The 57,833-nt window shown below is 43.0% G+C and overlaps 1 protein-coding gene across 3 annotated transcripts; it reads right to left on the bottom strand.

Moving 5' to 3' along the window:
• Window positions 1-10,872: 10,872 nt before the first annotated feature.
• Window positions 10,873-47,695, bottom strand: Il2ra (interleukin 2 receptor subunit alpha). 3 transcript variants are annotated; one of them, XM_069990531.1, is made up of 8 exons: window positions 47,421-47,695; window positions 23,889-24,071; window positions 22,120-22,230; window positions 19,163-19,378; window positions 17,579-17,650; window positions 17,148-17,219; window positions 16,535-16,601; window positions 10,873-12,685 (listed from the first exon to the last, which is right to left on the bottom strand). In XM_069990531.1, exons 1-8 carry the CDS (start codon window positions 47,482-47,484, stop codon window positions 12,661-12,663), a joined length of 810 nt encoding a protein of 269 aa, XP_069846632.1. In that variant the 5' UTR covers window positions 47,485-47,695; the 3' UTR covers window positions 10,873-12,660. The 3 variants fall into 3 exon arrangements, with proteins under 3 accessions (XP_069846632.1, XP_069846634.1, XP_069846633.1); XM_069990533.1 differs by having other exon boundaries at window positions 47,611-47,695; XM_069990532.1 differs by lacking the exon at window positions 10,873-12,685 and adding an exon at window positions 12,923-13,003.
• Window positions 47,696-57,833: the final 10,138 nt, after the last annotated feature.

Raw genomic sequence — 57,833 nt, 5'->3', positions numbered from 1 at the left:
ACTGCTTTCTACCTCATGTTCAGTTTTATTGATGTATGCAGACAGTATTTTATATAAAATATGACACCTTTCTATATTCTATGAACCTTCACAGAGTAGGGATTTCTCTATTATTACAAACCCTTGATAATCATTTTAATGCTAGCAAATCACCACAACTCAACTTTTCCCCATTATTTCAACAATTACAGCTGTCCTCAATATTGCTTAGAGTAGATTTCCTGCTGTGGAACTCATTAGTCTATTGGTAGAGAATTTTTAAAAAATATTTTATACTTTTCTTCCTTTTTCTCTCTTTCTTTCTCCTTTTTTTGGAGGGTCAAAGTTCTAACAAGAATTTATTTCAGATAACAGGATTAAAGTGGAAAGAAATAGAAAAAGAGAGGAAAAGAGAGAAAACAATTCTTGCTCCTTGCAGAAAGTGGTAAGGCCCTGGCCCTGGTTATCTTTGAGGTAGGGTGGTACTTTCTGCCTGGGCTGGGCTGAGCTGGGCTGTGATCTCTCTCCTGGTGTGAGGCACTGAGGACCCAGTGCTCTTCCCCTGGGTCTAGGACATCAGAAGCACACCACCACATTTAGACATAGTCCCACAAATGTCTTTTTTGCCCACTTGGCCTCCAGTTGCAGATTGCTTCCATCTGCATCTCCCAAGTAGCTGGAATGACAGGCTGGAGCCATGGTGCTGGCCACAGGCTCTACCTCTTAAGCATCTTACCAGCTCTCAATAGTGTTACCGACCTGGGGCCGAGCTTTTGAGGCATGAACCTTGAGGAAACAACTTAAGATCCAAACCCTTACAACTTTCTTAATCTTAAATGTTAAAGCCAAACTATACTTTATTTGACAGTTCACCATTTGGAACTAAACAGTTAGTTGGTTTTTGCTTTTGTGTGTGTGTGTGTGTGTGTGTGTGTGTGTGTGTGTGTGTGTGTGTGTGTGTGTGTGTGTGTGTGTGTGTGTGTGTGTGTGTGTGTGTGCTGGTCCTGGGGCTTGAACTCAGGGCCTAGGTGTGTGTGTGTGTGTGTGTGTGTGTGTGTGTGTGTGTGTGTGTGTGTGTGTGTGTGTGTGTGTGTATGTGTGTGTGTGTGCTGGTCCTGGGGCTTGAACTCAGGGCCTAGGTGCTGTCCCTGAGCTTCTTTTGCTCAAGGCTAGCTCTCTTCCACCTGAGCCCCAGGCTCCATGTCTGGCTTTTTGGTAGGTTATTGGAGATAACAGTCTCAAAAGCTTTCCTGCCTGGGCTGGCTACAAAACCACAATCCTTAGATCTCAGCCTCCTGAGTAGCTAGGACGACAGATGTGAGTCATCAGCGCCTAGCTGGTATTTTCATGTTACTCAACATCACTAATGTTAGCCAATGTCACTAATTCCAAAATATTTCCATCACTCCAAAAAGAATCCCAATACTTCCTCCTCCTGTGCACTGAACATCTCTAATCTACTTTGAATGTCTATGAATTTGCCTACTTTGAGAATATTAATACAATATGGGTTTTTTTTTAAATGCCTGGCTTCTTCTACTTATAGTATGTGTTCAGGATTCTTCCATGTTGCATCAAATGTTTCATTATTCATTTATTCACTAGTTCATGGCTATTTGGGTAGTTTGAGCTACTATGAATTCAGCCATTATGAATTTAACTACGACGAACATTTGTGTACCAACTCTGGTGTAAATACATATTTTCAGTGCTCGTGGGACTTGAATTGATTTCCTAAGATTCTTTTTTTTTGTGTGTGAAAATACTGTACAGAGGGGTTACAATTACATGGGTAAGATAATGAGTACATTTCTTATCAAGCATTGTAGCTTCCTCCTTTGTTTCCCCTTCCCATCCCTTCCCATCCTCCCCCCCCAATCCCCTCCCCCAATGATTTCCTAAGATTCTTGAAGGTCATCAGGCTAACTCAGTAAGCCACAGAGGAACCAAAGATAGCACAGCAGATGAGTGTGGGAGGGAGGGATACATTTCTAATGATATCATCCTTGGCCTTGAAGGATATTTATTTAGGACCTACAACACGATAGAGTCTATGGGGGTCAGCATAAAAGGATTTGGCTGATACAGCAGCCAGCAGACTCATTGCAGTAAAAGTGCAGTGAGAAGAATGATGGAAAACAAGTCTACTCCTAGAGGTGTTTTGCTTAAGTCTAGAGTCCATCAAGAAGAAAAATAACATTGCATTTTCTTCTTTCATACCAGCTCTGACTCTCAGCTTCCACTTGCCAAGATCAACAAATATCTGAAATCATTCTTTTGCCTCCCATGAGGCAAATGATTCTCTTTCCTTCCCTGTATCAGGACTCAAGAGTCTGGGAAAACAGAGAGAATCTGTGTTTGCATGTTCATCAAGATGGTTATTGCTTGACTCCATTTTCTGATGTTAGCAAATCCACCTAATCCCCTGCTAGGCAATCCACAGCCATTCCAACTTTTTAGGTCCTCTATCTTCACATACCATCTAGGAAGATTATCCATCTTACTCTAGGACTCCATGTGGGTGGGGGGGGAGGGGGGGATGAGTGGGGGTGGGGGTGGGTGCGTGTGTGCATGTGTGCCAGTCCTGGGGCTTGAACTCACAGCTTGGGCACTGTCCCTGAGCTTTTGTGCTCAAGGCTAGCATACTACCACTTGAGCCATAACTCCACTTCTAGCTTTTTTTGGTATTTAGGTTGACATAGGAGTCTCATGGACTTTCCTTCCCCAGCTGACTTCAAACCTCAATCCTCAGATCCCAGCCTCCTGAGTAGCTAGGATTACAGGTATGAGCCACCAGCACCTAGCCGCCCCCACCCTGGGACTTCCTCTGAAAGATGGATTTGGGCTGGCCAACAGTGGTTCATGAGTGTAATCCCAGCTACTCAGGAGACCCACATCCAGGTGATCATGGTTTAAGGCTAGCCCAGAAAAAGAGAAGTCTATTATATTCCAGAATTGCTGGGGGGAGGGGGGGGGAAACTAGGCTGGAGATGAGCTTAAATGATAGAGCACCAATTGAAGAGACAAACTAAGCAAGCTTGAGGCTCTGTTTTCAAAGTGGATTTGGGACTCCGTTTCTGGCACTATCCGATAGCCAAACAAACGCTGAGCAATTAAACACCCCATAAAGTTCATTCCTGGAGAAGGAGAGCCTTCCCTTTCTCACTCACGAGAGAAAAATTGTCCCCTACAGTTTTCCCAAGATGAGTCTTTGGTAGCAAAACTTATCAAGATAATTTATGTGATAACTCACTCAGGAACATATATAGACATAATTGAGTCATTTTTGTAGCTGGAAAATTAAGCTAGGAAATGGATTGGGAATTTTAAATATTTCAATGTGTTGGGAAAGTGAGTTTAGAAACTAAAGTTTCTTTATTTTTGAACTCAAACTTGTTTCTGGAATTTTCCCTTCCAATTGACTTGAAAACATTTTATTTTAGTTTTGTGTTTTATGGGCTGGAAGTTCCTGTTCCAACACTTATGACACGGAGAGAATCTAAAAAAAAATAGCAACATTGCGCAATTCTCAAACCTCTTCTGAGTCTCTAACAATGGAATTATATCCACTTCTCATTTGTCAGAAGCTCCTGTTTTGTTGCCTCTTTTTATTTATTTAACAGTTTGTTCCTGTTATTCAGGAGCCCTGTGTATATCTGCTTTTGAGAATGAAAAATTGTGAGAATTATAAGGTAAAAACTTTTCATATTTATATATACTATGCACACACAGGCAAGTCCATAGGCTTCCCTTCTTGAATCCACCCCACCTTGAGTCTAAAGTATTCAGAGAAAAAAATATATGTCTATAGTAAGCAAGTGTGTTTGGTCTTGCCATTATTTTCCAGACGGTATAGCATGAGTACACAAATGTTGCATTGGTTAGGCATTACTAATTATCTAGACATGATTTTACATGTACAAAAGAACATGTGTAGGTTATGTGCAAATGCTGTGCTATTTTAGGTGAACCTTACTTAGCATCCATATTTATTTTATTTTTTTTCTGCTGGTCCTGGGGCTTGAACTTAGCACCTGGGTGCTGTCCCTGAGCCCCTGTTTTGCTCAAAGCAAGTACTCTACCACTTGAGCTGCAGGGCCACTTCCAATACTCCTGTGATTAATAGGAGATAAGATTCTCACAGAGACTTTGCTGGTTGGGCTGCCTTTAAACTGTGATCTTCAGATCTCAGCTCCTGGGTAGCTAGGATTACAGGTGTGAGCTACCAGTGCCCGGCTAGCATCCACATTTTTATATCTTCAGGGATTCTGACAGACACCAAGAGACAACTGTATGTCTTTATAAGCACACATTCCCAAGTGTGCTCATTTGGGAGAAGTTGTTAACTGTTCTATGCCTGATTTTCTCATAAATGAAATAGTAGGATCTACACCATGCCATTGGGAGTATGTGAGGATGAAGTGTATTAAGGAGTATTTTGAACGTGCCTAACATACACTAAACATGTTGTAAGAGTTAGCTATGGCAGGGCACCTGTAATCCTAGCTATCCAGAAGGCTGAGATCTGAAGTTCAGGGTTCAAAGACAGCATGTGCAGAAAAGTCCCTGGGAGACTCTTACCTCCAATTAACCACTCAAAAACTGGAAGTGAAGCTGTGGCTCAAAGTGGCAGAGAGTAGGGATAGCGCCCAAGCCCTGAGTTCAAGCCCCACAACTGCAAAAAAAAAAAAAAAAAGTTAGCTACGTAACATGCAATAGTTAATAAATACTATGTGGTAGAGTAAGTTGTCAATTAAAAATATTAGGGGTTGCCAGGCTCATGCCTGTAATACTAGCTACTCAGGAGGCTGAGATCTGAGGATTACGTTCAAAGCCAGGCCAGGCAGGAAAGTCCATGAGACTCTTATCTCCAATAAACCACTAGAAAATCTGAATTGGCACTGTGGCTCAAGTGGTAGAGCATCCACCTTGAGCTGAAGAGCTGAGGGACAGTGTCCAAGCCCAGAGTTCAAGCCCTACAACCAACAAGCAAACAAAAAAATAGGGGTGAAGAAGGTATCTGACATGAGGCCAGAGCCATCTGTGGAGGCAGGAAAGCCAGAGGATGGAGAGGATGGGTCCAGGAGCAGATGTAGCTTCCAAGAAAGCTACAACATCTGGGACCAATGTCCAGATCTTCTGCGGTCCCTTCCTGTGCTTACTCACACAGTAACTTCACCAAGTTAACAGTCCCACGGTGGAGTGGCTTCATGCACCCTCCTCCTCACCCACTCACCCATGAGCATTCCTGATGGCCCAGTCCGCCAAACAGCACAAGCTGGCCGGCCTGCTATCCTCTCTCGCCCATTTCCAGCCTTTCTTCCACTTGCTGTGTCCTGTTCCCTAGTAAAGAGAACTTGAGAGAGGAGGCAACTCTTTAAACAGCTGTTGGTTCTACCTAAGTGATTTCCTGATAACACTAGGGAAAAGTGAAGAGTCTATCTCTATATATAATTAATAATATATAAATAATATATATATATATATATGCGTAAGGTTTTTTTTTTTGGGGGGGGGTCCAGTCATGGGGCCTGAACTCTGGGCCTGGGTGCTGTCCCTCAGCTCTTCAGCTTAAGGCTAGTGCTCTACCACTTGAGCCACAGCGCCACTTCCGGCTTTTTTCTTTTTTATGTGGTGCTGAGGAATCGAACCAGGGACTCAGGCATGCAAGGCAAGCACTCTACCACTGAGCCACCTTCCCAGCCCTATGCATAAGGTTTATCTGGAAATCTCAACCCCACGGCCTAAAAGAATCAGACAACAGAATTAGTAGACAATGAGGCAAGAGGTAATAGCTCCATGCTCTTATAGCCTCAGCTTTTTCAAAGGTCACCTCAGCCTAAAAAGTGTTAGAAATAAAATATCTATAAGATGTAACACTTGACAGATATCATGCTTTTATTTTGCCTTGGACTTTTTTTTGAGACAAGGTCTCTCCATGTATATACCCCAGGCTGGCCTTAAACTAATGATCATCCTGATTGAGCACAACCCCAGCACTGGGATTACACCTGAGTCACACAGCCAGCTCACAGAAATTCTAATTGGTAAATAGTAATTGTGCCAAGGAGAGGTTTCATTATGACATTTCTATACACACGTGAGATGTACTTCGATAATATTCACCTCCTTTCTTTTCTCCCTCTCCACCTTTCCCTTCCTCATTCGTTCCAGCCCACTTTTACTTTCACATTTTCCTCATTCCCCCCAAGTCAGAGAAAACATGCGATACTCACCTGTGAAAGAATGGTTTCTCACTTAACTCACTGATCTCCGGTCCTATCCATTTTCTGGCAAGTGACATAGTTTAATTAAACCTTACACTTATTAGTGGTGAGTAAAATCTCATTGTGTGTATGGAATGTGTATATACCTTTTCTTTATCCATTGAAGGAAACCTTAACGTGTTTATTGTGAATCATTGTTAAGTATGGGTATGCAGGTATCTTCATAGTAAGCTTATTTGATTCGTTTGGGTTTCTTCCCAGAAGTGATATAGCTGGATCATAGGGAAGTTCTCCTGGTAATTTTTTTGAGGAATCTCTATGCTGATTTCCATGGTAGCTGAACCAGTTTACATTCCTATCAAAAGTCTATAAAGGTTCCTTCTCTTTATCCCCATCTTTACCTCCTCTCTCCTCCACTTTCATTGTACCTTTGTTCTAGGGTTTCTGAGAATGATTTTTCAAAATAATTTCTGGATTTCATTGTTATCCATTGTAACATCATCCTTTTCACATCTAATTTTATTGGCTTAGGTCTTCTCTTTTGGTTAGTTTGGCCAAAGGATTGTCAATCTTGTTCATCTTTTCAAAGAACCAACTTTGTTACATTGATCCTTTGTCTCATTCTTCTGGGTTCCATTTTCTGAATTTCATCTCTGATCTTATTTCTTCCTTCCTGTTAAATTTTGTGTCTGGATGGCTCTTGCATTTCTTTTTTCTTTTTTCTTTTTTTTTTGGGTCCAGTCATAGGTCCTGAACTCTGGGCCTGGGCGCTGTCCCTCAGCTCTTCAGCTCCAGGCTAGCGCTCTACCGCTTGAGCCACAGCGCCACTTCCGGCTTTTTTCTTTTTGCTTATGTGGTACTGAGGAATCAAACCCAGGACCTCATGCATGCAAGGCAAGCGCTCTACCACTGAGCCACCTTCCCAGCCCCTCTTGCATTTCTAAGAGCTTGAGATACATAATTAGCATACTCATTTAAGATATCTCTGATTTTTTTAATGTAGGCATTTACAGTTATAAACTTCACTCTTAGAACTGTCTTTCTTTTTTTTTTTTTTTTTTTTTTTTTTTAAATTGTATTTTATTTTATTTGAGAACATACTGTACAGAGGGGCTACAATTACATGGGCAGAATAATGCATACATTTCTTACCAAGCATTGCAGCCTCCTCCTTAGAACTGTCTTTCTGTATCAGACAGATTCTGGTCTTCATTTACACTTAATTCTGTGATGTTTGAATTCCTCCAATCCCCTCATTTCTCCAATGACCTGATGATTATACAAAAGTATATTACTTAATTTGCATATGCTTGTGTATTTTCTGTACTTTCTCTTGCTATTATTTTCTAGTTTTAAATTAGTAGAAAAATGTTAGATGTGGAGCATGGAATTGCTTCTCCATAGTCAATAAGAAAAAAAAAGTACTCTGTTCCCTTATTTTTATAAATCATGTCTATTTCCATGGATTTTACTTGCTAAGATCAAACAGAATCTGAAATTATTATTTTGCCTTTGCTGTGGTGAGTAATACAATGATGTTCTCAAACTTTTCCTTCCTCCCACCTTCCCTCCGTCTGTCTGTCTGTCTGTCTGTCTGTCTCTGGTACTGAGGTTTGAATTCAGAGTCTCATACTTGCCAGGTACACACTGGAACCCATGCACCAGTCTTCTCAGCCTTTTTGGGATTGTATCAGGACCCACAATTGAGAGTTCTAGTTTATTCCTTGACTAGTCTTCAATCCGTGGTAATTTTCTCATCTATTGGTGATGCTTTTCACTGAGTTTGATTTATTTTTTTTATTTTATTTATTTATTTATTTTGATCCGGTCATGGGGCCTGAACTCTGGGCCTGGGCACTGTCCCTCAGCTCTTCAGCTCAAGGCTAGCGCTCTACCACTTGAGCCACAGCGCCACTTCCGGCTTTTTTTTTTCTGCTTATGTGGTGCTGAGGAATCGAACCCAGGGCCTCATGCATGCTAGGCAAGCACTCTACCACTGAGCCAACTTCCCAGCCCCCTGAGTTTGATTTATTGATTTTGCTATTTTCATGATTTCTGTTTGTTTTTTCCCCCCCAGAATCTCAATTTCTCAACCAGGTATTGAATTGGATTCCTTCATTTAACCTTCTTGAAGTGGGTCATTGATCTTGTTTTTTTTTGTATGCCAGTCCTGGGATTTGAACTTGGCCTGGGCACTGTCACTGAGCTTTTGCGCTCATAGCTGTACTTCCAGCTTTTTGGTGATTAATTGGAGATAAGAGTCTCATGAACTCTCTTGCCTATGCTGGCTTTGAACTTTGATCTTCAAAAAATCTCAGCCTCCTGAATAGCTATGATTACAGGCATGAGCCATTGGTGCCCAGCTTCATTGATCCATTTTTAAAACTAGACTTTTAAATTCTTTGGCATTTCAACCATTTTAATATCTTTAGGAAGAGTTGTAAATTTGGAAATATCACTTACACCCTCAATAAGGTTTCAGAGAAAGGAGCTATGGTACTTGCAGGATACACTAAGAACGTAAAAATATTAAAAAATTATGTTGTAAAAAGGATGATGGGGAAAGGAAAAGGAGAGGAGAAGCAAGCTAGGAATGACAAGTAACATCCGTGTGAAGATTTAAGAATGAATTGTGAGGAGTAACACAACAAAACAAATACAGAGCAAGAGAATACAAGACAAATGAGTATTTCTTCCTTCCTGGAGATTCTTTGTCTTTGCTGTAAGACTCTGATCTCCAATAAATCACCAGAAAACCAGAAGTGGCACTGTAGCTCAAGTGGTAGAGCACTAGCCTTGAGCTGAAGAGCTGAGGGACAACACTCAGGCCCAGAGTTCAACCGACAAAAAAAAAGAAAAAGAAAAAAGAAAAAAAATGCAAAAGAACCATAAATTTAGATGCCCTAGCCTTGTTCCAACACTTTACCATGGTGTATGTGGGAAGGAAGTTTATGTGGCAAACAGAAAATTTGTCATTGGAGTTCAAGTTTATTGAGGCACATCTGCTAAACCTATGGGGCAAAGTTTGGGATTTTGGATTTTGGGGGGAAAAAACGTGAGACTGGAGAAGAAGAAAAAAGAAAAATGGTACCTTGGTGTCTGTCTGAGAATGTTTCACTGGTTGGACTCCTTGGCTATAAGTTGAAATTTCTAAGAAGAAAAGCAAGGGGCAGAAGCTGGGAATGCAGAGCTCATGAGGTTAAGCTGATTTTCAGATAAACCTATGCCCAATGGAGACAAAGAAGAGAGAGAGGGAAAAAACATATAAATGAGACAGTCTCACTATGGAGCTCAGGTTGGCCTCTAACTCGCAGCCATTAAGGGCTGAGATAACAGGCTCTAAACAGGGCTCCTGAGCAGGTAGTTCAGCCATGAAGGAAGCCATCTGTGAAGGTCTGCAGTGAATGTGAAGCACTTTGCCCTTGGTTTCCTGTCACTTCTACCTAGAGTCTTACCTGTGCACATGCGGACAGAGCACTTGAAGATTCTACTACGGAGGCTGAGATCTGAGGATCATGGTCCAAAGCCAGGCTGGGAAGGAAAGTTTGTGAGACTCTTATCTCCAATAAACCACCAGAAAACCAGAAGTGGCACTGTGGCTCAAGTGGTAGAGCACTCACCTTGAGCTGAAGAGCTGAGGGACAGCGCCCAGGCCCAGAGTTCAAGTCCCATGGCCAACAACAACAACAACAGCAACAACAACGACAAAAGAATGCCTATATATGTCATACTTAGCTTACTGGTGGTTCTAACTCCTCCCACTAGGACCACCGAGAAGAGATAAAGAGGGAGAAACAAAGAGAACCCCTCCATTTCTTCAAGGGCATCTATACACATGGTGCACCAATGTGCACCCCAGGCATCGCACACAGCACTTCAGCTCTTATCTCCTTATTGAGAATCTAATCACATGAGCATACCTAGCTGCAAGGGAAGCTGATAAATGTTATCATTAACTGGGAGGAGGGGAGGGGATGTGTTTTACCAAAAGCTGAGTCTCTATTACCACTGGAAAAAGTGAAGAATGGATTTAGGAAGCCCTAGCAATATCTGTCATATGACTTATTTTCCATTGTTACGAATTTCTATCTAGTGACATTTTTTTTTTTTTTTTTGGGTCCGGTCGTGGGGCCTGAACTCTGGGCATGGGTGCTGTCCCTCAGCTCTTCAGCTCAAGGCTAGCACTCTACCACTTGAGCCACAGCGCCACTTCCGGCTTTTTTCTTATGTGGTGCTGAGGAATCGAACCCAGGGCCTCAAGCATGCAAGGCAAGTGCTCTACCACTGAGCCACCTTCCCAGCCCTATCTAGTGACATTTAATATACTTAGGAACTAAACCCAACATTTTTTTTTGGGGGGGGGGTCTGGTCATGGGGCCTGAACTCTGAGCCTGGGTGCTGTCCCTCAGCTCTTCAGCTCAAGGCTAGCACTGTACCACTTGAGCCACAGCGCCACTTCCGGCTTTTTTCTTTTTGCTTATGTGGTGCTGAGGAATCGAACCCAGGACCTCAGGCATGCAAGGCAAGCACTCTGCCACTGAGCCACACTCCCAGCCCCTAAACCCAACATTTTTATATTATCATTTATTCTTTGATTTATTATTCTTTTATTTATTCATATTAACAGTTGAAAACCAACATCATCACATATCATGTAACTTCAGGAAAATGTCACCATGTAGTTAGGAAAGAAATATAAGTAAACAACAGCTTAGTATTATCAAGAATAAAATTTGGTATCTTATTCCACTTTTTCCTCCAATAAGCAATGGCAGTTCAGTTCAATTTTGCTCAAGTATGAATCTTTTAGAAAACTGTATCTTATATATCTTTCCACTCTGGTTGCCCGGAAAATATATTTGGGGAAGGGGAAAGATAGACAGGAAAGATTGCCTTGTACTTGGTTAATTGTAGAAAGGACACAAAATGGTTCTTTCATCTGTATCTAGACCTTTCAAAAATACATCCATTATTTTTCTACCTTTTTCAGAGATGAAAAATTATAGCTTCAACGTTTTGTTATTCCCTAAATCTTCTGACTTTTTTTTTGAAGCTTGAACTTTTTTTTTAAGCTTGAATATCTGACTCAACATAACGAAGAGGAAATATCTTACACAAGAGATTGAAGAACTTTGGCTGGGACTTGAGTACCTGCAGCTGATTTGTTTTCTGTTTGGTAGAAGATTTAGTAGAAGAGGGCAGTGTGTACAGAAGAGCAAGCACAGCATCACCTGGGACCTTGCCAGGTATGTAAGCCCAGGTGTGCTGATGCAGAGGCTGAAATACACCCAGTCATCTCCACTTTCACAGGCCTCCAGGTGAGTCTGGCTGGCCGAACTTTGGAGAAACATCTGTGGATCACTGGAGTATCTTTTCCATGGTGGAACTTTGTCAGTATAATATCTCTCCCTTCCTTTCCTTCTTCTGCTATAAACGTGGAAACGATCAAGCCCTCTTCATTGGCTTATGATACATATTGGGAACTGTGTCTATCTGTTTTTCTAGTTCTGATCATAGAATTCATGCAGGGCAATTCAGAGAATAATTTATAGCGGTACTAAAGACACAGACTCTTCTTTGTTGTTGTTGTGTGTCTTTTCTTTGAGACAAGGTCTCCCTATGTAGCCTAATCTGGCCTTGAACTTGCTCTCTTCCTGCCTCAGCCTCCAGGGTGCCAGGTTACCATATTCAGCTGTAACAAACTTCTGGATAGGGGACACATTTTGATAGTATAATTCATTACCTGGGACCTCGTTTGTCTTTTAGTTCCTGACATTCACTCTACTTCAAATGTTTTCAAATGACAAAGCTATACACTTCCAAGGGCTTGGAAGTGACATCTACTCTGTTGTTGCTCAACAGTTCTTCTGCTACAACTTCTGGTTTTTAGAAATCTGAAACTAGGGCATGAAGGAAGGAGGTACCTTATGTAACTGTAACCCCTCTGTACATCATCTCTATAATAACACTAATTTTTTAAAAAATCTGAAAGCCTCAATGGAAATGAGAAATGAACTAAGGACATAAAAATTCCTATTTACCAACCCAACATCTTTTAATTATGTTCTGTAAGCAGTGAGGTGGCTAACCAACCTGGGAAAAGATCTACGTGGTCATGGGGGGTGGGGATGGAAGAGACTAGAGAAGGGACAGAAAAAGAGAGAAGAGAGTGGAGGAGTAGCTAGGGGAGGGGAGGAAAGCAGAATGACTATATACATTAGTGCTGAACTTTACTTGGAATTTTCAAACTATGAAGTTAGGATAAAATCAATATAAAGACATTTTTCATTGTATTATAGATTGCATGGGCAGAATTTCATACCATTTTAGTTTTCCTCTATTTATCTATCTATAGATATCAAACATCTGTTAGGTGAGTGTTTAATTTCTTCCATTTTGCTTTTATTTCATGACTTCTCTTAGCTGTCCTTGACTTTGTATCACTCTTGGTTTTCTAGATTGCTCTTCTATTCTTCTTCCTGAAAGTAACAGAATTCAGTCTTAATCATAGGCATAGCCACGGACCAAGAAGAATGTGCTTCCCACCCCAAACCAACTGAGCTGCTAACCTTAAATTTTATCCTGGGATACCAATTCCATTCTAACCTCTGACAGCCTGACCTCAGGGCCTCTCCATCCCTCCAGGGGCCCCACCCAACATGGCTGCCCAATCTTAGCTTCTGTTCTGTGGTTCTTGAACGGTGCTAATTGTGTTTCACCAAGTGGGTCTGAAAAAAAAATTCAGGAAGCTCTTCAATTCCTGGTTAGCTCCAGGCTGGCTCGTTCAGATGTGGAGGCTGTGTGGGTATGAGAAAATGGATGCTAGGATAGGCCAACTCCTATGGGACACGTGACTTGAGACCCTCACTTTACATTTCATTCTAAGACCTAGTGGTTACAGGGTCCTACCACCACACACTCTGGAACCTGGAGGTCCACTCTGACCCATCCCACATCTGAATCCTTTCTTCCACTGGACCAGCATCTCCTGTGACTGTGGTCCCCTTTTTGATGGATTCTTTTCCTCCTTTTCAACTTAAGCAATCTAAGAATTCCTTGTCTCCAATAATCAAACTATCCATCACGCAGTCCTGCCCACTCTTAGCCTTGTCTTTGCATGGTAGGTTATTCAGAAGGCCACTGTAACTGCTGGCCTCCTGGGTAAGGCATTCTGTGGTTCTCTGTTGATCCTTCAGGGTGACGTCTAAACTCAGCCCATCTTCCCTTGGTTCATGTCTGTCTGTAAGTCATAGCATCATTAATGCTTCTCTGTTGGCTTTACAGCCCAGTTACTCAGGACAACTTGATTTCTCCCAGACAAATTCTCATGCATTTCCTACCTTCCTGCCTTTCCTTGTGCTCCCTCTGCGTTGAAGACATCTGCTGCCCTTCTTTATCTGGCCATACGCATTTCAGGCAACATGAGCTCTAAAAGCCCTTTTGGAGACCCCTGTAGATTAAAAGTCTCCTTTCTTTTTTGCTCTGATTGTACCTCCACTTTTAAATTTTAAAGTATTTCAAGCCAATGTTCTTTTTTTTTGTCCTAGCCACACTAGTGCAGGCTTTTAAGAGCAGACCGTGTTTATCTTTAGTTTCTGGCATAGTGCCCAATACCTAGGAAATGTTCTAGAATTAGTTGTTTGTTTAAAAAAAAAACAGTATGGAGAATAATAGCTAATGAACAGGAATGACAGTAGTAATTAACTGTGCAAAGTGATTTGCCTGAGTTGAAACTGAGTTTCTAGCCAAATTGTGTCCACAAGAATCCTTGCGACGATGCAAATCTTTTGTATTTTGTTGGCTAGTGGCAACTCTACTAGTCAGTACAGTTTTAAAGTTTTCCCGGCTCTAACTTAGCTTACAGGCCTATTGGGTTACTTCGGGCCTTTCTCAGAGCTCCACAGGCTAAAGATCCAATCAGAAGTGTGCTGGGACTATTTTAACAGCTAGCTCTGTGAACATGGTTGCTTATTTCCATTGTGTGAATCTCCCTCGCATGCCTAGTGTCCAGCTACTAGTGGTGAGGTCACTGTGAGCACAGGAGCTCCCTAGCATGCACCATCTCTGTCTCCCAGGGGGCAGGAGAGGCAAGTAGCCAGGAGAACTAAGTTGATTGTAAAAGGGAGTACAATAATTAGGCAGCGACTTGGTTCTTGAGACTTCATCACCTTTGTTCTTCGTATAATCTATTAGGTACTAGTTTATACACTTGTCTAAGAATGGCTGTTTAAAAGCCAGTTCACAGAGGTGGGAGTGTAGCTGAGTGGTAGAGCTTTTGCTGCACTTGCTCAAAGCTCCTGAGTCCAACCACAAAAAAAAAAAAAAAAGGCAAAAAAATAAAAATAAAAAGGCAAAAAAAAAAAATCCACCCAAAACTTAGTTCACTAAATTCCAGGAAATTTAACCTGTGTGTGAGCTTGATATAGGACATTCCTAGCTCCTAGCAATTGCTCCAAAACTACAAATAAACCAAAAATACAAACAAACAAACAAAAAAGACCCTAAAACCTCTGGCTTAAATAGATGAGTAACTCAGATGTAGGATTTGGGTTTGGCCACCAGAGGGCACCAGCAGATGAAGTTCTACTCTAGGAAATAGCATACTGGGGACCAGCACCTGGGGGTAGGTGTGGGAGGAGGTCATATAGAAGTTTATGTTGGAGTTAACACTGGGAGGCCTTGTGAGAACCTAAACAGTTTTAAACGGTTCTCACTTCCCAGCACAAGCAGAACCATTACTCTCCCCAAATTGCCTTGTCTTCTGGGTCTGAAGGATTTGGCTTTTAAGCCACCAGGTCATCACCAGGCTCTCAGCTTGAGGAAGGAAAAGGTGTAGTAAGTGTTAATTAAGTACCTTCAATGTGTTGGACACTTTACAGACATTCCCTGGTTACCCCTGGTGGGGGGGAAGAGGGGGACTTAAGTTGGTAGACTGCCAGGTCTAATATAAATAATAAATTTGAATACAACGTAGGTCTAATATAAATAACAAATTAGAATTCAACAGCCTTGGAAGGCTTCTTGTTTTTGCAGAGAAACAATTACAACTTTTTAATCCTCATGAGAAAAAGTCCAGAGTATATTGTGGGCCAGATGACCAATATAAGTTTGAGAGAAATCTGCTTCATTTATCTCTGGCTGTGCTAGCTAAAGGATCTCACAGCTTTGGGGGTTCAGGGTGGACCTGTATCTTCTCAGGGTCTTTCTGAGGAGTTTGTATTAGAGCCTGCTCTGGCCAGGTGAGGGACGTTGTGGATAGTGAAAGGAAGGTCAGGGTACATCTCACAGTCTGTTCTCTAAAAGAGAAGAGAAAGTGGCTTTTCTCAAAATCCCTTTACCTTTATTTTTATCATTAGTATTACAGTACAGTAGGGTTCATTATGACATTTTCATACTTGCATGTTATGCATTCTAATCATGCTTATCCCATTCCCTTCTCTTGCCCTCCTCCTATTGCTCTACTCTCAATGGACTCCATTTTGCTTTCATCTCTCTCTCTCTCTTTTTTTTTTTTTGTCAGTTGTTGGGTCTGAATTCTGGGCCTGGGCGCTGTCCCTCAGCTCTTCAGCTCAAGGTAAGTGCTCTACCACTTGAGCCACAGCACCACTTCTGGCTTTTTCTGTTTATGTGGTGCTGAGGAATTGAACCCAGGGCCTTATGCATGCAAGGCAAGCACTCTACCACTGAGCCACCCTCTCAACCCCATGTCTTTTTTTAAAAATCTAGATTCCACATAAAAAAGAAAATGCTGTGATTGTATTTCTGACTAGCTTATTCCACTAACATGATCTCCAATTCATCCATTTCCCTGAAAATGACATCATCTCATTCTTTGTGACAGAACTGGACTCCATTTTGCATGTGTACCACATTTTCTTCACCCACTCCTCTGGTGATTGGCATCTAAGATAATTCCATGACTTGGCTATTATAAATTATATCCCACAATATATATGGCTCTGCAGGTATCTCTAGGGTATACTGACTTGATGTTCTTCAGCTAGATCACAAGAGCAAGATAGCAGAATCGCATGCTAGCTCTAGTTTAAGCTTTTGGAGGACCCTCCATATGGATTTCCAGAATGGCTACACTAATTTACCTCCCCACGCCAGTGAATAAAGCTTCCGTCCCCACATCCTCAGCAGCATCTGCTGCTGTTTGATTTCTTGATAACTTGCCATTCTCACTAGTCACTTAGTTAATTCTTACCACTGTTGGGCAAACTAGGCCGCGTGCTGCTGTGCCAGAGACCAGACAAGTGGGGGGGGGTGGGGAGGGGCTGCACCTACTTGGTTGTGTGTTTGGTCCTTGACAGTGTTGTACTCACCATCTCCGCTGCCAGGTGAGGCCACTGAGAAGGAGGACACCGATCAGCAGGAAGACGCAGGCAGCCACTGCCAACAGAGAAGAGGGTTGGTATATGCCTGGGGCTGGACAGGGCGGCAGCAGAAGCCCCAGCCAAAGGACAGGTAAGAAAGTCTTCCAGGTGAGGCGGGGCCTCTCGAGGAAGCGAGCACTGCGGTGTGTTCCTTCAGTCCCCCACAAAGCCAGGACAGGGGGCTGGGTGGGCATAAAGGAACACATGTAGAGAAAGGGGCCTCTGCCTGTTCTTGGGGTGGCAAGCGTGCAGCGAGTGATTGAGAAAGTCTCAGAGGCCAGGCCTCATTAAGGAGGCTGCCCGTGAGATCGGTGTGTGGTGCAAGAAATCCTGACATTTAGGTGTCGGCAGCTCCCACTTAGAATCCCAGCTACCAGGAACTGAGCTGGCTGGTATGAGAGACTTCACTCCTGGCACACTGTCGCTCTTCAGGAATGTCAGCATCTGGATTCCGTGTTTTAGTCTTGTTAGTGTAAAAGGGGGAGGAGGGTGGCATTTAAACCTTCCAACCAAGCCTTGGCCTGGTGGATCTGTTGTGTACCTAGAAAATCATCCTACCTACCTGCCACCTGATACTCCATTGTTAATATGAACGTCTCCATGGTCGTCGCTGCTTCTGTAGGTGATTGGGGATCTGGAGGGGGCGGGGAGAGAGAGAGGGAGGAGGTTGGAGGGTGCTTAGTTTATGCCAACTCTGGGGTGCTTGAGGCTAGAGGGATCGAGCAGGGCTTCTGGATGGATCAGATGCTCAGGGCTGGAGAAGGGACGTGGAGGGAGGGAGGCAGAGTTTGAGCGTTTCACCCCTCTGCCCGCAGGCCTCCACCTGCATCTTGGGAGTCCTCTTTCCCACACTCGTTTTAGGGCCTAGGGTGGCGGAGGCCAGGTCCCTGCTCCAGGGAGAAGGAGGCGCAGGGCCTGGTGACAGACACTGTCCATCCTTTCCTGATGCGTCTGTAATGGCAGCATCTGTCTTCGGGGGCTCTCCCTCAGTACCTGTGGTGGTGAGGAGGCAGGAGGGCTCAGTCTCCAGAAGAGCATGTGTGCTCAGCTGCGGGGCTTCTTCGCCTGGGGAGAGAGCGAGAGCGCTGGTGGAGCCCAGGATGGGGGCTGAGGAGACTCCTGCTCCCTGCCTGAGCTGCCTTCCCCACAGGCAGAGATATGGCTGTGGTCTGGGGGCTTCTCGAGGGCTCTGGGGAGCGGTGTAATGGCATAAGTAGAGCCGGCACGAGGGAATACCAGCCCTGACCACACGTGTCTGGGGAGTCCTAAGCAACCCTTTCCTCCCCGTGAGCCTCATTCAGCCTCGGCTTCCAACTTGACTAGGAAATGGGTCACAGGGTTTGGTGGCCTGGTTCAATTGGTAGAGCACCAGCCAATGTGCAAAGAAAGCACCAGGTACTGACTTCAAGTCCAGATCTCACAACAAAAGAAAGAAAAAGACAAAAGGAAATGGATCATAAGAACATATGCACGAGTGTGCGTGCACACGCGCACACACACTCACACTGGTGAAGCATCAAACAAAGTGGAAATATACCAAGGACCTTTCACAGGCCCTCCGTTCTTTCTGTCTGTCATTACTGACCCAAGATCCAGACACCTGAGTATCTTACAAAGGAAGCAGTTGAACCCAGTGCCAGAGGCTCACAGTTGTCATCCTACTTAATCAGGAGGCTGAGATCTGAGGATGACAGTTCAAAGCCAGCCCAGGCAGGAAAATCCATGAGACTCTTATTTTCAATTCAACAACAAAAAGCTGAATGTGGGCATGTGGCTCAAATGGTAGAGCACCAGTCTTGAGGGAAAAAAAGCTAAGGACAGTACCCAGGCTCTCAGTTTGAACCAGCACACACACACACACACACACACACACACACACACACACACACACACACAGGCCTGTCCTAATCATCAAGGAGGCTCACTGGAGGCAGGCAGGCTGTGGGAAGAATGGCACCCTCAGATGATACTGGAGGATCATGAGTCCTGAGACATAGGAGTAAGCAAAGAACAAAAGGAAAAACAACAAATCAGGGGTGGATGTGAATGGCTCCCGATTGCAGCAACAGTGAGATTTCAGGACGAAGATAGTAGAAGTGGACAGAGGCAGGTGTGCATGCACACGCACACCCTTGCGCACTATTATCACAGCTCAGGTGGGGGCCTGCATAGCACAGGAACGTGGTGATGGACAGAGCACTGTCATGAATAAATGATGGATTTACAGTAGGCACCAGGAAAAGGAAGATGTAGTAGGATGAGAGCCTGGATGTTGGCTTTCAAACGAGGGGAAATCTTGTTAACTTGGTGGACGTGGTGGGATTTCAAGATCAGCTAGACAAGAAGTAACCTTATCACTGTGCTACCTCATCCCTGGTGCTCCTCTTCCATTTCTATTTATCCCCACAGAGCTGGCTCAGGGAAAGGAGACCTTAGAGTTGACCTGATCCATTTCTTTAGAATAAGAAAGAAAACAACAAAAATGGAGGTCTTAGGGATCGCATGTCTTGTTCAAGATCACAAGGAAGCTGGGAATGCTGCCTTGGTGGGCCAGATGGAGAGAAGGGAGCTGCCTACCTGGGAATGGATGCTGCTGGCTTTCATTTATGCACGTGAGCTGCGGCTGGCTCCACCTTGTCTTTCCACAGATCATTTTGCAAATGCTGGTGGCAGGGCTTCTCTGGAGGGCTTTGTATCCCTCCATGCACTGGTAGTGAACTGTCTGCCCTACCACGAAATGATAAATTCTCTTTTGACCTTCATGTTTCCAACTAGGCGGCTCCACGCAGTAACCTGGAAAAGGGAAAGAAAATTTAGAAGGAAAGTTGGAGAAAACATGGCGAGTGACATGTGAGATTGGACCTTGGTGCTTCTGTTTTTTTGTCAGTTGTGGGGCTTGAACTCAGGGCCTGGGCACTGTCCCTGAGCTTTTTAGCTCTCAAGGCTAGCACTCTACCACTATGATCCACAGTGCCTCTTCTGGTTTTCAAGCGGTTAATTGGAGATAAGAGTATTATGGACTGGGCTGGCTTTGAACCTCAAGCCTCAGATCTTAGCCTCCTGATTGCTAGGATTACAGGTATGAGCCACCAGCACCTGGCTGGTTCCTATTCTTTTATTTGTTCCATTTCTTTCATTCAACCAACAGGAATTGAGAATACCCACATCAGGACCCTTGCTAGGCACTGTAGAGAGACACAGAGAGACCTAGTCACTCTTGCACAGGTTACATGTTTGAGTAAGAAAGACAGATGAAGGCAAAGGTGGAGAGAATTTAAGTGGAGAGCAGACATGTACTAGAGCACAGGTTAATGAGCTATTCAATCCTGACTAATTGTGAGCCAACTTCTAGAAGATGATGAGGTCCTCCTGGAATACAATCTGAAGACCACCTTGGGTTTCTCTTGGGCACCTAAGGGAGCACATTCTTGAGTGACGGCTGGTGGGCTTCACGGACCAGAGGGGAGGACCAAGGAAAAAGCCAAGCCTCAAAGCAAGAACTGAGGGAATCTCAGAGAACTGGTGCATGACCTCTGATCAAGCCATGTCTGAAGCTAGACCTACATAAACCGTGACCAGCCTTTGAAGGATCCCATGTTAAACCTGAGCCTGACTGACCTTTGATTTCAGAGGTCATGTCTAGTTCAGAATCTCAAAAATTCCCCAGCCACTCACTCCAGAACAGAACTTTTGGCATTTTTTAACACCAGACAGTGAAACTGCATGTGTGCTCTGACTTTCTAGACGTCTCATAGCTCACGTGCCCAAAATAACCTCAAAAAGCACTCTACGTGACCCCAGCCGGGAGCTGAGTGTGTTCCTGTCTTAAGCCATTTTCTGTCATATTGCACATCTACGTGAACTTGTGTTCGAGTCTCAGAATAAAGCATTCTTTTCAATAAATCCCACAGTTGTGTGAACTTGCTTGAATCGGGTTTGCTTCTTTCAAATGTGAGCTCGCAAGCCCTGCCAACATCTGAGTCAGAACCAGTTGGCCATCTCTTGAGTAATGACAATAAAACTTGGGCCTCTGTGAGACCTTTCAAATGTTTCAGAGAGTCACGTGGAACAAGAAGAGCAAGACAAACATTAAACGTGTCCAGAGATAGCATTACCCGAGGAAAGGAATTAAAATGGCCATCTTGCAAAATGTCCCCCTATTGGGCCTTATTCACCCCTGATAATAGGAGCTTCAAGTAAATACAAAGTCATTTAACATAAGTATATGGTAGAAGGAACAATCATCAAATCCAGTTCTCATTTTGGTTCAATTAGGTAAGTGTATCCAAATCTTTTAACCTCTCTATGTCTCAGGCTCTTCAATAAATTGAAGAAATACAACCTGCTCCTTGATGTATTAGTTATAAGGCCCAACTATGAGTATATATGATAAAATATGATTCTTTGTAAGGTTATTGAAATAGTATAAGGCCACAGAGCCTTATTCAGTCTACTGGTTCTCTCAAAAATTCAAATTCATGGGCTGTCTTTATTCTTGAGACCTTAAGGATTATTCATTTGGGAAAGCTGTGGGCAGGCATACTCTGCTTTCTCCCTGATCATTAGCTAGGAACCATATGTCTGGAGCTTTTAGGAATCCCCAAAATAGGCCAGGCATGGCCTGGAAGGTGGAGAAAGGAAGATCACAGTGCTAGGCCATTACAGGCAAAAGTTAATGAGACCCAAACCTCAAACACAAGCCAGGTATGGTGGTTCCCATCAGTTAACCTGGCTAAGAAGGAAAGGGAAAGAGGGAAGATCTCTATCTGAGGCTGGCCAGGCAGAAGGGCAAATCCTTGTCTGAAAAACAAACAATGGGAAATGAACTGGGCTGGGGGGTGGGAGGAGAGACATGGCTCAACTGGCAGAGCACTTGCTTAGCAAGTGTGCGGATCTGAGTTCAACTTCCATTACTGAAAAAAGAAAACCACAATAAAAAAAAAAAAGAATCACCAGAAGGGCACTGCACATTTTATAATTCTGTCCTGTAAAAAATACCTTGACAGGCCTGGGAAGGTGGCTCAGTGGTAGAGCGCTTGCCTTGCATGCCTGAGGCCCTGGGTTCGATTCCTCAGCACCACAGAAACAAAAAGAAAAAAGCTGGAAGTGGCGCTGTGGCTCAAGTGGTAGAGCGCTAGCCTTGAGCTGAAGAGCTGAGGGACAGCGCCCAGGCCCAGAGTTCAGGCACCACGACCGGACCCAAAAAGAAAAAAAAAATACCTTGACATCAAATGGTTCTATTGTAATTCATTGTCTTGTCTTCAAGAGAAGAACAGAGGATATCCTGAAGGCAAGAACTATGTTTCTTCTGACCAGAAGAGGATAGACTTTTTGCTGTTATAAGAATGACTTGTGCTACTGAATAAATAGTAAAATAGTGCTGAGCCATGACCCTCAGCTGCATGATATCCAGGGAAGAGAAGAATGAAGTGATTGTAGATGAAGATAGCAGGGAAGACTTCGCTCCTTTGGGGCAAGGGAAGAGTGGATCCAAGGAACCAACTCTAGAGCAATTATGCAGATGTGTCTCTTACCGTTGAGGTTCTTGTGGTACATGGACTGCATCTGAGCTTGCATTTCTGTAGTTTTTCTTTCTTTCTGCTCTTCTGGTTGAGGTGTAACTTGTTTTTTTGGGATGTGATTGGCTAGAGGATATGGGAGGAATGAAGCAAATAACATGTCAAATGTTTGTACTGTAAAACGCCGTGGGCATCTCTATAGTGCTCATGGGATGGCCAGTGAGGCTAGGGCAGAAAGATGAGCAAGATACAAGCCTTCCTTGGGGAGAGGCCTCTCATGCCTGGCCTAGCACTGGCCTCTCCATTATCCATGCATAATGACAATGTGTACCTGTTTCTGGAAGAAATGAAAGATTTTTTTTTCTGGTGGAAAATCTTTGTTGTGCTTATGCACCAAAAGGGATTTCTTTCTTATTGTCTATTCTGTCAACACTGTGTGTGTAGAAATGGGTAACGGCAGACAGGTTTGATCTGATTCCACAACCCAATGAATCCTCCTCTCTCCTAACACAGTTCAAAGCTCTTAAAGCTGAAGGGATGTGATCATAAACCAATGACAAGAAGATATCTATTATATAAAATGATAGTTATCAAAATGAACTCTAAGAAAGGGAAACAGGTTGTTATTTTTCTTTATTGTCAAAAATTTAAAAAAGAGGGGCTGGGAAGGTGGCTCAGTGGTAGAGTGCTTGCCTTGCATTCATGAGGCCCTGGGTTCGATTCCTTAGCACCACATAAGCAAAAGAAAAAAGCCGGAAGTGGTGCTGTGGCTCAAGTGGTAGAGCACTAGCCTTGAGCTGAAGAGCTGAGGGACAGCACCCAGGCCCAGAGTTCAGGCCCCATGACCGGACCCCCCAAAAAAAAATTTAAAAAAGAACGCATCAGGCTGGGAGTGTGGCTCAGTGGTAGAGTGCTTGCCTAGCATGCATGACGCCCTGGGTTTGATTCGTCAGTACCACATAAACAGAAAAAAGCCTGAAGTGGCATTGTGGCTCAAGTGGTAGAGCACTAGCCTTGAGCCAAAGAAGCTCAGAGACAGTGCTCAGGCCCTGAGTTTAAGCCCCATGACAGGCAAAATAAAAATTAAAAAAATAAAAAAGAAGGCATCTATTGAAAAGGGTTGTATCAAAGTATCCCAAAGGAGATGGGGTTCAGAGCTCCAGTTTAGAGAAAGGGAAGGATCTGCTGGGTAAAATAAGTTGATGAGGTGCTTCAACAAAGCAGCCATATTCAAACTCCACACACCCCTGGTTTACTCACTTGCCAGGGCTTGGATATCAGGATGAATGGTCCTCCCTTATTTGCATATTCTAAGTACACACCGGGTGGATAAGAAACCTTGGAGGGATAGAGATCCCATTGAGAGGGCTTTCAGGATTCAAAGTGGAAAGGTCAACAACCAAGTTCTGATCTTAGAAGGACTAAGATTTAGCTAGCTTGGGACATTCCTTGCAACTAGGAGGAGTCAGACCCTCATTAAATAGCTGTGTATGCTGGATATGGTGGCCCATCCCTGAAATCCTTGTATTTGGGAGGTTAAGGCAGGAGGACTGTGCTTTAGACTGGAGCCTGAGCTAAATCGTGAGACTCTCGCGTCCAAATAACAACCCAAATTGTTTAATGAGTTATTCTTCTAGAAATCCCTCATACGAGTTATCCTGGAGAAGGGGCCTGCCTTGTTTTGTCTATTGGTATGAGTGAACAAAAGTTTAGCTCTGTCCCACACTACCCTGGAAATCCCTTTCCTTTCAAATAAGGTTTTAGTGACAAAAGGAATCACTTACAAATCCTTACACATTGGCATCTGTTGTCCCAAGATGAGTTTTCTGAACAGGTCATATAGGACGAGCCGTAGCTTACTCTCCGGAACCCAGCTTTGCAGTCACAGTTTAACATGGTGCCCTTGTTGTAGGTGAGGGCTTTAAAGGCAGCATGGCTGACGTGTGGCGGGTCACTGTCACACAGCTCTGGGCAGAGAGAGGAATATGTTCATTCAGCAGGCCGCACTCACTCACTCCCAGAGTTGATCAATGAATGACTTAATCACGTATTTCTTCGCTTTCACAGATCTCTCTCTCTCTCTCTCTCTCTCTCTCTCTCTCTCTCTCTCTCTCTCTCTCTCTCTCTCTCTCTCTCTCTCTCTCTATATATATATATATATATATATATATATTCTTATGTTTTCCTAGAAAAGAGTCACCATGTGTTTCCTTTTTAATCTTTATATTAGAAATGGTTCAGAAGTGTCTACCCACATCGATCTCAAAGTAGGTGAGTAGAAACTAATAAGATGGTATTTCTGAATACGGCTCATGTTAATGACATAGATATATTTGTCCCTCAAGTTCACACGGCTTTCTTCTTCCCTCGCATCCCTTGGTCCTCCTCTCTTTTTGTATTCTGGCGTTGACAGATGGTAAGTGCCAGCAAACAAAAGCAATGATATGGGCTACAGAGACCTTTGTTAGGAACTGAAGGTGAAGGCCAATTTCAGTCCTCATCACTATCTGAATTACCATTCGCTTTCTCTGGACAGTGAAAAGAAGCAGAACTAACATCCATTGTGCCATATTTACTGTTTGCTGAGTCCTTTGCAAGGTTCCTTAGTATGCTGTTAATTTTTATTTTTTTATTTTTTATTTTTTTGGGTCCAGTCGTGGGGCCTGAACTCTGGGCCTGGGCGCTGTCCCTCAGCTCTTCAGCTCAAGGCTAGCGCTCTACCACTTGAGCCACAGTGCCACTTCCGGCTTTTTTCTTTTTGCTTATGTGGTGCTGAGGAATTGAACCCAGGGCCTCAGGCATGCAAGGCAAGCGCTCTACCACTGAGCCAACTTCCCAGCTGCTGTTCAATTTTTAAATCAGTGAAACAATTATTACAGAAAAGAACGCTGAGATGAACTATAAACTCAGTAGCTAGTATGCTTGTCCAGCTAGGACTTTGAAACTCAACTCTCTTCCCTTCTGACTATACTACCTTTCTTACATTATTGTGATGATTCTCAGAATATTTAGTGTGTCTATGACACCCTTCCCACTAACTCTACCTCTTGTGCCACAACAGTTTAACAGTGGTTCACTGGAGATAAAAAAAAAAAAAATCTCATAGACTTTCCTCCCTGGGCTGGCTTCAAACAGCAATCCTCAGCTCTCAGCCTCCTGAGTAGCCAAGATTATAGACATAAACTACAGGTACCCAGCAAAAAGGCAGATGTACATACAGAGAAATCAGAGTAGTGACTTCTTATAGAAGGCTGGGATCTATTAGAAGGCAGAAACAAGGTGATAAAATGTGGTGTGTAGGGCTGGGAAGGTGGCTCAGTGGTAGAGTGCTTGCCTTGCATGCCTGAGGCCCTGGGTTCGATTCCTCAGCACCACATAAGCAAAAAGAAAAAAGCCGGAAGTGGCGCTGTGGCTCAAGTGGTAGAGTGCTAACCTTGAGCTGAAGAGCTGAGGGACAGCGCCCAGGCCCAGAGTTCAGGCCCCACGACCGGACCACCCCCCCCAAAAAAAAAGAAAAAATTCAATAATAAGTGGTGGTGTGTTTTTCTAGATTAAAGCATGGAAATTTCCAAAGTCAACACCAAGCATTGAGAAGGTCATGTAAGGACAATGAGATGTTACAGAACTCTTAAGCTTTCCTTTCATTAAAAAAAAGAAAGAAAGAAAGAAAGAAAAAAAAAAAAGAAAAGACATTTCCCTGGAATTCAAATATGGAAACTTACGGGCCTGTTGCTGAAGAACAAGCAGAGTTTAATAATCCTTTTCCTGAAAGGCTTTGCCAATATCTACCTCTTTAGGTTTTTGTTGTTGTTGTTGTTGTTGTTTGTCAGTTGTGGGGCCTAATCTCTGTACCTCAGCTCTTCAGCTCAAGGTTAGCGCTCTGCCACTTGAGCCACAGTGCCACTTCAGCTTTTTCTGCTTATGTGGGGCTGAGGAATTGAACCCAGGGCCTCATACATGCAAGGCAAGCACTCTACCACTGAGCCACCTTCCCAGCCCCTCTACCTCTTTGAGCACAGCTCCACTTCCAGTTTTTGAGTGGTTAATTTGAGATAAGAATCTCATGGACTTTCCTGCCTGAGCTGGCTTTGAACTGCAATCCTCAGATCTCAGCCTTCTGAGTAAATAGGATTACCAGCACCCAGCCAGGGGTGACTTTTCTTCCCCATAAGCTAAAATGAGTGAATCTGTTTTTTGTTTTATTTTGTTTTGTTTTGAGCTCTTTAACATACAACATCTGAGAACATACTTTGTCTAGAAGTCTCCCAAGAGAAATAATTAAAATTTCCGCTTATTCCATTAACAAAAGCTCTATTATCTCTATGCTCTGATTCTTTTTAAATTAATAGCACAGCATGATCTGCTCCTGTTCTCTAGTTCCAGTCATCAAAAACTCTGAAGAACTCCAACTTCAGTGAACACAAGCTTCTTTCTGTTTTTACTCTTGTTCCTATCTTTCCAGATTAACTTTTTGTTGTTGGTGGTGGTGGTCATGGTTCTTGAACTCAGGACCTGGGTGCTGTCCCTGAGCTCTTTTGTTCAAGGCTAGTGCTGTACCACTTTGAGCTACAGCACCACTTCCAGTTTTTTCTGGTGGTTAACTGGAGATAAGTGTTTCATGGACTTTCATGCCCAGGCTGGCTTTGAACCACAATCCTCAGATCTCTGGACCAGTGATTGCCAGGAATCACTCTACCACTTGTGCCAAACACTGAGCTCTTTTCTGGAGTTCCTTTTCCATTTAGGGTCTTGTTTTTGTCCAGACCTGGCATGGACAGCTAAAGCTGCCATCCTTTTACTTACGCCTTCTACAAAGCTGGGATTACACACATATACCACTCAAGCCCAGCTTGTTTTTGGCATAGGTTCTGACTGTCTTTTGTCTGGACTGGCCTCCAACCATAATCCTACCACCTCTCTCCCATGCATCTGGGATTCCAGGTATGCACTACTATGATCAGCTTCTTCTCTGTAATTTTTAAGTCTCAGTACAAGTGTAGATTTAGATGACATTCTCATTTCTGAGGATGTTTGGTGCTTGGAATAGAGAAAAAATATGAGATTACTAATTTGGGAGTAAGAGATAGAGAAGTGTAAATGCTTGGGGCTTAGAAAATGGGGCTCCCAGGAGGAGAATCCTACTGTAAGATCCAAGATGAATCAATATTGATATGGCCCCCTTACCTTTTAGCCTTTTTTTTTTTTTTTTTTTTTGTCTTGAGACTTGAACTCTGGGCCTGGGCACTATCCCTGAGCTCTTCAACTCAAAGCCAGCACTCTACCACTTGAACCACAGCACCACTTCCAGTTTTCTAGTGGTTAATTGGAGATAAGAGTTTCACGGACTTTCCTGCCCAGGCTGGCTTTGAACCGTGATCTCCAGATCTCAGCCTTCTGAGTAGCTAGGATGACAGGTGTGAGCCACCAGTACATGGGGGCTTTTAGCTTTTATGCCTAACACAGGGGTAGAGGAGGAAAGAGGCAGCTAGAAGTAATTATTTCCCTGATAACCCTTGAGGGATGAGATGTGTACCAAGAGTTATACTGAGTCCTTCTGATATCGAATGTGTCATTTGTTATCTCCAGGAATTCTCTACACAGCTGGAACGCTACAGACTATGGGAACGTGGCCCTCCCTTGACGGACATACTTGGGCAAATACCAGGGTCCGTAAGTGGGACATGCCTTCCTCTGGCTGCAGCACACTGTGCATGGAGTAGAATGGTGAGTCACCATGGGGCACTAGGACACACTGCTTTTGCTACTGTGGGTCCTCTACCTATAGATTATTGAAGACTCAATGTCCCCATCTTCCTCCTCTTTCTTCTTCTCCTCTTTCTTTTTCTTCCTCTTCATCACCCAACTTGATCTTTAATAAACTCCCAAAGAATATTGGTGCTTCTCATCCACGTACCACATGTCCAGTAGCATGGATTTAGAGAAAAGGTGTTGCTGGGGTCTTCTGCCTTCTAGCTGCCTCCTTCCTGATTATGCATTCACATAACCAGGGCCTCGGTGCTGCTAACTGAACTTGCAGAGCTGTTTGACCCCAGTATTTTACTCATGATCTAATTCTACAGCTGGAGGAAAGGTGGGTGAGTGAGAAACATTTGTGGGCAGGGTTGATGTTCTGATTGTTTTTTCTAATGTTCAAAATAAGATCTTGTCTGACCCTGTGGCCCATATGAATGACACGAAATATAGATAAGGAAGGGGGCTTCCAAAGGATGTGGATTGAGTCTGAGATAAAAATTCTTTGCTCATTGGGTGAATCAAAGATAAAGGTATATTTTTCCCCTATCACCCAGCCAGCACTGAGAAAATGACTTAAGTCCTGGTGTCTTTCCTTTCTTCCTTCTATACAGTCGAGAGGGAAGATGGAGATTTGAACCAGTCTCTGAGCATAGCAACTGCTAGCTGACCATGTACCCAGTATGGCAAAGGAATTGTGAGTACATTCTGAACTTGAATCACCAGGGAAAGGTGATCTGCTGGGCCCCAGTGGGTCACACCTGCAATTCTAGCTACTCAGGAGGCTGAGATCTGAGGATCAAGGTTCTACGTCAGCCTAAGCAGGAAAGATTGTAAAACTTAACTCCAATGAACTATCCAAAAAGCCAGAAGTGGAGTTGTGGCTTAAGTAGTAGAGAGCTAGCCTTGAACACAAAAGCTCAAAGACAGTGCCCAGGCCCAGAGTTCAAGCCCCAGGACTGGCATAAAGGAAATGATTTGGTCTGAATCTCGAAGTTGTTCTCTTCTGCATCAAATCCAATGGGAAGCGCAAAGGTAACATCAAAGCTGTCACCAACTTTCCCAGGAAACCCAAATCAGTGGCTGGTCCTTAAAGAAAGTAGATGTTTGGGTATAAAACAAAAACACTGTAGAATACACTTTTAACAGAATCAAAACAATCTGGTAGAACTGATAGAGTGGCTGATAAGGAAACTGAGGCTGCAGGCATTTCCACGAACTGGTGGCCAGCAAGTCTCTTGACTTCCAGTTCCAAGACATTCCATCTCAGGGAAGCAGGAAACCTCGGGGTGATTTTCAGCCCCCTTCCCCACTTTAAAGGTTGTCTCTCACAGAGAGGAATCTTAACTATCTAAACTATCTGCATGCTGAGAAGTGTTTGTGGGGTGTTGTGGTTTAATTCCGATCATTATCTTTGAAGATGTCAGAGAACTCTGGTCTTCCATTTGGGGTTACTTATGTAATCCTCGCCGTGGCCTGTGAGCCCTGTTTGTGTGTCTATTACCTTCAATTCTTGTGGCCCCCAAAGATCGATATTGTCAACCCTACTTGAGATCTACAGAGATCCAGCTAAAGGCTGTGGGGATAAGAATCACACGTTTGTCTGTTACTATTGTCCTCATTTTTGCCTTTGGGGAAAAAAAAATTACTTTTACTTGTAGGAGATTCTTTCAGATAGCAAACAATATGTCCAGAAGAAGCAAATATGGAATAGGAAAATATTTTTTAAAAAAATAAACATACAAACACTCCACTGTTTTTCTTCCTGTCTCTATTTCTCTAAGGGACTTTTATCATCTGAGTCCGCAGCCATGAAAACTTCCACACACTTTTCTTTTCTTTTTTTGCTGGTCTTGGGGCTTGAACTCAGGGCCTGGGCACTGTCCCTGAACATTTTTTTGCTCAAGGCTATCACTCTACCACTTGAACCACAGCGCTACTTCCAGCTTTTTTTTTCTGCTTATGTGGTGCTTAAGAATCAAACCCAGGGCCTCATGCATGCGAGGCAAGCACTCTGCCACTAAGCCACCTTCCCAGCTGCTCCGTATCACTTTCTAATTCCATTTCTCCTTTGCTCTCTAACCTACCAACTCCCAGGTTGACTCCTTCAATGTGGACGATGCTCTTATACTCATCTCCTTCATTGCCAGTGACTTTCAAGATTTGCTGATATCTCCCCCAGTGGCCCACCTGTGTGGCTATAGCATGCCACCATTTCTCTGTCTCTCTGTCCACTCCTCCAGTATCCTTAAAATACTATCCAAATAAGCACCATACACCATGGAATTAACCAAGGCCCTGGCCTAGTAGCCTAGAAATGAAATCCGATGTGCCCTCCTTTGTGATTTCTCTCTGGTTATGCCACCACCACTAAATCCCCCTTTACTCTCTTTTATCCAGTAAGCATTTGTGTAAAATACACTAAATGCTTGGCAAGAGGAATGAACTAGCAGAGGGAAGATTCTTCTGAAGCCATAAACAACCATGGGAACACAGGAGCTTCTCCAACACTAGCTCATTGCCTTGTCCATTCTGATTTGTCCTTCTGGGCCTCTGACCTGGGGGTTTCTCTTGGGAATTCAGGAATGGAATGAAGGCTGCCTTAATTATTCAGTGTTTATAGGGTGTGTGAGAAGTTCACCTGGCAGTAGAACAGGCCATTCCAGTAGAAATGTCATGTGAAATAGAATGCTTTATTCCATGGGCTACAGGTAAAATCTTTCACTGGAATATGAATTGTAAGGGCATGACTAACAGAAATTTGAGCCTCAGTTGAAAAATTATAAGTGAAAGAGATCTGTGAAGCACTTCACAAATTTTAATGGTTGTTTTAGGACTACTTTTCAAACAATTGTGGTTTTAGAATGAAGTAATAAGATAACATAAAGTTACATTGTGAATTGAAAAAAATACTAAAGATAGTAATTACTTAAATATTAAAGATAGTAATTACTTAAAGCCTGATTGTGTCAGAAGCAGGGACTAGAGTTTCTTTTGAATCCATCTTTCAAGGACTATTTAGATAAGAACGCTGAATTAATTTCCTCTCACCTATATGCACATGAGTACATTATAATAGATTATAATGTGTGTCAATATAATAGATTATAATAGATTTCAAATATTTTATTTTATTTTATTTTATTTTGGCAGTTGTGGGGCTTGAACTCTGGGCCTAGGCGCTGTCCCTCAGCTCTTCAGCTCAAGGCGAGCGCTCTACCACTTGAGCTACAGTGCCAAGCGCTCTACCACTTGAGCTACAGCACCACTTCCGGTTTTCTGGTGGTTTATTGGAGATAGGAGTCTCACGGTCTCTCCTGTCTGGGCTGGCTTTGAACCATGATCCTCAGATCTCAGCCTCCTGAGTAGCTAGGATTACAGGCGTGAGCCACCAGCGCCCGGCTTCAAATATTTTAAAATGTCACAAATCCTGACCACTGTCAACCAAAGGACAATGGTCAGTTGAATATTTTTAGTCGTTTTTTATTATTGGACACTACCATCTATTATTTTCTCTCTATATAATATATCACATATATGTTATGTAATATTTGTGATATATATCACATACATATGTGATGTATATGTCATATAGATACATGCACATATATAAATCATTTTTCTATTTCTAAGCCATTACTAGTTCACAATTAAATGGCTGATATGTTATGTTATCTGTCTACTCGGCTGGTTTGGTTGTTGTTGTTCCATTATGATGCTTGAACTCAGGGCCTGGGTACTGTCCTTGAGATTTTTTTTGCCCAAGGCTAGCACTCTATCACTTCAAGCCACAGCTCCACTTCTGGTTTTAACTGGCTAATTGGAGATAAGAGTCTCATGGCCTTTCCTGCCCAGGCTGACTTTGAACCTTGATCCTGAGGACTCAGCCTCCTGAGTACGTAGGCATGAACCACCAGCTCCCAGCTCCACTTTGCCTTTTATCTCTTTCCTTAAGCTTATTTCTCCCCAAAGATACTTAAACTTCTAGTGATATCTTTGAATTTTTCTCACTCCAATTAGCTTTGGAAGGACCTACTAATGGGTAATTTGATTAAGTACTAACTGATATAAAAGTTAAAATTGTGAGGCATTTTATTATGTATGTGGAAAACATGAGATACTTAAGATATTAGAAGTACTGCCAATTAGGTAATATCACCAGACACAGGATCAGTTTTTAATATTTGTCAGTCCTTAGTTCCCAGAAATGTGACCAAGTGTATGGCCTGGCTGCCTTTAGCTATGTCAAATGATCTAAGTTTCCATAAGCCATACAGGAGTGACTCACTGGTAAACCTTTCCAGAGAATAATCAACTCTCGTTGGGTGATTTAGGTATTATCTTTTTACTTTGAGAAACAAGAAGACATGGAACCAAAAATATCCTTCTACACAGCAGTCTCAAAATTTTTAAGCCTGCAAATCTCAATAGCCTCAATAAATGAATGGTTGGGCCTAGTGATTTTCTAACTGACTCCCTTCAATTGAAAACAAGCTTCAGTGTATGAAAGAGTTAACCACATACTTACCACAGAATGTCAACCTCATTAAAATTAAAGTGTTATCAGATAAGAAAAACAAGGGTGTTGGTGGTAAAATATATTTTTGGTCTTTCTCTGTAATCTGAAAACTGTTTTCCCTCAAATCTTTGAAACCAATTTCTTGGGGCAAAATCCTATTTTTAGTAGAGATGTGGTAAAATGGCAAATTCCACTCACCGTCTTCAGCAAAGAGACAAAATCTTCTGAGAAATTAGATTGTATTGTTAATGAGACTTTTTCAACTGGATAAAAATGGGATTTCCCCCAAGATTTTTAAAGAAAAACCAGGCAAATAAGTAAGATGTGAAATAAAGACTTAATAGCAGAAGTAAAACAGAAAAGAAAAATTTATAACTGGGCATTGGTAGCTCACGCCTGTAATCCTAGCTACTCAGGAGGCTGAGATCTGAGGATCGAGGTTCAAAGCCAGCCTGGGAAGGAAAGTTTGTGAACTCTTATCTCCAATTAACCATCAGAAAACCAGAAGTACAGTTGTGGGTCAAAGTGGTAGAGCATTAACCTTGAGCAGAAAAGCCCAGGGACAGTGCTTAGGCCCTGAGTTAAGCCCCATGACTGACCAAAAGAAAGGTTATGGGAAGCTGGGTGCTGGTAGGCTTATAACTGTAATCCTAGCTACTCAGAAGGTTGAGCTCTGAGGATCATGGTTCAAAGCCAGCCTGGGCAGACAAATTTGCTGAACTCATCTCCAATTGGGCCAGCAAAAAGTCAGAACTGGAGATGTGACTCAAGTGGTAAAGTGCCAGTGCTGAACAAAAAAAGACAAGCAAAAATCAAGGCCCTGAATTTTGGCCTGAGTACTGGCACCAAAAAAAACATGGTAAATGATAGGAAACCAAAAGTGATGACACCAACCATTGCCAGTACTATAATTAATATGATCATATTATCTATTATAAATATAAATATAGGATACCCAATAAAAATACATCATATGATGTGGTGATACAATAGTAGCATAATTGTAGGTGAGAACTATGTAATAATTACTTCATGAGGCATTTTTCTTATCTCCATTTTATAGACAAAGGATCTACGGCATAGATGGGTTTTGTGACTTTCCCAGATCTACACAGTTGGAGCCAGGATTGGGATCTAGATAATCTAAAATGGATGTGTTCTTAACTGTGGTGCATCCACCTGTCCTTCCATGTGTGCTGTCTGTATCCTGTTCCTGTGCCCTTTGACCTTCTGTGCCCTGCCATACATCTGTTTCAAACCCAAAGCAGGAGAAGGCCGTCCTAGGAATCTAGGCTGAGGGTGTGGCCAGTGAGTAGGAAGAGAAGTTGCTCCTGTCAAGGGAATTTAGTATTTGTAATTTTCAGAGTCAAGGCTTCATTTGGGTGCAAGGGAGACACCAACTTCCTGGGTGGTTGGCTAGACGGTGGTGATGTCCATTGAAGAAGAAACAAAGGAGACCCACGAGGGCCGAGGAGACAATTTGGGACATGGAGAGTTTGAGCATCCTGTAAGGTATCCATATGGAAGTTTAAGGGGCCTCCGATTTGTTCGGCAAGTTGTGTTTTATTGAGCCTCTCATATATCCTTTAGGCCAGTTATCTTGTTAGGTAGCCTCTACAGCTACCCTGTGGAATCTGTATTAGGCCCGTTTTATACCTGCAGAAACTGAGACCTCCAGAGGTTAGGCATCCGCCTCCCATCAGCAGCTACCACCCGCTCCTGCCTCTCATCTGGTCTGTCTTCAATGCTGTCTTTCTTTTTTTTTTTTTTTTAATTTAATTTTATTTTATTTGAGAACATACTGTACAGAGGGGTTACAATTACATGGGCAGGATAATGCATACATTTCTTACCAAGCATTGCAGCCTCCTCCTTTGTTTACACTTCACCTCCCTTCCCAGCCTCCCCCCTCCCCCCCACCCAATCATACCCCCCTCCCCCCCCCCCACACCGACATTGTAAAGCTGGTTTTGACATGACATTTTGTACTTCTCATTGTTGCAACAGGTCCACCTGAATCCTTAAACGACTTGTTTGTCCCCATCTCCTCCACATGTTATACTGACATCAAATATAGTGAAAGCGGGGGTTACACTGTGGGGGAGGGACATACAAAGCAACAAAGAAATAATCTTATAAATGCGTTAGAAACACATACATGAAAGAAACTCAACGCTGTCTTTCTAAAGCAAAAATCCCACCATTTCTCTGCCTAAGACATCTCTGTGATGCTCCATTCCTCTCAGGCTAACCCCCTTTAACACAAAAGGTTGCAGATAGAGAGTCTGCTCAGCTTCAGAAACTTCCACTTCCTTCGTGGGCCTGAACTCTTGAGCTTTGTGGAGCTAAGTGCAACAGTCAGAACTTGCTGAATCTTTTGTCTTTGGCCCTGCTCACTGAGTTAGTCAGAAACAGAACCAACAAAGATAGCTATATAGGAGGAGAGTTATAATGGAAATCGGCTCAAGGGATTATGGTGGCTGAAAATTCCCAGAATGTACCTCCTGCAAGCTAGAGAATCAAAGGGAAAAAAGCTCCTGGTGTTATTCAATCTGGGACAAAATGTCTAGGAATCAGGTGAGCTACTGATTCTGAACTCCCAGAATCCTAAGGCCGGGGAACTGGGGGAACTGCCAATGCCTACGACAGGAAAAGATGGGCCCCCTTCTCTGCCTTTTTATTTTCTTCAGACTCTCAAGAGATAGGTTAATGCTCACCACTGTTGGTCAGGGTAGTTTTCTTTACTCAACCTACCTATTGCAAATGCTACTCAGTGCTTTCCATTCAGATGCTATTGTATCCTGGAAGCACACCTCACAGACAGTTAGAAATAATGTTTCACCAGGTATCTGGGTAGCCTATAGCTCAGTCAAGTTGACACATAAGATCAGTCATTGCACTCAGGCTATCTTAACAGTGTCTATCCTCTTCACTCGCTTTGCTGGCAGGCCTCCTGTTAAATATTGCCTTTGTACTAGGAAGCCTCTTGGACTTTTCTCTAGCCTTGGCTTTGTGGCATTCCAGAACAGCCACTGTATCACCTCAATATTGCCAGATTAACCCACACTTCTTCTTTCTTGTGTGTGTGTGTGTGTGTGTGTGTGTGTGTGTGTGTGTACTAAGGCTTGAACTTGCTTTTTTATTTTTTCATAGATAGTACTCTACCACTTACACCTCCTCTTGTGGATTTTTGCTGGTTAATTAGAGATGAGAGGCTCTTGGATTTGTCTGCCTAGACTGGCTTCAAACCACGATTCTCAGATCTCAGCCTCCTGAGTAGTGAGGCTTACAGGCGTGAGCCACCAGCACCTAAGAGCCGAAGCTTTGAAGTCACAAGTGAGAAACTTTCATTGGGAAGACAAGACACTCGCTGGCTGGGGTATGTTGCATGAGAGGGCAGACAGACAGTCCGGGATGGAAAGAATATCACTTCCCAGGCAAAGGAAACGGAGATGTGTTTCAGAGATCAAGGGGAATGAATAATCAGTTCTCCTGGAACAGGGCTGAGGCATCATGCAAGTTGCTTTCAGAGAAGAGCAGTTGGGGGGTAGTTCACTGTGGCTTAAAATGACACTGAGAACTTGCCCAAGAAACCCACATGGTATCTGAGATGGTAAGAGATCAGAGAATCTGGGTCCCATGAACCAGCTCCTTGCTCTCCAGGACATGCCAGTTACTGCCTGGTGGGCTCAGTTTCCTCGTCTGTAAAATGGGAATGGCTGACCAGGGTCCCTTCCTTCTAGGGTGTTTTCCCAGAAGTGGAAGTGTGTGGATCAGGACCTGGCTGGCAAAGGGGAAGTGCTCAGCTACTGATCGTGCCCTGCAAGTAGGAAGCTGGTGTGTGATGTGTGCGCCTCCTGACACTTTCTAGCTCACGGTTCCCCCAGCACTAGACACTGAAAATCGTGCCACAGAAATGGAACTCGAGAGACCGCCAGAGGGAAAGTGAAAGTGACAGGCCGGTAAATGTGAAGAAGAGACAGCCAGGTGTGAACACGGGGAGGTGACACTCTGGGCCTTGGGGTGCCCCCTCCTCTGCCCACAGGTGGGTCCCCAAGATGTCAGGGAAATTGTCTTTTTATTCTTTAAAAAGAACGATTGTAATTTCCCCCCCTCACTAAAAGCTTTTTGTTTTGCTTTCCTTACTATGAAGAGTTTTCTCTGTACAAAGATTCTCTTCTGTTCTAATTTGGGTGTCACTACCACAGGGCCGGAAGCAGATACCGCACTAACACTCAGCTGTGGCAGGCTGTGCGTGGTGTCATCGGTGGGGAAGCCACCCAGACTCCCCGCAGCTGACACGTGTCACACCGTGCAGCCCGGCCCCAAAACTCCCGGGAAACTCTCAAAGTGCTGGGGCAGGAAGAAACTGACGTCAATCTAGATTTCGGGGACTTCAAAGACAAATTTTACAAATGTGCTCTTTACGTGGCTATGTGATAAGCCGATCTGTCTGTGGGGAGAAGGGCCAATTTGCTTCCAGGGGCTCATCTATCACTTACTATCAACTTTAAAGTAATAGGGCTGGGAATATGGCTTAGTGGTGGAGTGCTTGCCTAGCATGCGTGAAGCCCTGGGTTCAATTCCTCAGTACCACAAATACACAGAAATAGTTGGAAGTGGTGCTGTGGCTCAAGTGGTAGGGTGCTAGCCCTGAGCACAGAGAGGCTCAGGGACAGAGCCTAGGCTCTGAGTTCAAACCCTAGCACAGTCAAAAAAAATTAATATATATTTTACAAATTAGGTGGGTTTGTGTTTATATATACATATACATATATATATATGTATATATATATATATTACAGAAATGAAACACTATTTGCCTTGAAAAATAGTAGGGACGGGAGATGTAGCTCAGTCTTAAAGCATTAGCCTGACATAGGGCCCTAAATCAATCTCCAATCAATCTCCACTACAGGGGGAGGCAAGTGGGGAGAGAGAACCAGGGATGGTAATGCCTTAATCCCTGTCTTTGTGAGGCCAAGGAAGAATTATTATGAATTCAAGGCCAGCCTAGGCTTCCTAGATAAATACTATTTAAAAAAAAATCCAACAGCTGGAGATGTAGCTCAGTGGTGACTGCATAGCATGGGCAAGGCTCTGGACTGGATCTTCAGCAAAACACACACACACACACACACACACACACACACACACACGTAAACTGGATACAGCAGATTCCTTTCTCCCTTCCTTGGAAAGTTTCTTTATGAACACTTAAGATGGAAAGTGAGTCACACACACGCTTTAACATGCAGCCCTTAGTCAGAACTATCTATAAATAGTGTGTCTAAGATTCTTGGAACTGTGGGAGCAAGCAGTTTGTTATTAAAGGGATTTAATAAGTGAAAAATTCTTGAATTTCTTGGGCAAAGAACAGCTGATATCTTCTGCCCATATTATTCTAAATTCAGAATTCGCAGTGTTTAAGATGAGCGACACAGTTCCAAGTATAATAGTGTCTGCGTAGTGAGTGTGAAGCTTTCGGTTCAAACCCAACAACGGAAAAAAAACATTACTATTAAGGGATAGAGATGTGAGTCAAATGGTAGAACACCATTCTAACAAGCAGAAAGCTCCACCAAAAAAAAAAATGAGAGAGGTGAACATAGATGCAAATTTAATATAGTAACTGACTCTAAATGCACTGGTCTTGCAAGAGTAATGAACCCTGGTGTGGGCTCCATCAACACTTTCCACACACTTGAATCTCAGCGCTTCACGTGAGTCACAATGCTCCTTGGAGTGTTATTTCTCTCCTGGGCGAGTTCTTGGAGGCAGACAACTTAGTAATGTCTGTATTGCTAAGATACACAGGAATTGCTCAGGAAGCATTTAGCAAATGAATAAACAAGCAAACAAATAGATCTGCAAATAACCACAAGTCCTGTCAGGACAGGAGATTATCTTCATCCTCCTTCTGGCACCAGTGTCTTCCTCATCCACCCACAGTGCCTTCTCTCCTTTAGGCAGTGGCTTTGTGCTCTGCCCCTTGGTGCTACATAGCTACCTTTGCCTTTTTTTAATTGCTCAGAGGATAGAAAACAATGGGCTCCCGAAGGAGGTATCTATTTTGGTCCCACTAGAAAAGAGTGGGTGATGCTGTGGGCAGCAATGGCAATTCCTGAACAAGATGTGGTGACTCATGCCCAGAGGTTCTCAGAATTTCCTCTGTTTTGTGAGCGGCTGGGGCAGCTTGAAGGCGATGCTTTCTGTGAAGCACAGTCAAATACAAGGAAGAAACTGCAGAGTGATCTTTGAGGGGAGAAGGAGGAGCCAGACAACCCAGACTCTTAGGACCAGATCGGAGCCTGAAGATGTCGTCCAAGATGCAGGCCCCTGTGGATGACTCAGGCACTGCTGTGTGTATGTGATGGTGGCTCAGGTCTGTGGGCATACACACTTAAAATATCCAGACACAAGGAACAGCAGTGGGGACATACCTCATAACATACTTATATCTCGTGTGTGTGTGCTAGTCCTAGGGATTGAACTCAGGGTCTGGGTGCTATCCTTAAGCTTTTTGGCTCAAAGTTAGTACTCTACTACTTGAGCCACACCTCTACTTCCAGATTGGTTTTTTGTTTGTTTTGTTTTGTTTTGTTTGGTAGTTAATTGGAGATAAGAGTCTCACAGGCCAGGTGCGGGTGGCTCACATCTTTAACCTAACTACCCAAGAAGCTGAAATCTGAGAATTGCAGTTCAAAGCCAGCCCAGGCAGGAAAGTCTGTGAGACTCTTATCTCCAATTAACCACCAGAAAACCGGAAGTGGTGCTGTGACTCAAATGGTAGAACACTAGCCTTGAGCTGAAGAGCTCAGAGATAGCACTCAGGCCCTGAATTCAAGGCCCACGACCAAAAAAAAAAAAAAAAGAGTCTCACAGTTTTTCCTGCCCTGTCTGTCTTTGAAGTGTGATCCTGGGATGTCAGCCTTCTGAGGAACTAGGATTACAGGCATGAGACACACTGGTACTTGGCTTATGTCACCTTCTTAAAATTAAAAAAAAAATTCAGGGGCTGGGAAGGTGGCTCAGTGGCCTTGCATGCATGAGGCCCTGGGTTCAATTCCTCAGTACCACATAAGCAGAAAAAGCCGGAAGTGGGGCTGAGGCTTAGGTGGTAGAGTGCTGGTCTACAGCTGAAGAGCTGGGGGATAACACCCAGGCCCAGAGTTCAGGCCCCACAACTGACAAAAAAAAAAAAAAAATTCAACCACCTTATTGATAACTTCCATTTTGCTCTTTCAAAAATGCATTGCTTTTCCTCATTTTTCTGAGGAAAAACAAATCAATTGTTTCTTGTCTAATCACAGCAGCCTTTTACTATGTTCAACATGGCAGAAAACCTCTGGAAGAGGAGAGTCAGGAGGTCATGCCTATCTGGCCACACCCTTTACCATGAAGGAGGCCTGTCAGGTGGCAAGGTCAGTGTCTGAGCAGTATCTCACCCCTTCCTTTCCTTCTACATATATAGCTCCCAGCACAGTAGTCATCTGGTCAACCTTGGCCCATGTTTCTCATTAGTATCTTAGAGTTTCCTGCTGTCTAAAAATCCCTCCTAAGTAGGATCCCTGGTGCTGGGTTGAGAGTTGCTGTGAGCTAATCAGGTTAGGTGGGTGCAAGTAGGAGTGGGCTTTCAGGATGGAAGGTGTGGAACTCTGGCTTTACGGTTTGCATGTGGCTGGGGCTGGGCCGGGGAAAACCTTAGATGTAGAGAAATAAGACCCAGGATTTCTTTGTTATCTAAGATGTCAAGTGGTGAGACTGGGCCATGATACATTGTGTTAAAATCTATCCAGTACCACTGATGCCTGAAGGTACTGGGCATTCAAGAGGGCAGAGGAGCACTCAAATCTTTCTGTCTGGGCAAAAATACTCATTTCTGTTGGAGACTGACACACACCAAAAACTCACATGTATGTGAACTATGCTTCATGTATTTAGTTGTCCTAGCAAACCCCTAAGTCTTCATTTTTTGCTACTCATGGAATACATGTGTACAACATCAGCAAAAATCAATACAAAATATGTCCTTCGATCCATCTGTTAGTATTTGACAGCTCCATGCAGAGCCAGGCCCAAAGCTACCACTTCTGAGAGCCCATCTGCATTATCAAAGTGGCATATTGCTCTCCTAATTGTGATCACTTACGGCTTTCATCAGCTTTGAAATATATACTTTGCAATATTTGGTCTTTTCCAGATTAGATTTTTTTTTTCATTTTACTTGCAAGTTCTACCTAGGTGGAAGTAACGCATGCGTCTTACCTCACATCACCATCTTGCCACTCAAAATGGAGCCTGTGTACCCAGAACACAGGCCTTGTGTTAGAGTTGATTTAAACCAAAATCTCAGATTCCAAACCCAAACCTGCCAAATCAGAACCTATCTTGCAAAAAGATCGCCAGGTGACTCATAAACACAGAAAAGTTCGGGATATACTGCTCCATTCCCAGTGAATTAAAATGAAATAATGAGATTAGTCAAACCATGGAAATCATTGTGTGTTTTTTTTTTTTTGCTTTGCTTCTTTTTGTTTTTAGTTTTTTTAACTTTTTATTTTTAGTGTTTTAGCATTTGCTTGCTTGGTTGTTTGTGGTTTTGCTGTGTAGTTCATGCTGGCTTCAGATTAATTCACTCTACTCCCGAGTCAGTGTCCTGCATGCTAGAGTCAACCACTATGCTCAGCAGGAATCATCCCATTCTTTCTGGAAAGTGGTAGGTTGCAGCCCTAACTGCATCTCAAATCATTTGAGGAACTTAAAACAACTGTGATTATTACATCCAGTTCTCCTCCCCGAAGTCTGTCTTCTTTCATCTGAATTAGTTTGGAAAACACCCCAGATGCACGTTCTTTGTGTGCAGCAGGTGTTGAGAGCCATTGTACCTAAGACATTTCCCAGTAGAGCTTCTATTCTCTTCTCCATTTAAGCAAATCTCATGACCATTAGTCAAATAGCTAAAAGCTATCTGTGTAATATTAGAGTAGAGGACACCCAAAATTTCTAGAGGTCAGTATATTATTGCTCTCCCCTCAATGAACAACTCACTTGAAAACATGACAGGGGAATCACTGATGGGATAGGAACTCATTGGCAAATGCTGTGGGCTTTCCCTTAGCAATCTTCAAGATAGGAATTGGTCAGCAGATGTGTCTACCCCACTGCTAAACCATCAGAAGTTTGAGAGCAACATCCCTGTAATCTTACTGAATGACCACACAGATGAAGGCATATCACTGAGAATCAGTGTAAAGAAGTTCAGCAAATATAGGGCTAGAATTTAAAAGCCTTTATCTGAAGCATTGTCAGGAATGAAGACCCCGTGTGTATGTGTGTGCAACTATTAAATAACAACCCATAACAATCCTTTATCTTTTCTCATAATAAATGGCTTGAGATAAAGAGGAGACACGTTCCTACCTCTTCTGTGAGAAACAAGGCTATTGTTTAGGGACAGAAAAATCACTTAACAGGAGAATACATTACCCAGAGCTGGTGGTGTTTATCCTTTGACATTAACAACTGCAGTGAGGCAGTTGATGCACATTAGTACTTTCCTGGGGCTTGAACTCAGGGCCTGGGCGCTGTCCGTAAGCTTCTTTTGCTCAAGACTAGCACTCTACCACTTGAACCACAGCTCCACTTCCAGCTTTTTCTGTGATTAATGGGAGATAAGAGTCTCACGGACTTTTCTGCCCTGGCTGGCTTGGAATCATGATCCTCACACCTCAGCCTCCTGAGTAGCTAGGATGACAGGTGTGAGCCACCAGTGCCCTGCTCATCAGACTCTCTTGACAGCTGGAAATAACCTACTATTACGAGACACCAGGGCTTTGGGTTGTTGGCACCTGAAGATCTCTCAACTCTGACCCTGCTAAGCATGTCTTCAGTTGGGAAAACCTTTCACTTCCTAAAGTACCTAGCTCAAAAATGATGTTTTTCTTTTCTTTCCAAAATTCTTGACACAACGTGATGGAACTGGAAGAGAATTTCAAGACCTTTCCATTACCCTTCTCTTTTGACAGAAGTGGGTCCAAGGTCACAAGCTTTCATTTCCTTCCTTATTCTATTTGCCAATGACCTCAGGTGACCTTTTTCTTGTTTCTGTAACATTTCTAGTCATTATTGGTCCATGAAGGAAGCAAAGAGCTGGAATGCTCACTGAGGTGAAGGGTAGCCTGCCTGAGCAGTGTCTGTACCTATCACAAAAATGATGTCTACAGCCCGGTGCCGATGGCTCACGCCTGTAATCCTAGCTACTTAGGAGGCTGAGATCGAGGATCATGGTTCAAAGCCAGCTGGGGCAGGAAAGTCCATGAGACTCTTATCTCCAATGAGCCACCAGAAAACCAGAAGTGGTGCTGTGGCTCAAGTGGTAGAGCACTAGCCTTGAGCTGAAGAGCTGAGGGACAGCGCCAAGGCCCAGAGTTCAAGCCCTACAACTAACCAAAAAAAAAAAAAAAGATGTCCACATGAAAATTACACAAAAATATCAGAATACCCAAGGTTTTGGCCAAAACATTTTACATATCCTGTCATTGAGCCAAACGGAGCAGTGGAATGATGAGTCCCTGCCCCCCTTACCACCCCCTCCCAGTCATTCCTTGTGGACATCTCTGATGGCCACATCCATTGTTATGGGTGGAACTAGTTGTTTTGTATAAAATTATAATGTAAATTCTTCTCCTCAGTGCTGAAATTGAACATATGCAAAGACACTCTATCAGACTGCCTATTTAAGACACACTGTTTTTCTTTTCTTTTTTTGATCCTAGAGTGGGACTCAAACTCAGTACCAGATGCTTTCCCTCATTGGCTAGTTAATGCTCTGCCATCTGAGCTATGCCTCCAGCCTTAACACTGTTTTTAAGCAAAGTAATGATTGGGAGGGATTCCTAATGCTTATCAACTCCCTATCTCTCTAAAGTCTACCTGAACATGACCAAAGTAACAGCAGCAACAAATACCCTGGGATCTAGAGGATGTGATAGGTTAACCATTTGGTGTGTTAATGACCAAATGGAAGGTGGGAAATTCTCACGTGGGCAGTAGGCTTTACAAGAAGGTAACATTTGACATTTCATCTTACTGAGTTTCTACACTTTTTTTTTTTAGTCTAAGGGATGAAGATTTGATCCCAGAATTCCTGGAATGAAAGAGAGATAATCAAGGGCCAGGTAACCTCTGAGAATTTCCACCATTCTGAGAAAGGCACCTTCAATAATGTGCTGGGCTGGCAACATCAGGAGAATTCTCTCTTAAACCACATCCCAAGGTGCAGTCATACAGGGATGCACACCACCCAGGTTGAGTAATACTTCCCTTACACCCTGTCACCATGTCTTTACATAGCAGCTCTGGAAATTTTCAGAATGAGAATCTGCCATATGAGTCAGCTAGAAATTGCATCTGATGACAGTCTGTTTGATTTTTTTTTATTAGAGGACTCTCACCCTGGAGGAAGAGAAAGATTTGTTTAATGAAGACTGGGTTTGTCTTAGAGGGATTATTTCTGGAGTCATCTTTTGATCTCAGAAACTCAATGTATTTCTTTCTCTTGGGCCACTAGGAAGTCATGGTTGGACTGCTTTAGGAGTCTCAGGACTGCCCTTCCCATACCTGATCTAATAGAGGTCACTCTCTCGTCCAGTGTGACCTCTGACCTCATTTACTATGACCAGCAGAGCAACTCAGGGAGAATGCTGCTCTCTTGTGGCCCCTGAGTTCACCCAGGAGTTCAAGACATCGCTCTACAAAGCGCTCACAGATATTACAGTAAGATGACCTGTTTGATGCAGGGAAGGCACTCAATAAGTGATTTTTTTTCCTTGTGCCAGTCCTGGGACTTGAACTGTGGGCCTAGGCGCTGTCCCTGAGCATTTGTGCTCAAGGCTAGTGATCTACCGCTGGAGCCACACCTCCATTTCCAGCCTTTTTTTTTTTTTTTTCTTTTGCTGGTCACAGGGCTTGAACTCCATTTCCAGCTTTTTAGTGGTGGTAGATAAGAGTTTTTATGCCCATGATCTTCAAGTCTCAGCCTCCTGAGAAACTAAGAATGTATGCATGAGCCATTGGTGTTCAGCATAAATAAATCACATTTATTTATTTTTTCAAAATTTCAAGTAGTTGCCTACTAACTGGAGTTCAAAAGGTTTTTAAATTATTATTTCTTAATCTATGGGGTATGTGCATGAGTGCACATGCATGAGCGTGTGTGTGTGTGTGTGTGTGTGTGTGTGTGTGTCTGTGTGTGCCCATACTGAGACTCGAACTCAGGGCCTGGGTGCTGTCCCTTGGCTTTTTGTTCCTCAGAGTTGGCACTCTGCTATTTCTGGTTTCTGGGGTATTCAGCTATGAGAAAAGGTCTCATGGACACATCTTGTGTAGCTAGGATTTAGGCATGAGTCACTGATTCCCAGTCAAAGTTTTAACTTCTTACCCAAAACTTTGGATCATTCTTTGGCCTCTTGCTATTTTTCTAGTCCTAATTCCCACCATGTCCACATCCCTGTCGGGTGCAGACAGCACAATGGACCGCTTGCCATTTCCTAGTGACTCTTCACTACCTAGAATCTCTACTTGCAGAAACTGACCAGGGCCTCAGGCTCTGTAAGCACACCACCTGCACAAGCTTTCTTTCATGGCTTGCATGGCATAAAAGTCACCTGTATTCCTGTTATTCTTCCCAGGCCTTTCTCCAAGCAGTCTTGATACCTAGATCTAAAGTGAGCCAGGCGCTAGTGGCTCACACCTGTAATCCCAGCCACGCAGGAGGCTGAGATCTGAGCATTGTGGTTCAAAGCCAGCCCCGAAGGAAAGTCCATGACACTCTTTTTTTTTTTTTTTGTCAGTTGTAGGGCTTGAACTCTATGCTTGGGTGCTGTCCCCGCACTCTTCAGTTCAAAGCCAGCACTCTACCACTTGAGCCACAGCACCACTTCTGGTTTTCTACTGGTTTATTGGAAATAAGAGTATCACAGACTTTCCTGCCCGGGCTGGCTTTGAACTGTGATCCTCAGATCTTAGTCTCTTGAGTAGCTAGGATTACAGGCGTGAGCCACCGGCACCTGGCTACCATGACACTCTTATTTCCAGTTAGCCACCAAAAAGCCAGAGAAATGGGGCTGGGAATGTAGCTTAGTGGTAGAGTGCTTGCCTAGCATGCATGAAGCCCTGGGTTCAATTCCTCAGTACCATATATGAAGAAAAAGCCAGAAGTGGTGCTGTGGCACAAGTGGTAGAGTGCTAGCCTTGAGTGAAAGAGCTCAGGGGCAATGCCCAGACCCTGAGTTCAAACTCCAGTACTGGCAAGCACACATGTGTGCTTGCACACACACCCCCGCCCCCACTGTATTGTGTTCATTTTTAAATATCCTATAATGCTGAAAAGGAGCATTAGAGATAATGGACAGACTTTTGAAGAGTTGAGTGAATGAAAAACTCTCCCTGGCATTTTTCTTGCCCCTCACCACCAGGACCAGTCCGATCCCCAGATGAATGTCAAATGTGTTCCCCAGAGATGGGCATGCTTGATTGAAAAGATCTTGCTTGTTATTCTGGTTGGGACCAACCTGGCAAAGACTCTGCTGAGGACAAAATCACATCCCACCACCTCTTGAATTCTGTAGTAAGACAGACATACCACAATACAACAGGGCCATTTTCCTCAAACAAGCAAACAAACTCCATGTACACATCATTTTTCTATCTTTTCTTTTTCTTTTTGTATGTACTAGTCCTGGACTTGCATTCACGACCTTGCACTGTCCCTGTGCTTTTTCTGTGCTCAAGGCTAGTGCTCTACCACTTGAGCCACAGCTCCACTTCTGGCTTTTGGCTGATTAATTGGAGATAAGAGTCTCAAGGACTTTTCCTGCTTGTGCTGGCTTCCAAATCTGATCCTCAGAGCTCAGCCTCCTGAGTAGCTAGGATTACAGGTGTGAACTACTAGTACCTGGCTATTTTTCTCTTCTTAACACCTTTTCTTTTTTTCTGAAGCCAATTAGTATTCTACTTCTGGAATTTAAGGTTATGAAGTTACATACTTTCAGAAAAATGTACATTCATATCTATCTTTCTAGGTTAGCAAAGGAAGATATTATTAGAAAATTCACACTCTATTAAGAAGGGTGGTTTGAGGTATGGGTTAGTGGTTTTATTTCTTAAAATATCTTAGAAAACCCAGGATGATGAAATTTAAAATTTGCATGCAGAATCACCAACATTATATAGACACTGAGAAACATGAAAAAAATAGTATTCTGATAGGAAGTATATTTGTATTTTCTTAAAATTTCTATAAAAATGCACTTGTGCTGGGCGCCAGTGGCTCATGCCTGTAATCCTAGCTACTTAGGAGGCTAAGATCTGAGGATCACAGTTCGAAGCCAGCCCAGGCAGGAAAGTCCATGAGACTCTTATCTCCAATTAACCACCAGAAAACCAGAAGTGGTGCTGTGACTCAAGTGGTAAAGAGCTCACCTTTAGTTGAAGAGCTCAGGGACAGCACCCAGGCCCAGAGTTCAAGCTCCACAACCAACAACAACAAAAAAATGCCCTTGCATGAGCTTTCTAGTTACTATTAGTAACTGAGACAGCAAAGCCAAGGATCCATCTTTGAGGTAAAACTTATCTAAGATCTTAAATTATCCCATATTCTACTGTCTTAGGTAGATTAACCTGAATTCACAGAAGTCTTGAGTAGTTTTTTTAAAATATTATCTTACAGGTATCTTATCGTATTCTGATGAGAGATATGATAGAAAACTAGATATGTGAGAAGAAAATTTCTCTGGTATGGTAGCACATGCCTATAATCCCAGCATTTGGGATTCTGAGGCAGGAATATTAAGAGTTCCAGACCAGCCTGGCTTATATACTAAGATCCTGGCTCAAATTGGTATCCTAGTAAGAGCCAAATATCATATATTATGTCCTTGAATTCTCAGAATCATGCGTGAGCCAGGCACGGTATGCATACCGTCATTTTAGGCAGCATATATTAACCTTCCCGGGATTTCAAGGGCAATCCACGGCCCCTTACCTGTCAGACAGCTGGGTACCATGAGGGATACACATAATCCCCACATCAGCAAGCTTGGCTCCATCTTCTGGCCCTTGGGATCAGTCTGGGGCAGATTTCTACTGGGAGGTGAGATTTCTACTGGGAGGCTGTCAGCCTCTTCCTTCCATTGTACTAAGAAGATTCCAGAAGAAAGGACCGATCCACTCACCCAGTCCTCTTTGTTGGCTGACCCAGCATCACAGGCTCAGGAGCTGCTGTCTTTAAGTCTTAGAGCAGTGTGTTCAGCCAGGAAATTGTGCCCATCTCTTCTCTGATCTCAAAGATAGGAAGTGTTTTCTGATGACAATAGAGTTTGCGGTAATTTTCAAAGTAGGGTTTTTTTTTTTTTCAAGTTCAATTGCTGGGAGGTGTGGGCTGGGGTGGGGGTAAAGCATTAAGCTTCATGCATGTATCCTATCTTCAGCTTCACCCATAAAAAGAAGGGGAGATTTCCTTGCTGTGAAGGGAGGGATGAACAAGCCCTGGGGTCCTGCCCTAGCGGTGTAGCCTCCAGAGGACCTGACAGGGGGCCACGGGGTGTAGAAGCAAGGTCACACAAGTGTGGAAGGGTAGTATTGGCCATGACAACTTTCCAAACTGGTCTGATCCTAGGTGATCTCCCCCCCTCCTGCAAAACACTCAAAACTCAGGGCCTTGCCCTCTTCCTCAGCTTATATTCGCTCAAGGCTGGTGCTTTACCACTTAACCCACACCTCTACTTCCTACTTTTTGCTGGTTAATTGGAGATAAGAGTTGTATGAACTTTCCTGGCTTTGAGCCTCAGGCCCCAGATCTCAGCCTCTTGAGTAGCTAGGAATTACAGACATGAGGCACCAGTGCCTGGCTATTTTCTTTAAATTAAAAAAAAAAAAAAACTTAGTTGTTCAAGTTGTAAGATTTCCATTGTGCATACAAAAATGTATCCCCTTCAATCTCACCTTCTTAAAACAAGGTCAACTGGTTTGCTTGTTCTATTTTCATTCAAGCATACCTGGATCCTTCCTTCCTTTCCTTCCTTCCTCCCTTCCTTCCTTCCTTCCTTCCTTCCTTCCTTCCTTCCTTCCTTCCTTCCTTCCACTTTCCCTTCCTCCTTCCCTCTCTCTTTTTTTCTTTCTCTCTCACACACAGTACTAGGGTTTAAACTCTTGGCTTCATGCTTGCTAGGCAAGTGCTATAGCACCTGTACCACACCTCCAGACCTGTTTTTTTGCTGGTTTTATTTTGGAGATTGAGTCTAGTGAACTTTTCTGCCCAAGTTGGCCTTGAATAGAGATGCTCCAAACCTAAGCCTCCTGATCCCAGGCGTGAGCCACCCCATGCCCTAATTGGATCTCTTTGAAAAGCACAGCAGGATTTGGAACTGGGCCTCCAATCACTCAGATCACACAGGAGCAAGCAGGCACTGACTGATACTGAGAATTCATGAGTAATTCCCTAAGCATTACAACCAATACTAGCCACAATCATTTCCCCAGGGTGTCCTAGGTTCCTGAAAGTATATTGTCATTTTACAAGATATTTCGCCTCCAGGTTTGCATTTCTCTTTAAAAAAATCTTACTAAAATTGGATTTTAGATCTAAACTTTCAGACAAAAAAAAAATAGAATTCAATCTTGCTTGTTTATCAGAACTTTCTTCTGGCTTTCATGAAACTGGTCACACAGTTATGGTAAAGAATTGTCTTTAGACTATTAGAAAGTGATCAAAGACATCAAGAAGAGGAAGATGTTTGGGGGAGCAAAGGAATCCATGATTCCAAGATGCAGTCCATCTGCCGTGAATCGTCGCTTAAAAAGACAACGTCTTCTCTCTAAGAAAGAGACCAGGGCATTCTGAAAATGAACTAAATAGTTTCTAGGCTAAGTGTAAGAGTTTAGAAAGAGAGAGAGAAGGTAATGGGGTCCTTGTAAAAACATGACAAGATTCTCTTTGAAGATGTCAAACCAAGAATAATGTCATCTCTAGAAAATGTAGATAAATGTTTTCCCAGCAATTTCCATTATCCTTAGTCTGTCCAGCTATGAAGGTGAAGATTTTAGCTGTAGTTATTATCTTTGAAAAAAACACAAAAGAAGATACAAATACCTTTTCTATGCAAGCTGAAAGTATTTTCCAATGAGATATTTCATCACTCTTAAATCTTTTGGGTATTTTCTACAAACAAGGATATTTTCCAACATCAAAAAGCTAACAATCCCACAAATCAGGAAATGGATACTGATACATTACTATCATTCAGTCTTCATTCTCTACTTTCTCTACATTCTCTACATTCTCTACTTTCTCAATAATGTTCTTTGTAGCCAAAAAAGATACAGTTCATAATCACTTGTATGTAGTTTTGTTGTTGGTGGTGGTGGTCATAGATCTTGAACTCATAGTCTGGGTACTGTCCTGAGCTTTTGTGCTCAAGGCCAGTGTCCTACTACTTGAGCTACAACACTACTTCCTACCAAGTGTCTTTAACAGTCCCTTTGTCTATTCTTGGCTCTCAGGACCTTGACATTTTTTTGAGAATTATAGGAAAGAGTACTTATTATAGGAAAGCATACCCAAGGCCCTGACTCAATTTCAAGGCTATTTATCAGAAGAAAAGGAAAAGTTACAACCGTTTTACTTTGTTAGTAATAATAAAATAATAAAATAATAATATAATATAAAATAATAAATAAATAATAAATAAAATAATAAAGTATTAGCAAGCCAGGTTAAATATGTTCTATTTTACAGCTATGTGTGTGTATGCATGCTAGTACCAGGGCTTGAACTCTGGCTCTCCTCCCTTGAGCAACACCTCCATTCCAGCTTTTCTGCTAGTTAATTGGAGATAAGAGTTTCTCATCACTTGGGACACACCTTCACTTCCTTAGTTTGTATTTTTATGATCAAAAAATGGCATAAAACCTATTAAAATGAATGTAGTGATTTGGAGGAGGGGGCTTTTCAATCAAATAAGTTTGGAGGAGCCGGGTGCCGGTGGCTCACACCTGTAATCCTAGCTACTCAGGAGGCTGAGATCTGAGGATCGCGGTTCAAAGCCAGCCCAGGCAGGAAAGTCCATGAGACTCTTATCTCCAATAAACCACTAGAAAACTGGAAGTGGTACTGTGGCTCAAGCAGTAGAGTGCTCGCCTTGAGCTGAAGAGTGCAAGCACAGTGCCCAAGCCCAGAGTTCAAGCCCCACGACCAACAAAAAAAAAATTTTTTTTTGGAGGAAAATATTACTGAGTTAGAGCTTCATTTTACATCCTGATGTGCACAGGTGTGTTGGGGGTAAGAGAATAACACAGAAAGTTCATACTGTTCTAAGAGTTAATCTGTTGATTTACTTTTTGAAAACACCCATTTCTTCTTCTTTCTTCTTCTTCTTCTTCTTCTTCTTCTTCTTCTTCTTCTTCTTCTTCTTCTTCTTCTTCTTCTTCTTCTTCTTCTTCTTCTTCTTCTTTCTTCTTTCTTCTTCTTTTTTGTTGGTCGTGGGTCTTGAACTCTGGGCCTGGGTCCCTCAGCTCTTCAGTTCAAGGATAGTGCTCTACCACTTGAGCCACAGTACCACTTCTGGTTTTCTGGTGGTTAATTGGAGATAAAAGTCTCACGGACTTTCTTGCCCAGGCTGGCTTTGAACCGTGAACCTCAGATCTCAGCCTCCTGAGTAGTTAGGATTATAGGAGTGAGCCACCAGTCCCCAGCCATTTCTTCATTTTTAAGATGGAGAAGTGGAGTTGAGGAAGAGAGGGATTAAGATAGAGTAAAATAAGGTGAGTAACTATGGAGGAATAATAAGAGCTTAAAAGGAAAAAATCTAAAATCATTTGAAGAAAACAGTTGACAGTTTGCTTTGCAATATTAGCCCTTTCCCCCAAACATTCCTAAAAACTTGGCTGAAATTCCCACTTTTTGTTCATGCATTTTGGGAGCTGAATTCCCTGAAGGATATGTGAAAACACCAAGTTCAGCTTTCTTTGTAAACTAGGGAAATGTTCAGAGCCCAAAACTCTCACAATCGCTCCCTTTTCTCTCCTGCTCTCCTCCTCTTGGCCATTTCATTGTTACCAACATCTTTACTGGGGAAGTTCCAGGAAAGGAGAAGCAGAGACCCAGGAGATTTCACTGCTCTTGAGAAATCCATCAGCAAATGTTGACTGAGCGTCGGCAGTGGAGCAAAGCACTATGTTAAGGGTCTAGCGTGAACACTGAGAAATGAAGACATAGTCTCTGCTTTGAGCATGCTCATAATCTACTCAAAGAGAGAAAGATGTGAGCCCTTCAAAGGGAAAGTGGCTGCTCACAGATCCTCTCTGATCAGACCTGCCCTGCCTTACCCATCTGGCACCACATGAAAGCGGCCCAACCCTGTCATCTCCATCACCTTTCTCTAAAAGAGCCATATGCTCAGCTGTGGTCTCACAACCAGAAGAAAAGAGAACCCTTTGCGCTCCTGGAGACTGGAAGTGTTTGATCAGGGTGATCACGAGAACGCCTGTGGCTTTAAGTATTTGACATTCTTGTTGGATTTGACCAGAGGTGGCTTTCCCAGCATATGGTGCCCCAAGCCTTTCATCTCTTACCCCGGAGCCTGAAACATCCCTATGGGCACTGGCCATTTCCTTTTTCCATAAGCCATGTGCACTTGGTTGCATCCTGGGTTAGCATTATTCAATGCAATGAATACTAATTGAGGATCCAGGCACTAGGTTCTCTGACTAAAGATGCAAAAATAAATTACAAAATGATTTCTATTCTCTCAAAGAAGTAACCATCTAACTGCGGGGAGCTAACGGGCAGGAACAGGAAAAAAAAAACCCTTATTAACTGCAAATTTGTCTGCCAAATTGATAATCCTATGAGAAGCCCAAAAGAGCAGTGCAAGAGAGCTTGGAGCATGTAGGTCTCTATCGTTACTTGCTGGGTAGCTGATGGATGGAAGGGCAATGTCACTATGATTGATACTTTCCACTGTAGACAGACATGTGAGAGCGCTTCAGATGCTGCCCCAGCTGGCACTACACAAACAGGTGTTCTTTCTCTCAAACTGGGGTTGAAGAGAATGTTACTGCTAATTCTGTGAAATCTACAGGTGCATCCTGTTGTGGCACCGAGTTGAATTTCTGGGTGTAATCTCTACCAGATTTTTGTGAAATCTGGTGGAACCAAAATCCATTATGAATCAAAGAACCCTTCCTCTATCCAAATGTTAGGTTCCCAAGGAGCTATCTGCTTTGTGAACTGCTCTGCCAATAAATTCATGGGCAAAGACAGTTGGCTTGTATGAATCATGAATTGAGTCTTCCCTCCCTAACAGTTGAAAATCAACTTTGCTATAATTTTGCAGCTTGTGATAACCCAGATTCCTGTTTCTATTTTCTATTTGAATGCTTGCTGCTTGGGTATCAACAAAAACTCACTCACCTCTTTTGTGGTGGTTCTAGTTTAGGGATGAATAATATTTAGTTCATATGCCAGTTACTACTTAGGGCAAGGAGCCTGAAGCCCTGAATCCAAAGACAATGGGTCTTTTGAGGGAGGTCTGTATGTATATGTGTTATGTCCTGTCTAGACATCTACATGGCTTTCCAACTGGTCTTGCTGACTCAAATGTCCCTCCTTACTCCTCCTTCATTCTTGTCTATTACTTCCAGCTAAATGTTGCAGAAGAACACTATTTTTCCTTTGGCTTCCCCATAGTATAAGAATATCAGTAGGAAGAGTAGAGCTGTGGCTCAAGTGGTAGAATGCCAACCTTGAGCACAAAAGCCCAACCAGAGCCAAGAGGTCCAAATTCCAAATACCAGCACACACACACACACACACACACACACACACACACACACACACACACACACACACACACACACACACACACGCAAAAGAATGTCTATAACGTCTTTGAAATTTATCTCTAATTCCTCTCTCAGATATTTAATTTTCTAAATAATCAGCCCTAGCCTATGTCTTTAACATCAATCCCCCACCTTTCCTTTCTAGGTTGTCTTTGCTATAAAACAAAACAAAATAGAGCCACTATTTACTGTTCTTCCAATATAGCCTCCTCCTCTCTTGCTTCTCTCTACAAACTTTGCATGCTCGAATGTCATTCATTCTTTAAGATCCAATTCAACTTCTATCTCCTGAGATAACGTCTCACCTTAAGGCTTGCTCTATATTGAAGTACTCTCTCTTTTTTATTTTTTTATTTTTATTGTGAAAATATTGTACAGAGGGGTTACAATTACATGGGCAAGATAATGAGTACATTTCTTATCAAGCATTGTAGCCTCCTCCTCTGTTTCCCCTTCCCACCCCTTCCCATCTCTCTTTTTTGAGCTGTTACCTAGGCCTAGTATAGTGTGTGTGTGTGTGTGTGTGTGTGTGTGTGTGTGTGTGTGTGTGTGTGTGTGTGTGGTTGTAAGGTTTGAAGTCAGGGCTTAGACACTATCTAAGCTTCTTTGTGCTCAAGACTAGCTCTCTACCACTTGAGCCACAGCACCACTTCCGTGGGGCTGAGTATTTTATATGTATTGTCCCATTGAGTTTTCACAGAGATCCCATGAGGCAGTCATACTGCCCTACGTCCCATGTTACAAATGAAGACGTGTGTCTAGAGTGGTCATGAAACTCCTACAATTTATGAGATGTCCTGTCTAGGCCCTCAGGTCTTCTAAACCCTTAAATATGCTACTATTCCATCCCTCTCAGCACATTTACTAATCCTTGACACATTGTGGATCTCTGCAGACACAACTAATCACTCCCATTGTACTCTATATGTCTTTAGAAAAAGAAAAAATTTCAAAGGCTCTTCCTTCTCTTTCCAGTGCCAAATGTAGGACATAGATTATGAAAGATGTTCAGCATCTATGGAATAAGTACCAGTATGGTTGGGGCATGCATAGTTAGAAAGCATCTGGCCATACTGTTTTTCATCGAGTATGTTAAGTCAGCTTTCTGTCCTTGTGATGACATGCCTGAGAAAAGCATGTTAAATGGAGGAAAGGTGTATTTGGGTTCATGGTTTAGTCCGTAGTCTCTTGGACATGTTGGTTTGGGCCTGTGAGGAGGCAGTACATTGTGATGGAGGCATGTTTTGGAGGAGGTCTGCTCATTTCACGGTACCTAGGAAGTGAAAAATAACTGGCTTTCATAACAAAGCCCCAGCCCCTGAAACTCATTAAGCTATGACTGTATGAAGGATGAGTCCATTTATATAAGATCAGTTCTCTCATGACCCAATTGCCACCCCAAGGCCCTAGCTCTGAACCTTGCCACGTGAAGCTGTCAACAGAGGAGCAGTGGGGAGAAATTCAGGATTTAACCCATACTATCAGGCTTGTCACTACAGAACTGTTTTGGGACTAAAAGCCACACTATGTTACACTATATTACAAAGGGTTTTATGGAAACCCTCAGTGAAAGATGGAGAAAGCTCAATGGGTTCAGCCACATATCCAAGGAATTGAATGCTATTGGCCTGCGGGTATGAATTTCTTTCTCTTAGGAACCTGGTGTGCTCTCTTCAATTCTGGATTTGCCTCTCCTTTGGAGCAGATGGTCCCCAGGAGGGAGGTTCACATGGGACGAAGGTGGCCACTGGCATAAATCTTGACTGCTTTAAGTTTTAAACAATGTTGTCTTCCTTCATTAAGACAAAGCATCTCATGGGCTGGGAAGGTGGCTCAGTGGTAGAGTGCTTGCCTTGCATGCATGAGGCCCTGGGTTTGATTCCTCAGCACCACATAAGCAGAAAAAAGCCAGAAGTAGTGCTGTTGCTCAAGTGGTAGAGTGCTAGCCTTGAGCTGAAGAGCTGAGGGACAGCGCCCAGGCCCAGAGTTCAGGCCTCACGACTGACCAAAAAAAAAAAAAAAAAGAAAGAAAGAAAGAAAAAGCACCTCAATTTTCCCTCACATATTTTTTTTCCATTTCTAGTACCAGATCTTGAGCAAACAAACCAAACAAAAACAAAAACGGGGACTTTCTGGGTAATGAGGTCTGCCTCACATCAGGCACACATTTTTTTTATATGATACTTGGAAGATTAAAATAGAACAAAGGGACCAGCCACCTGCCAGAAGGTCTACAGAACCCAGAAGTGACATTAGAAAAACATTCAATTCATGGAATCCAAAAATCTTTGCATCAGATGAGGTATTAGCAATACCTCGAATTGATGAAATTCACTTTTTCTGAGAAGACGGAAACTTGTTTTTGGTTGAGTGACCTCATTTTTTCCTGGCCCAACGCACTGTGAGATATTCTTCCTTCCTTCCTTCCGTCCTTTCTTTTTTGATAGATAAGTAGATTGAGTTCTATTAAGGTTGGGAAAATTTCCTCCATGGTGGAGACAGGACACACATTTCACCTTTCTAATAGTCTCATTTGTATTTTTCTGAGAAAACCATCCCCTCCCCTTCCTATCATGACCTATGGATCCCCACATGTGGACACATCTGTTTCTTTTAGACAAAGAACAGAATTACTCAGTGACCAGAGCTCACTGTGTGCTATGTGGATGACCTGTACTGTTTGTGAGCTCCTACAATTAAATACCTACTATGTGTCAAGTGAGGACAAAACAGACAAAACCCTTGCCCTCATTATGTTACTCCAGTTAGCATGAGGCAGATAGACCACAAGCAAGTAAGTCAATACAACGCATAACGTTGTGTAGAGAAGATGCTCTTGGGTGAAGAAGTGGAGAAGAGCCTGGTTAAGGGGACCATACTTGTGTAGACTGGGATAAAGTGAGGAGCAAGCCATGCTGCTATTCAGGGAATGATCAGCCCACAGCCAAGAACACATTTGATATTCTTGGGACACTAAGCAGGCTGGTACAGTAGGGAAGACACTGGCACAAGTAAGAAGTGCTGTTGGAAATCAGACAGGAGATGGATCATTTTAAAATTTGAAGGCAAAGTTGGGAGTTTGGAATTGGATCATTTAAATATTTGGAGGCAAAGTTGGGAGTTTGGGATTTTTTTTTCTTTGTCTGAATTGGTAGGTTCAAATTATTGCTGTTGTCCATTCAAGATGACAGTGGTGCAGTCTGAGGTGACAGCATGGAAGAAAGTGAGCAGTAGCCACTGAGAGACCCGGGTTTAAAAGTATGAGCTACAGGGACTGGGCATGTAGCTCAGTGGTACAGCACTCAGGTAACATGTGAAAGGTTTGATCTCTCTCTCTCTCTCTCTCTCTCTCACGCACACACACACACATACACACACACACACGCACACACACACACAACTTGCTCATGGATTTGATTGGGACATGTAAGAAAAACAGAAGAATCAAATTCAACTCAAGTTTGGGGCTTGACTCATCAGTGAAATTGCTACCGAGCTGGAGCTAAGTAGAATCCTGTTTGGAGTTAGGAGGAAGAAATTTCACTAAGAGTTCTCATTCGGCAATATCAATTGGCATGCAAGTGGAAATACTGTACAGGTGTTGGTTAAGTACCTCACTGGAGAAGTTGTACTGCAGTGTGGGACATAGAATATAAGAAGGAACTGGAAGAAGTTGGAGAAGAATAATAAGGTTTGTTTGCTTGGTTTTAATAGATTTTTGTTGATGATGATGATCCTGGGGCTTGAACTCAGGGCCTGGGCTGTCCCTGAGCTTCTTTTACTCAAGGTTAGCACTCTACCATTTGAGCCCAGCTCCATTTTCAGCTTTTTTTGTGATTAATTGGAGTTAAGAGTCTCACTAACTGTTCTGCCTGGGCTGGCTTTGACCTGAGATCCTCAGATCTCAGCCTCCTGGGTAGCTAGGATTATAGGTGTATGCCACCAGGACCCAGCTAATATCAGCTTTTTTGGTGCTTAATTGTAGATAAGAGTCTCTGCCTGGGCTGGCTTCAAACCATGCTCCTCAGATCTCAGCCTCCTGAGTAGCTAGGATTACAGATGTAAGCCACTGACCTGGCAATTTTCCATGAATTTTTGATAATTTTGAAAAGTGTGGAGGCGGGCAGACACGTGAATTTACAATAACACCATAGAAAGGCAAGGAAAGACAGAAGACTTGGAGAGGTTAGATGGCATGAGAATGTTGAAAAGTGAATAAATTTAATGTCTACTTGGAAGTTGAAGGCATAGCTCAGTTGGTAGAGCACCAGCTAATGAACAAAGCATAAGGTACCAAGTTAGAGCCCCAGTCTTGCAAAGGAGAGAGAAAGAGAGAGAGGCAAAGTTCTGGTGATATATTTGCAAGCAATGTTGCCAGTGAGGAAGACAAGCAATTAGGCATCAAGTTCTAGAAAAACTTGGATTGGATTTTGAAAGTCCATGTTAAAAAGAAAGTGCCAACAAAGGTGATTATAAGATGTGGCAACATGGTAAGTGATGGATAACTTTGTGGCATAGTAAAGGAATGCTAATGTCCAAATTGAGCTTCAATTTG

The sequence above is a fragment of the Dipodomys merriami genome, unplaced genomic scaffold (genome assembly GCF_024711535.1).
Source record: "Dipodomys merriami isolate MVZ:Mamm:240054 unplaced genomic scaffold, mDipMer1.0.p SCAF_4, whole genome shotgun sequence".
NCBI lineage: Eukaryota > Metazoa > Chordata > Mammalia > Rodentia > Heteromyidae > Dipodomys > Dipodomys merriami.
The sequence above is the reverse complement of the archived record's forward strand: the minus strand, read 5'-3'. Positions and strand labels throughout refer to the sequence as shown.

What these genes read in the sequence shown, in the direction of transcription:
- Il2ra (XM_069990531.1), bottom strand. Translation starts at nt 47,484, where the DNA reads ATGGAGCCAAGCTTGCTGATGTGGGGATTATGTGTATCCCTCATGGTA. An exon ending in GGTACCCAGCTGTCTGACAG is followed by an intron (nt 24,072 to 47,420) that starts GTAAGGGGCCGT and finishes CTCTCTGCCCAG; the next exon opens with AGCTGTGTGACAGTGACCCG. An exon ending in CTGCCTCCTCACCACCACAG is followed by an intron (nt 17,220 to 17,578) that starts GTACTGAGGGAG and finishes CGCCCCCTCCAG; the next exon opens with ATCCCCAATCACCTACAGAA.